Below are 67,348 nucleotides of genomic sequence, written 5' to 3'. Positions count from 1 at the left end.
AGAAAGTCAACATGCACACGTACATAGAGACACAGACACACAGAGACCCACAGAGACTCATGGCACGTGTGGGTACGTACGGTGCGAAAGAAATTCAACATGCACACGTACATAGAGACACAGACACCCAAACCCACAGGGACCCACAGAGACTCATGGCACGTGTGGATACGTACGGTGCAAAAGAAATCCAACATGCACACGTACATAGAGACACAGACACACAGAGACCCACAGAGACTCATGGCACGTGTGGCTACGTACGGTGCAAAAGAAATCCAACGTGCACACGTACATAGAGACACAGACACCCAAACCCACAGAGACCCACAGACTCATGGCACGTGTGGCTACGTACGGTGCGAAAGAGATTCAACGTGCACACAGTGCACACTCTGTGGCTTTTCCTTCGTCTGCCTCTCTCTCTCTGTTCCACAGCGAGCGAGTGCCGTGTATTCGATGAGGCTTCCACTAAAATTGAACTCGTCAGCATCGAGACGCCGATGTTGTTTTCGGCCGGGCGCAGTGGTAATGATCACACTGGCACCATGAAAGTTAACGATACAACTATGAACTATCTATTTTTTCGATTTAAAGCTTTCGTGACTGCAGGGATTCATCTTCTTGGTTCTTTCGGTAAAGTCACGTAGAAGGGAAGTAATAAAATAATAAAAATAAAACATAATAAAATAATTCTCACGACGTTTCGGCCACAACGCAGACAGCCGTCCTCAGGTAAATGCTAAAATACTCTTGATATGCAAATTCTTTTGTCAAGGCGCTCTTCCCCCTCCAACCCAGCTTAAATATACGCTGCCAAGCTTGGTGGAGCTCATTCAGATGCTGTCTCTCCGACAGACCTGTTCTTCACCTGAGGACGGCTGCTTGCGTGGCCGAAACGTCGTGAGAATAATTTTATTATGTTTTATTATTTTATTATTGTATTATTTCCCTTCTACGTGACTTTACCGAAAGAACCAAGAATATGAACTATATATCTTTTATGCTACCAACTAAGGCCCCCATTAAGTTGCGAAACTTTTTTCTTTTAGAAAGCGACCCTGACCCCCACAAATCATAGAACCGCGAAGTGGATTACCATTATCATGATTATCGCGTGGACGTTCATATCAGCAGCAGGTGTCAGGGTCGGGATCGAACCCACGACCTCCTGTATATCAGGTGAGGTAGTCAACATCTCCTAGCCACCGTTATATCGAGCCCACGACCTCCTGTATACCAGGTGAGGTAGTTAACATCTCCTAGCCACCGTTAGATCGAGCCCACGACCTCCTGTATACCAGGCGAGGTAGTTAACATATCATAGCCACCGTGGGATCGAGCCCACGACCTCCTGTGTACCAGGCGAGGTAGTTAACATCTCCTAGCCACTGTGGGATCGAACCCACGACCTCCTGTATACCAGGCGAGGTAGTTAACATCTCCGAGCCACCGTGATGACGATGAGAGAGAGAGACACGCAAACTCCAAATATACAGCAGGCGTCAGGTCAGGATAGAACCCACGACCTCCTGCATACCAGGCGAGGTAGTCAACATCTCCTAGCCATGAATCTCATTGACTTAAATATTAACTCTGTCCCTGTACACGTAAACACATAGATTACAATTCACCCGGAGATTACAAGACGCTCAGACAGAGAGATAGAGAGAGGGGGTATGGGGGGGAAACAACACGTGGCAGTGACGACACAACGGCGCTTGTGCCAGGCTAGGTGCACTTTCGAGGCCATCACGCTGGCTGGCTGGAGATCAAGGAACCAAACCCCCCCACCACCACCTACAGCAGGTGCCACGTGGGGGTGGAGGGGGGGGGGTGAGATAAATCAGCAAGACGCAGCATCTTCATGGGACGCGATGTTACAACGAAAACAATGACGAGGGCGGCGACTTTACGACCGATAATTGTCCTCGAATGCAAACACGAGATCACGTGGCGATGCCATTTTACAAGCGCTGCTGGGACTCTTGCACGGCAACAACCGGTTAACTTTCCCCGTAAACCATCGCCCTGCAGAAGCAACACTGCTCTATATTCAACACTGCCCATAGACTCAACACTGCCCATAGACTCAACACTGCACCATGGATTCAACACTGCTCCATAGACTCAACACTGCACCATGGATTCAACACTGCACCATGGATTCAACACTGCACCATAGACTCAACACTGCCCATAGACTCAACACTGCACCATAGACTCAACACTGCACCATGGATTCAACACTGAACCATAGACTCAACACTGCACCATGGACTCAACACTGCCCATAGACTCAACACTGCACCGTAGACTCAACACTGCACCGTAGACTCAACACTGCACCATAGACTCAACACTGCCCATAGACTCAACACTGCACCATGGACTCATCACTGCACCATAGACTCAAGACTACACCGTAGACTCAACACTGCACCATAGACTCGGAAGCTACTGGGAACTATGGCACTTTTAAATGATCTAGATTGATAATTGGTTCTTTACCCTTCTATCTGGCAACAAAACTGACACCTTTTTGCAAGGAGTCATGTTTGCATAGACCGCAATACTGCAGTCATAATACAACAAAAGAACATAACTCTGATAATGTGCACTGTCCTTGAAGTTGATTGGTCCACACCCGAGACAGCTTTCCTTCGAGCCTAGTCTCATATGGGTTGGACCAGATGACGCCAAAAGGCGCACAAATGAGGTCCCCATAATGATCTAGATTGACAAATTAATTTATTTAGAACTGATTTTTGCGTCCAGTTTGTTGGTCTGCACCTCCGAGTACCCACGGTTGGCTAGCGTACGGTGCCATATAAATTCAAAATAAAGTAGATCACATAGAGACCCCACAGATACCCAGACCCACAGAGACCCACATAGACTCATATAAACCCTCAGAGATCCATAGAGACCCACAGAGACACCCATATAGACCCATAGCATAGGTTGGCTACGTACGATGCGAAATAAGTTCCAAACGAACATACACAAGGCGATGCGATACAGTCAAAACGGACTGGGACGGAATCACCTATTGTGCAAATATTAGCCAATCGAAAAGAAGGATGACGTTCGATCACACGACACCACACTATTGGCAACGGATTGATGCATCAATAACCCACAAGTTGGGATCGACTTTGACCTGGGGGTAGTTTGTTGTTGTTGTGTGCCTGCATCGACTGAGCAAAATCTATACGAATCAACCTTCGATTCACAACGAACTATACAGGGACTCCTCTACTTATGAACGAGTTAGGTTCCAAAAGTTTGTTCGATTGTTTCTGCGAGTCCAACTTGCCTCCTGTCGATTCCAAACGCGTTGCACAGCGTGTACACTAAACACGGGGAATGGCTTTAAAAGTTGAATAATCTCCTGTAGAGTGTAGATGTCCACTGGTTTCTTCACTTTCTTCAGATGTAGATGCACTGGTTCCTTATATTCTACAGATGTAGATGCCACTAGTTCTTTATGTTCTGCAGATGTGGATTCTACTGGTTCTTAATATTCTTATATGTAGATGCCACTGGTTCTTCACGTTCTGCAGACGTAGATGCCACTGGTTTCTTCATGTTCTGTAGATGTATGATGCCACTGGTTCTTGATGTTCTGCAGATGTAAATGCCATTGGTTCTTCACGTTCTGCAGATGTAGATGCCACTGGTTCTTCACGTTCTGCAAATGTAGATGCCACGGTTCTTCACGTTCTGCAGATGTAGATGCCACTGGTTCTTCACGTTCTGCAGATGTTAGTGCCACTGGTTCTTCACGTTCTGCAGACGTAGATGCCACTGGTTCTTCATGTTCTTTAGATGTAGATTGCCACTGGTTCTTTGATGTTCTGCAGATGTAAATGCCATTGGTTCTTCACGTTCTGCAGATGTAGATGTCACTGGTTCTTCATATTCAGCATATGTAGATGCCACTGGTTCTTCATGTTCCGTAGATGTAGGGTGCCACTGGTTCTTCATGTTCTGCAGATGTCGATGCCATGGTTCTTCACGTTCTGCAAATGTAGATGTCACTGGTTCTTCAGGTTCTGCAGATGTAGATGCCACTGGTTATTTATGTTCTGCAGATGTAGATGCCACTGGTTCTTCACGTTCTGCAGATATATATGCCACCACCGCCATCTGGTGCACGGCGCTTGAACAACTCTCGGTCCAGACAGGCAACTGGACATACGGACCAGGTTTGTGTGTATCTCTGAAAGTTCGTAAGTCAATTTGTTCGTTAGTAGAGGAGTCCCTGTGTACAATCAATAATCAACTATCCGGTCTCTTCCAATATTATCCAGCGGTCCAGGACCGATCCGGCAAACTGCTCTAAAAGGCTGTAACCCGGTCCGGCGATCGCCACACGCGCGTGACAAAAAAAAAGTAGCTACGCTTGATTTCAGTGTCAAATATTACACACGGTACATGATACGCGACAAACAACTCAAACCATGGAGACACTGCACGTGTATACACTTTTCTGGACTCTTAACTACGGTTAATACAAACCAGAAAGCGTGCACGGTGTGACACGGCGGGGTGTTGCGTTGTGGTAATTAGCCATTCGCCGGAGCACCGGTCCATGGGCCGCAACCAGTCCGGCGATCGTTAAAACCCACAAGCGGTCCGTGTTGAAACAGGAGCGTGGTAGTTGCTGCTACCTCCTTCGAGCCCACGGGGCCAGAGGTCTTCGAAGTCGGAGCGGTAAGTATGGTCCAGGAGATGCAGTCACCTTTTCAGAATGTGGGACGTTCGTTTTCACATCGCGCGCTCTCGCATCTCGCGCCCGCCCCGTCAATGTTCGTCCTGCGGACGGTGTGGCCCACGGAACGGCGCCCTCGTAGACATTTCGGGCTGGGGCCCAAGCGGGTTATGTGAGGGGGGGGGGGGGATGGGGTCACTCCGGCCCCACCAGGCGCTTGCCGGCGAACGCCACCCACAGGCCTAGTTCCAGACGGTGTGTCCCGGTTATCCCCTTGTCCCGGATGAGGCTCTCCGATTTTTGGTATTTCAGAACCATTAATGGACCGTTGTTTTTGTCTGGAGTCTCGCGCCCCAGACCTGTTCGCCTAAGGGAGACCCGACTCAGGAGTACAAGACTCAGACGACGTAGCTCTGAGGGTCATCGGAACACACAAACCACCACCACTGCCACCACCAAGGCGAGGTTACAATCCTTCGGTGGGGAATGAGCAAACGAGCGAACGAACGAAGGAGCGAACGAACGAGTGAGCGAATGAACGAATGAACGAACGAGTGAATGAGTGAATGAACGAGCGAACGAATGAACAAGTGAACGAACGAGTGAATGAGTGAACGAGCGAATGAGCAAACAAACGAGTGAATGAGTGAATGACGAGCGAATGAGCAAACAAACGAGTGAATGAGCGAATGAACGAGCGAATGAGCAAACAAACGAGTGAATGAACGAACGATCAAGCGAACGAACGAGCAAATGAGCAAACAAACGAGTGAATGAGCGAATGAACGAGCGAATGATGCGAAACGAACGAGTGCATGAGCGAATGAACGAGCGACTAGAGCAAACAAACCGGGGGGGACGTGAATGAGCGAAATGAACGAGGGCGAATGAGCGAACGAACGATCAGTGAATGAGCGATGAACGAGCGAATGAGCAAAACAAACGAGTGAATGAACGAACGATCAAGCGAACGAATGAGCGAATGAACGAGCGAATGAGCAAACAAACGAGGAATGAGTGAATGAACGAGCGAACGAACAAGTGAACGAGCGAACGAACAAGCGAATGAGCGAACGAACGAGTGAATGAGCGAATGAACGATGCGAAATGAGCAAACAAACGAATGAATGAGTGAATGAACGAGCGAACGAACGAATGAGCGAATGAACGAGCGAATGAGCAAACGAACGAGTGAATGAGTGAATGAACGAACGAACGAACAAGCAAACGGACGAGTGAATGAACGAACGAATGAGCGAATGAACGAGCGAATGAGCAAACGAACGAGGCGACGAACGAGCCAACGAACGTATATTTATTCGCGTCTATTTGTGTTGTTTTCTGCCAATTTCACTACCAAATATATATACACACACAACACCTAAAAACATAATGTCAAACAAGAATGTGCCAAAAATAAGTTATTTTAAATGATGATTTAGTGATTATCTGGCGTTTTCTTTTTTTAATCCGGTGCCACCTCCCCCCACCCCGAAGCCACAGGGGTGCTCGTACCCCCCATGGGTCCGCGTACCCCTCAGGAATCCGCGTAGCCCCCCCCCCCAAGGATCCGCATACCCCCCAGGGAACTGCGTACCCCCTCAAAGATTCGGGTACCTCCCCAGGGGTCCGCGTACCTCCATTCCCGGTTGAGAACCACTGCGCCAAGACCATGCGGGCAATCAGATCACCAATCGACCTCCACGAACCCTTTTGCATTTCCTCAATCCCAATCGTTCCTTCCGCCTCGCCCCAATGCAATTTCTACTTCCGTAACTTTACATTTTATACCGACGAAAAATGGCGGCGACTTCCCTGACTTGTCTTCTTGGTTCTTTCGGTAAAGTCACATAGAAGGGAAATAATAAAATAATAAAAATCAAACATAATAAAATACAATTCTCACGACGTTTCGGCCACAACGCAAGCAGCCGTCCTCAGGTGAAGAACAGGCCTGTCGGAAAGACAGCGTAGCCCCCCCCCCCAAGGATCCGTCATTTGGACGCTGTTACATAGAGACCCACAGATACACACAGTGATGCAGTGAGATACATAGACACACACACACAGATACTACAGAGAGACGTCGTTTCCAGTTTCAACTTGGGGTTCATGCTGCCCAGGTGTGAACTCATGAGACCAGGATAGGAGTCTCATTTGCATGATCGCGCTGGGACGCGACTCTGCTGCCAGTAGCTTGTGATGGTTCCTCTCTGGTCTCGCCTCGGTCACCCCCAATGGCATCTTTCCCTGTGAATCTATCTGCTGCCAGTAGGGGACGATGATTGCTCTGTGGTCTCGCCGAATTCACCCCCAATGGCATCTCTCCCTGTGAATCATCCTGCTGCCAGTAGGGGGCGATGGTTGCTCTGTGGTCGAGCCGAGGTCACCCCCAGTGGCATCTCTCCCTGTACATCAGTTTTCTGCCAGTAGGGGGCGATGGTTGCTCTGTGGTCGAGCCGAGGTCAGCCCCAGTGGCATCTCTCCCTGTGAATCAATCTGCTGCCAGTAGGGGCGATGGTTGCTCTGTGGTCGAACCGAGGTCACCCCCAGTGGCATCTCTCCCTGTGAATCAATCTGCTGCCAGTAGGGGGCGATGATTGCTCTGTGGTCTCGCCAAGGTCTCCCCGAGTGGCAGTTCTGCGTGTAAATGCCGATTGAGTGATCTGCGGTGTCATTTGTCGAATTCGGCAACATTTGGATGCTCCGATTCCCGTGGCACACAGAGAGAGAGAGAGAGCGGCCTCATAAATCTTGCCAATGGCGCCACTGGGGTGGGGGGGGGGAGATCTTTAACGTCCACTGCGAGTGAAGCAGAGGGCTCGTAGTGCCGCTTTTCTCCGTTTTGCCGTGCGAATGACAACGGCGACGGAACACCACAGGCGTTAGGGCGGCCGGCGGATTCGGGGGGGGGGCTATCGCTTTGCTCACACCCCAGGAATAATAATATTAACAGCGCTATCGAATGTTTTTGTATTCTCTCGTCATCGTCATCATCATTAGGATGAACACAGTAAGAATATGGCTTTCGCCCTCGCTGGCAAATAAAATTGTAGCCGTGTGTTAAGATGTTCAGACGACAAATAGATACAATGCCTATCGCAAGGCATCGTCATCAAGTTTGCAATAATCCACACGTACTTGTGGCTAAACGTGCAAACAAACTTAGCTGTTTGTCCATGAATATGCTCTGATAATGCTCTGATGCCATCGGCATTGACTTTGATGCCACGGGCATTGTCTTTGATGCCATTGTCTTTGATGCCATTGTCTTTGATGCCATTGTCTTTGATGCCATTGTCTTTGATGCCATTGTCTTTGATGCCATTGTCTTTGATGCCATTGTCTTTAATACCACGGGCATTGTCTTTGATGCCATTGTCTTTGAAGCCATTGTCTTTGATGCCATGGGCATTGACTTTGATGCCATTGTCTTTGATGCCATTGTCTTTGATGCCATTATCTTTGATGCCATGGGCATTGACTTTGATGCCATTGTCTTTGATGCCATTATTTTTGATGCCATTATCTTTGATGCCATTATCTTTGATGCCATTATCTTTGATGCCATGGGCATTGACTTTGATGCCATTATCTTTGATGCCATTATCTTTGATGCCATTGTCTTTGATGCCATTATCTTTGATGCCATTGACTTTGATGCCATTGTCTTTGAAGCCATGGGCATTGACTTTGATGCCATTGTCTTTGATGACATTGTCTTTGATGCCATGGGCATTGACTTTGATGCCATTGTCTTTGATGCCATTGTCTTTGATGCCATTGTCTTTGATGCCATTGTCTTTGATGCCATGGCCTTTGATGCCATTGACTTTGATGCCATTGTCTTTGATGCCATTGTCTTTGATGCCATTGTCTTTGATGCCATTGTCTTTGATGCCATTGTCTTTGATGCCATTGTCTTTGATGCCATTGTCTTTGATGACATTGTCTTTGATGCCATTGTCTTTGATGCCATTGTCTTTGATGCCATTGTCTTTGATGCCATTGTCTTTGATGCCATGGCCTTTGATGCCATTGACTTTGATGCCATTGTCTTTGATGCCATTGTCTTTGATGCCATTGTCTTTGATGCCATTGTCTTTGATGCCATTGACTTTGATGCCATTGTCTTTGATGCCATGGCCTTTGATGCCATTGACTTTGATGCCATTGTCTTTGATGCCATTGTCTTTGATGCCATTGTCTTTGATGCCATTGTCTTTGATGCCATTGTCTTTGATGCCATTGTCTTTGATGCCATTGACTTTGATGCCATTGTCTTTGATGCCATTGTCTTTGATGCCATTGTCTTTGATGCCATGGCCTTTGATGTCATTGCCTTTGATGCCACGGGCATTGTCTTTGAAACTGATTGGGCCTACACGAGAGACAGCAGCCTTTTTGTGGCCTAGTCCCACCACCAGTGTCAGACCAGCGAGCAACGCCAAAAGACGACCAGTACGAGGGCAATGCACGTGTCAGAGCAGCTTTATCTCGGGGTGAGCAGCTATGTCATGGGACCTTTTTTTTGCCAGCATCAAAGTATGAAAAATAAGAATAGGCGTCTCCCCTTTCTAGCAATGAAACAGAAGTTGTGTTAAGATGTTCAAACACCAAATAGATACCTTTTTCAAGGAATCAAGTGCTGTATTAACCGCACCGCACTTTGTGGTGAACATGCAAACAGACATGGCTCTTATTATAATAACACTGGTCAACACACTTTTGTCTGGCATAAGGTATTCCAACGGTTATAAGGTAATTTTGGGGTGCTGATTCCAAATCTGCCATCAGTTTTTCTATCACATCAGGTTTTTGAGATATCAAATATTGCATTTTCAATAAAAACTGCAGAAGAAAAATATTAAATAAATGTGGATATCTGCATAAAATTCTATTATAAACACACTAGCCTAAAAATACAGCACCATATTTTAACACTAAAGCAGTCACTCACTCGCAACAACTTGCAATCAAAAGGGACAGAGTTAATTTCGGGTAAAATCAATGAAAATGGGGTATGCCGATAGCATAAAAATGAGATGTGATAGAGCAAATCTGAGATCAGATTTGGAATCAGCACCCTGAAATTAGTCTAAAACAGCTGCAAAAGTCCAGGCCAGAAAAAAATGTTTTTCTTTTTGTTGACCAGTGTCATAGATGGTAATTGTCTTTGAAACTGACGAGCCGACACGAGAGACAGCAGCCTTTTTTGTGGCCTTGTCCCACCACCAGTCTCAGACCAGAGAAGAACGCAAAAGACGACCAGTGCAAGGGCAATGCAAGCAGCAATATATAAATAGCTCGGGTTGAGCATTAAGACCCAGCAGCTACTTATATTGCTGTTGGTAATGGCACGGTGACAACGCATGCACAGTATTGCTCGTGGCCTTGTTCCACGTCCTGTTGTTAAATTGCTAAATCGGTTGTATTCCTGCGTGAGAAGCAATGCCAAGTGATGCGTGACGGTGGTGCTGGAGGTGGTGGCAGGTCGGAGTGTGCGCTGATCACCGTGCCCACCGCTCAACCGCCTAACGCCACCCAGCGCTGAAAGAGTACACAAAAATCCCCCACGTAGCCCACACAAGCGTCACGGTGGCTAGGAGATATTAACTACCTCGCCTGGTATACAGTAGGTCGTGGGTTCGATTCCGACCCTTACGCCTGCTGCACGGTATTTGGAGTTTGCGGTGTTTCTCTCTCTCATCATCATCATCATCACGGTGGCTAGGAGATGTTAACTACTTCGCATGGTATACAGGAGGTCGTGGGTTCGATTCCGACCCTTATGCCTGTTTATATTTGGAGTTTGCGTGTCTCTCTCATCATCATCACGGTGGCTAGGAGATGTTAACTACCTCGCCTGGTATACAGGAGGTCGTGGGTTCGATCCCGACCCTTATGCCTGCTGCTGCTGCTGCTGTATATTTGGAGTTTGCGGTGTTTCTCTCTCTCTCATCACCATCATCACGGTGGCTAGGAGATGTTAACTACCTCGCCTGGTATACAGGAGGTCGTGGGTTCGATTCCAACCCTTATGCCTGCTGCTGTATATTTGAAGTTTGTGGTGTTTCTCTCTCATCATCATCACGGTGGCTAGGATATGTTAACTACCTCGCCTGGTATACAGGGGGTCGTGGGTTCGTTTCCAACCCTTATGCCTGCTGTATATTTGGAGTTTGCGGTGTTTCTCTCTCTCTCATCATCATCATCACGGTGGCTAGGAGATGTTAACTACCTCGCATGGTATACAGGAGGTCGTGGGTTCGATTCAGACCCTTACGCCTGCTGTATAGTTTAAGTTTGCGGTGTCTCTCTCTCTCTCTACCTGTAGTCGCGTGGATTTTTCTCCGGGCCCTCCGGTTTTTCCCTTCACATTGAGACGCTTCACATCTTCTTGGTTCTTTCGGTAAAGTCACGTAGAAGGGAAGTAATAAAATAATAAAAATAAAACATAATAAAACAATTCTCACGACGTTTCGGCCACAACGCAAGCAGCCGTCCTCAGGTGAAAACCAGGTCCGTCGAGGCGACAGAGTCTGAATGAAACAGCACACGAGCTTGGAGCATATATATAAGCTGGGCGCATTGACAAAGGAATTTGCATATCAAAAGGAATTTAGCATATTTATGGGAAATGCAGGAATGTGATTAGTACTGCATATGCATGTGCATTATGCAGGATTAACAGCATCAAAGGGAGCTGCAGTTACTGCTGCTGCTGCAGTTGCTGCTGCTGCTGCAGTTTCTGCTGCTGCTGCAGTTGCTGCTGCTGCTGCAGTTGCTGCTGCTGTTGCTGCTGCTGCTGCACTTGCTGCTGCTGCTGCAGTTGCTGCTGCTGCTGCAGTTGCTGCCTTATCCATTTTAATATAACACTATGTATTATTCTACCCCCCCCTAATGTGTATCACACTGCTATATGTTTACTATACAATTACGACACCATACATTACTCTGCACACTGCACCATGCCAGTGAGTGGAACGCGGTCTGAAAGTCACCGTAAACGTGAACACAATCAGTTAAGATCCGAAATGGTTTATTACGTCCTTCCAATGATTGCTAAGCCAGAATCCATCTTCTCGGTTGAAATTGTCTCTGTGTTTGTATATGTGGATCGCCTCATGAACGAATCTCTCATGATAGCCAGATGGCTTGCAGAGAACCTCTGTCTTGGAGAAGTCAATGTCATGTGAGCCCACTGAATTCACATGTTTAGAATATTTACACCATTGGAACCTCATATGATAATTGGTTGTTTACCCTTCTATCTGGCAACAAAACTGACACCTTTTTACAAGGAGTCTTTTGGCGTCATCTGGTCCAACCCATGTGAGACTAGGCTCTAAGGAAAGCTGTCTCGGGTGTGGACCAATCAACTTCAAGGACAGTGCACATTATCAGAGTTATGTTTTTTGTTTGCATTATGACTGCAGGTATTGTGGTCTATGCAAGCATGACTCCTTGTAAAAAAAAGATGTCAGTTTTGTTGCCGGATAAAAAGGTAAAAAAACAATTATCATGGACAGTGTTGAGTCTATGGGCAGTGTTGAGTCTATGGACAGTGTTGAGTCGATGGGAAGTGTTGAGTCTATGGACAATGTTGAGTCTATGGTGCAGTGTTGAGTCTATGGGAAGTGTCATGTCACCCGCATTCGGCACGCATCCCCCCCACACTACTCGTAGGCCGTGAATTAATCCAAGACAACAATCCAAGTCCCGGGCGAAGCCGGGTAGAAAAGCTAGTTTTAATATATATCATCAGTGTAATTGTCCGTCATATAGCTCCCAGGCTATTGAACAGTCTACCACGAGATATCAGTGATCTCTGAGTCTGTGGATTTTTTTTTTAATGCGCCTTAAAACCTATGTATACTCTTCCACTTGTTAAACTTTTATTTCATTTAGTAAATTGTGTTTTGAATGTATTTTTTCTGAGTGTCTGCTGCTGTGCCCTGTACAGCGCTTTGAGATCCTTGATGAAAAGCCGCTATGTAGATGTAATTATTAAATCTAGATGGAATTATTATTATTTAGTCAAAAATGGCTCTGTATATCACATTTGGTGTAAATTGACGAACATACTCTTAATTTAGTAGTAGGGTTTTACCCTTTTAAACTGGTACACAACTGACACCTTTATTCAAGGCATCATGTTTGCAATAACCACAACACAAGTAGTCAAAAAAGCAAACAAAAAGAAGCAACTCTGATAATGATAATAATATGCACTGTCCTTGAAGTTGATTGGTCCACACCCGAGACGGCTTTCTTTAGAGCATTGTCCCCATTGGTGTTGGCCACTGGTAAAAGAGATCTCATAGTGTAAATGCTCACCCCGAGCTCTCAATACTCTGATATTGCACTGTGTTTGAGTTGTACGCCTTCTGGTGTCATCTGGTCCAACACCAATGGGGACTAGGCTCTAAAGAAAGCCGTCTCGGGTGTGGACCAATCAACTTCAAGGACAGTGCATATTATTATCATTATCAGAGTTGCTTATTTTTGTTTGCTTTTTTGACTACTTGTGTTGTGGTTATTGCAAACATGATGCCTTGAATAAAGGTGTCAGTTTTGTACCAGTTTAAAAGGGTAAAAACCTACTACTATATTTTGCCACTGGTAAAAGAGATCTCATAGTATACTCTTAATTATTATTATTCTGGTACGGTGTGCAAATCGATACAGATAAAATACAAAAACAAGGGACGCACATTTGGCTTGAATCAACAGCGGGCGCCAGTTTAATTTAGTGGGGGAGGGGGGGAAATGCATTAGTCTCCTAGCAACGAACTCATAATCAGTTGAAATGTCAATAACAACATTTAAAACCGCATGAAAATCCACACGGCTTACCCAGCGACGCGACAGAGCGTCAGGCACAAATCACCAAACCCACACAGGTAATGATGATTAAATGTAAAGTGTCCTCGATTAACAACGAACGCGTATTAATCCTTGATGAGATAAGATAGATGTGCCTTGACCCTCCCCTCCCTCCCTACACCCCGTTGCGTAATCTTTTACTCCGTGCTGTAAAAGTTAACTTAGAACTTCTTGAAATAAAAAACAAGTAAAATACAGCCTGGGTGCGGTTGCGTGCGCACACGTTTGGTGATAGTCGTCTACTCTTTTTTTTATTACCTATCAGCTAAAAAGCAAAGGTTGCACACAGACCAAGGAGACAACAACAACCTGATGACGATGATGATGACGATGCTGATGATGCAGGCAGTGACGAGCACCAACAACTGGCGCCATTTCAAAACTTGCATTGCCTTGGGCACTGTTCACCATTCTGGCGAATTGCCCGATGATGCTGGATGCAATTACCAGTGAAACGTCGTACTCAAATTGTAAATTGTTGTGGTTTCACGCTTCAACTAATTGTCTTTTGTCAACGTGACACTCTTTTACTGATTGGCCGTGTCGGGTGGTGGAGGGTTACGACACATTTATAAATAATGCGATCTAAACCCAAAAACGGTGATTATGACTGTTCGCCTATTGGCGTTCTCTGGTCTGACACTGGTGAGACAAGGCCATAAAGATGGCTGCTATCTCTGGGTGTAGGCCAATCAGTCTCAAAGACAATTGCGTAGATTATGATAGCGCGTTTGTTTGCACGTTCACCACAAGCACTGCGTGTGCTTAATGCAATAACTTGATTCCTCGCAAAAGGTTTCTATTTGGCGGTTGAACATCTTAACACAATTTTGATTTAAAGCTTTCGTGACTGCAGGGATTCATATTCTTGGTTCTTTCGGTAAAGTCACGTAGAAGGGAAATAATAAAATAATAAAAATATAAAACAATTAAACATTCTCACGACGTTTCGACCACAACACAAGCAATCATCATCATTTTCTTGCTGTGGATTTCACACCTGATTGCTTGTGTTGCAGTCGAAACGTCGTGATAATTTTTATTGTTTAATATTTTTATTATTTTATCATTTTCCTTCGACGTGACTTTACCGAAAGAACCAAGAATATCTTAACACAACTCCCGTTTTATTGCCAGAAGTGGTAAACACCTATTCATACTTTGATGCTGGCAGAAAAGGTCCCATTGTACTAATTAGACACGTTTGTAGCAGGATGGAGAACAACAGGGTTCAATTAAAAGTGTTTCAGTTGTTGTTGTTGTTGCTGTTGTTGTTTGGAAAAAATGAAAGAAAGAGACGATGGCTTGACGACGACTTCTCTCGCAAGAGATTTGTGCCAGGAAGATCCGGCTACTACTTGAGTCATATTGGCACTACAAGACAGAGAGGAACGTGGAAACAACTAATGGCGGAATGTGCAGGGGACACCTACGGGGCTATCTGCCCCATGGGATCGTGGTGATGATGATTAGCAGGGTCGGCTACGTACGGAGCGACAGGAGTTCAACATGCATACGTAGATACGTATCGTCTCATTTATACTGCCTGTTGGTGTCTGTTTGCTGATGCTGATGCTGCTGTTAACAATGATTAAACATCTCACAAACGAAGGTGTACACACACACTTCGAGAATGTGTACACACGCGTACAGAGGAAGACCTAGCAGAGACACAAGCAGATTGCTGCCAAAAAGATGTGGCCCACCACTTGACGCATATTGGCTGAAAAAAATGACGAAATGTGCAGTGGATAGACCTCCCACTGCGGTCCATGTGCCCCAAGCGATCGTGATGATGATTCGCAGGGTTGGCTACGTACGTGCGAAATAAGATCAACATATTCTTTGGTTCTTTCGGTAAAGTCACGTAGATAGCAATAATATAATAATAAATATAAAGTGAATAAAAATGTCGCGACGTTTCGATCGCAACACAAGCTGTCCTCATGTGTTGCGATCGAAACGTTGAGATATTTTTATTCACTTTTTTATTGTTATACTAGCTGTACTACCCGGGACTTGGATTTACCACACCCGGCCGCCTTTGTCTCCCCAGTGGCGATGTTCACACACCACACCAGTTACTCGTTTGAGGCTGAGTCGACCTAGGGGAGGGCCCAGGACCGGTTCAAATAATCGTCACCGGTGGTGGCTGTAAGCGGGAATCGAACTCGGTGTTGCCGGGTTCGTAGCGCGGCGCGCTACCCACTACACTACAATGCGTGACGCTACCACACGCGCGGGTCACGTGACAGATGTGACGTCACAGCTCACTTGCCGTGCAAAACATATATGCATTATTGAGCTCCCCCCAAAAAAAGTGTATTTTTATATTTTTTGCATGGTATACAGTCTGGAAAGTACCCACATGGCAAATTTCCAGTTTGTTGCATGTCGGGAAGTACGCTAAACATTATGAACAGACACACATATTCACAACTTTGCCTTTTCGACGTGACTTTGCCGAAAGAACCGAAGAATATTCAATTCCTGCAGTGACGAAAGTTTTAAGTCAAAAGATCAACGGACATACGTACAAACAGTGGAACACCCAACAGCGGCACAAGAGATTGGTGCCAACGAGGATATGGCCGCAAACTTGCCACTACAAGACAGAGGAGATTGGTAACGACAAATGACGATAGGTGCAGTGGACACCTCTACGATTATAGAGCTATCTGCCCCATGGGGTCGTGATGATGATGAAGCAAGACACATTTAACTGACGACAATGAAATATTTACCTCCTCGAACATTTGTTTGGTATGACAGGGGGCACACGCATGGCGGTCACGCCTCGGATCCTCCCCCTCCTCCCGACGTCACTGGGACGTCACGGTGACGTCACTGGATCTTTAGCGTCACGATGTGAAATAGATGGGGCAGTAAATACGGAATGACTCAACACTGCCCATTGAATCATCACTGCCCCATAGACTCATCACTGCACCATAGACTCGGCACTGCCCATTGACTCATCACCGCCCATAGACTCAACACTGCACCATAGAATCAACACTTCACCACAGACTCAACACTGCCCCATAGACTCAACACTGCACCATAGACTCAACACTGCACCATAGACTCAACACTGCCAATAGACTCAACACTGCACCATAGACTCATCACTGCACCATAGACTCAACACTGCACCGTAGACTCAACACTTCACCATAGACTCAACACTGCCCCATAGACTCAACACTGCACCATAGACTCAACACTGCACCATAGACTCAACACTGCCAATAGACTCAACACTGCACCATAGACTCATCACTGCACCATAGACTGAACACTGCACCATAGACTCAACACTGCACCATAGACTCAACACTGCACCATAGACTCAACACTGCCCACAGACTCAGCACTGCCCATAGACTCAACACTGCCCATAGACTCAACACTGCACAATAGACTCATCACTGCACCATAGACTCATCACTGCACCATAGACTCAACACTGCCCACAGACTCAACACTGCACCACAGACTGCCCGGCAGACTCAACACTGCACAATATACATGATCAGGGTTTGGCAACCAACATAACAAGAAGAGATTTCCCCCCCCAAATTCGGTCTTTAAAAAAACCCCCATCAATGCACCGTGATGATGGTGGCGGTGGTGGTGAACACGATACGATGGTGGGTCCCTTCACAAACAAAATTGTCACCAACAAGCAGCGGCTCTGGAGTTCACAGGTTGACGACCCCGGGGGGGATCACCAGATACAAAGTCTTCATTTCAGCAGCAACGACCCACACCTCACGGGCCTCGGTACAAATGTCACACCCACAGTGCAGATATTTGGCGAAACAATCACAGATAGGTCGGTGGCGACACCGATAGCGGACGTCGTGGCGTAAGCACTTGCACACGTCACGCGAGACTGATGGCCGGTCGTAAATACCGATATAGATACACACAAATCGTGAGCGATCTTAATTTCAAGTGCATTCTTTATTTTTATCCATAATAGAGATAATGGAGGTTAATAATAGAGTAGTGTAGAGTATAGTGTATAGTAGTGTATCGTAATGTATAGTGTAGTGTAAAGCAGTGTAGTGTATAGTAGTGTAGTGTATAGCAGTGTAGTGTATAGTAGTGTAGTGTATAGTATTGTAGTGTATAGTAGTGTAGTGTATAATAGTGTAGTGTATAGTATTGTGTATAGTAGTGTAGTGTAAAGCAGTGTAGTGTATAATAGTGTAGTGTATAGTATTGTGTATAGTAGTGTAGTGTAAAGCAGTGTAGTGTAAAGTAGAGTAGTGTATATTCGTGTATCGTAGTGTATAGTGCAGTGTATAGCAATGTAGTGTATAGTAGTGTAGTGTATAGTATTGTAGTGTATAGTATAGCAGTGTATAGTATAGTAGTGTATAGTAGTGTAGTGTATAGTAGTGTAGTGTAAAGCAGTGTAGTGTATAGCAGTGTAGTGTATAGCAGTGTAGTGTATAGTGTAGTGCATAGTGTACTTCAGCCCACCGATGTATTGGAGAGTAAATCCATAACTATTTCAAATATGTTTACGTGACAAACCTTGCAGGCTGTGTCAGGTGGTGGAAGATTACGACGCATTCGTATTTACACGATCCATCAAAAAAAAAGCGTGTCACTGTCTCATCATCATCACGGTATACAGGATGTCGTGGGTTCGATCCCGACCCTGACGCCTGCTGTATATTTGGAGTTTGCGTGTCTCTCTCTCATCATCATCATCACGGTGGCCAGGAGATGTTAACTACCTCTCCTGGTTTACAGGAGGTCGTGAGTTCGATCCTGATGCCTGTTCTACATTTGGAGTTTGCGTCTCTCTCTCATCATCATCATCACCACGGTGGCTCGGAGGGAGGGGAGGGAGGGGGGGGAAGGGGGGGGGTGATGATGGGGATACAAAGGTGAGCGCGCTCGTTATTCTGGGCGAGTGGACACCTCCTCTGCCACAGCTGTCCCAGAATAACCGCGCGTCGCGTTTCTATTCTAGTGGTGGGGGCAGTGGGGGGGGGGGGTGGTGGGGGGTGGTGGGGGGGTGGGGGCTGTAAAGCGGTGACCGCCGCCGCTGCTTCTGACGCACGCGCAGCGGTACCCCCCACCCCCCCCCAGGGCCGATAGCGCAGTAGGAGGGCAGCTCAGGACGGCACCGCCTGCCCAGCCCTTCAGCTGCCCAGCCCCTTCACCTGCCCAGACCTTCACCTGCCCAGCCCTTCACCTGCCCAGCCCTTCAGCTGCCCAGCCCTTCACCTGCCCAGCCCTTCAGCTGCCCAGCCCCTTCACCTGTCCAGCCCCTTCAGCTACCCAGTCCTTCACATGCCCAGCCCTTCACCTGCCCAGCCCTTCACCTGCCCAGCCCTTCACCTACCCAGCCCTTCACCTGCCCAGCCCTTCACCTGCCCAGCCCCTTCACCTGCCCAGCCCTTCACCTGCCCAGCCCCTTCACCTGCCCAGCCCTTGACCTACCCAGCCCTTCACCTGCCCAGCCCTTCACCTACCCAGCCCTTCACCTGCCCAGCCCTTCACCTGCCCAGCCCCTTCACCTGCCCAGCCCTTCACCTGCCCAGCCCCTTCACCTGCCCAGCCCTTGACCTACCCAGCCCTTCACCTACCCAGCCCTTCACCTGCCCAGCCCTTCAGCTACCCAGCCCTTCAGCTACCCAGCCCTTCACCTGCCCAGCCCCTTCACCTGCCCAGCCCTTCACGTGCCCAGCCCTTCACCTGCCCAGCCCTTCACCTACCCAGCCCTTCCTTCACCTACCCAGCCCTTCAGCTACCCAGCCCTTCACCTACCCAGCCCTTCACCTCGCACGCACCGTGACACCACATGGCCCTAATGCCCCGATACTCGCCCTGAGGGCATAAACTTCACACACGAGCCCTGGGGGCATACACTCCACACACTAGCCCTGGGGGCATAAACTCCACACACGAGCCCTGGGGGCATAAACTCCACACACGAGCCCTGGAGGCATAACGCTCAATACTCGCCCTGGGGCATAGCTTTAAATACTCGCCCTGACAACAAACACTAGCCCTGGCCCATTCGCATTGTTCTGTCTCGTTTCTATTGTTCTGCCTCGTTTGTATTGTTCTGCCTCGTTTGTATTGTTCTGTCTCGTTTGTATTGTTATGTCTTGTTTTTATTGTTCTGTCTCGTTTGTATTGTTCTGTCTCGTTTCTATTGTTCTGACTCGTTTGTATTGTTCTGTCTCGCTTGTATTGTTCTGTCTCGTTTGTATTGTTCTGTCTCGTTTCTATTGTTCTGACTCGTTTCTATTGTTCTGTCTCGTTTGTATTGTTCTGTCTCGTTTGTATTGTTCTGTCTCGTTTGTATTGTTCTGTCTAGTTTGTATTGTTCTGTCTCGTTTCTATTGTTCTGTCTCGTTTGTATTGTTCCGTCTCGTTTGCATTGTTCTGTCTCGTTTGTATTGTTCTGACTCGTTTGTATTGTTCTGTCTCGTTTGTATTGTTCTGTCTCGTTTCTATTGTTCTGTCTCGTTTGTATTGTTCTGTCTCGTTTGTATTGTTCCGTCTCTTTGTATTGTTCTGTCTCGTTTGTATTGTTCCATCTCGTTTGTATTGTTCTGTCTCGTTTGTATTGTTCTGTCTCCTTTCTATTGTTCTGTCTCGTTTGTATTGTTCTGTCTCCTTTCTATTGTTCTGTCTCGTTTGTATTGTTCTGTCTCCTTTCTATTGTTCCATCTCGTTTGTATTGTTCTGTCTCGTTTGTATTGTTCTGTCTCGTTTGTATTGTTCTGTCTCGTTTGTATTGTTCCGTCTCGTTTGTATTGTTCTGTCTCGTTTGTATTGTTCCATCTCGTTTGTATTGTTCTGTCTCGTTTGTATTGTTCTGTCTCGTTTGTATTGTTCCATCTCGTTTGTATTGTTCCATCTCGTTTGCATTGTTCTGTCTTGTTTGTATTGTTCTGACTCGTTTGTATTGTTCCGTCTCGTTTGTATTGTTCCATTTCGTTTGTATTGTTCTGTCTCGTTTCTATTGTTCTGTCTCGTTTCTATTGTTCTGTCTCGTTTGTATTGTTCCGTCTCGTTTGTATTGTTCCGTCTCGTTTGTATTGTTCCGTCTCGTTTGTATTGTTCCATCTCGTTTGTATTGTTCTGTCTCGTTTGTATTGTTCTGTCTCGTTTGTATTGTTCTGTCTCGTTTGTATTGTTCTATCTCGTTTCTATTGTTCTGTCTCGTTTGCATTGTTTTGTCTCGTTTGTATTGTCTTTCTCGATTGTATTGGGTGAGTGAGTTGGTTAAATGAGCGGAGGAATCGATCGGTGATTGTGTTGTTGAGTGGGCAGGTGATTGAGTGAATGGGCGAGTGAGTGGGCGAGTGGGTGAGTGTGTTCATTGCATTTACTGCGTTACATTTCCTCTGCAATCACTTCCTTCCTGAGTAATTATCTCAAATCACCTTTATTCTGGCACCTAGAGATGCAGTGCCGATAGCGAGCAGCACCAATCATGCTCGCACGCCACACAACGGAGGTGATGTGGCCAGCACCACGCCTGGCCGCCTTTGTCTCCCCAGTACTGATATATACAGAACAACATCAGACACTCATTTACGGTTGAGTCGACCTAGGGGAGGCCCAGGACCTGGTTCATATAATGTCTGTGAGCGGGCATCGAACTCGACTCTCCACCCATAACGCTCACCCACCCACCCGTGTGTTATCTTAAGGGGCCGTCCATAAATGACGTCACGCACCAAAGGGGGGGGGGGTCAGACATTTGTGACGATGTGTGACGAGGGGGGGGGGGTTTAGAAATGTGACGTCACATCAAAATGCGCAACTTTAAATAAATATCGACAACACGTTATACTTAATTAAATAGATTTTTTAATAAATGTTTTCTCCTACAACATCAGAGTGCAGCGCCACATTAAATACGCACTACAATGACAATAGTTTAAAGCGATTTGAAGCATGTTTTATATACTGTATTTTTTGGGGGGGGCAGAGCTTTGTGACGTCATATTTGAGGGGGGGTGTCTGACTTTTTGTGACGTCGTCTGACGAGGGGGGGGTCAAAAATCGTCCAAAATCGCGTGACGTCATTTATGGACGGCCCCTAATGATGTTTGCCCGTTGAACTTCTTTCGCGCCGTACGTAGCCAACCATGCTAATCGGGAGGCACGGGACCGGCCAGTCCGAATAGGCGCTCATGAACAACAGCAGTTTCTCAAATTGGCCGAACGAGATAAAGCTATCTGGCACCATGGTATCATCGCCGTCATCCTTATCACCGTGGCCAACGCAGCTTTGTGTGAGCGCTAAGTTTAGCAACGCGCTGCCGTGGTTACGAGCAAAGGTTGGCATTCTCTGCCCAGCCAAGGAGTCGCTGTTCGGAGGGCGATGTCCGACGTTCCGCTCCAGCACCCAAATTTTCCCGGTCCGTTTTTATTTTGCGGGGGTGCGTTGGAGTTTTGTGGAGGGGGTACGGACGGGAACTGAAGAAGCTACGTGGACCGAAACGTCGGGGTATCGCGCCCAAAGCGGACCCTGCATTGAGCGGCAGGATATTGCGTCCTTCCTTCAATTCGAAAGCAATTTCCAGGCAATAAATACCTTGGGAGGACGAGTGCCAGTGCTGATTTGTTTCGTTTTTAAGTTTATTGTTGGGGGTGCGTGGGGTAAGATGTGGGGGGGGGGGGGGGGTTGCTATGTGCTCGGTGTTTGGTGTTTGGCCGGACCACAAGGTTGATCGTTTAGGGTCGGGCGGCGCTTTATGGCCGGGTATTAGCGGCGTCAATAGGGGGCCCTTGTATTCCTGGTCCCACGGTCACACTCGGTGGGCGAAATCGCAATAAAACATCTAAAATTACCAAATATGACTCACCTGTATATTAGGGGAAATAATAATTATAGGGTTTTTTTCCCCTTTTTGTCTGGCGACAAAACTGAAACCTTTTTGCAAGGAATCATGTTTACATTACCCACAATACTTGCAGTCAGAATGCAAAAAAAAAACCACATTGATAACACTGGTCAACACACTTTATCTGTCATGAGGTATTCCAACGGTTTTAAGGTAATTTTGGGGTGCTGATTCCAAATCTGGCATCAGTTTTTGTCTATCACATCAGGTGTTTGAGATGTCAAATATTGCATTTTCAATAAAAACTGCAGAAGAAAAATATTAAATAGATGTGGACATCTACATAAAATGATATTATAAACACACTATCCTAAAAATACAGCACCATATTTTAACACTAAAGCAGTCACTGACTCGCAACAACTTGCAATCATAAGTGACAGAGTTAATTTCGGGTAAAATCAATGAAAATGGGGTATGCCGATAGCATAAAAATGAGATGTAAAAATGAGATGTCCATCGAATGTCGAAACTTCGTCAATCGAACGTTGAAACGTCAGTCAAAGGTCTAAACGACGTCAATTGAACATCGAATTGACGTAAATCGAACGTCGAAACGTCAAAGGTCGAAACGACGTCAATTGAACATCGAATTGACGTAAATCGAACGTCGAAACGTCAAAGGTCGAAACGACGTGAATTGAACGTCGAATTGACGTAAATCGAACGTCGAAACGTCAAAGGTCGAAACAACGTCAATTGAATGTCGAATTGACGTAAATCGAACGTCGAAACGTCAATCAATGGCCGAAACAACGTCAATCGAACGTCAAATTGACGTTAATTGAACGTCGAAACGTCAATCAAAGGTCGAACCGACGTCAATCGAACGTCAAATTGACGTAAATCGAACGTCGAAACGTCAATCAAAGGTCGAAACAACGTCAATTGAACGTCGAATTGACGTAAATCGAACGTCGAAACGTCAATCAAAGGTCTAAACAACGTCAATTGAACGTCGAATTGACGTAAATCGAACATCGATATGACATCCATCGAACGTCGAAACGATGGGAGAGCGCAGGGGATCCGTAAAACATATTTTGAGGACGCAGCAAAGGTAAATACAGGGTGTTTAAAAAGATGGACCCGATTTTAAATCGCTATATCTCTACAACCACGAACCGCCCATGAATGAATCTCTTACCACTCGAGAGGGCGGGGCATAGAGAGGGCGGGGCATAGAGAGGGCGGGGCATAGAAGGGGGGAGGGGCATAGAGGGGGAGGGGCATAGAGTTTCAAATGATTACCGCAAGATGCCTCTCCCAGCGCACAAACAGCCTCTAGCCTCAATCATTCGCAAGACACACTGCCTCAACGTTGGATAGGTCACACGGGACCCCAAGACTTGGCGCTACACTCTTGGCCCCCAAGATCCCCAGACATCACCACACCCTGCGACTTTTTCTTGTGGGGAAACGTCAAAAGACCCGTGGTGTTTTTGTGCCACCATTAGCGACTAATCTGGATGACCTCAAAAACAGAATCACGGCAGCGGTGACTTCAGTGGAAGAAGCCACTTTGAGAGGCGTTTGGGACGAATTCAACGATCATCTCGATGTTGTTCGTACAGCAGGTGGAGGGCACATAGAGCATTTATAAAATGGTTAATAAAACTTGATAATTCATTAAGCCGTTTGTAACTTTTTGTGTAATTGTAACATGTTGCCATCGTGAAATATACTGCTTTGAAATTGGGTCCATCCTTTTTTAACACCCTCTAGATTGGGGAGTTTAATTTATTTATTTTCTGTGTACTTTGAAGGTTTGTTATCTCGGGCGGCGCTTAGTCTTTGTTTACAACTGGGAGTGGAGGGGACGCAGGAGAGTGGGTGGTGGGGGGAGGGAGGGAGGGTGGTGGGGTGAGAGGGGGGTGGTGGGGGGGTGGAGGTGGGGTGGTGGAGGTGGGGTGGTGGATGGGGGTGGAGGTGGGGTGGTGGATGGGGGTGGAGGTGGAGTGGTGGAGGTGGGGGGGTGGAGGTAGGGGGGGTGGAGGTGGGGGGGTGGAGGTGGGGGGCTAGAGGTGGGGGTGAAGGTGGGGTGATGGATGGGGGGGGTGAAGGTGGAGGGGTGGAGGTGGGTGAGGGTGGGGTGGTGGAGGTGGGGGGGGGGTGGAGGTGGGGGGCGGAGGTGGGGTGGTGGAGGTGGGGGGGGTGGAGGTGAGGGGGTGGAGGTGGGGGGTAGAGGTGGGGGGTGGTGGGGGGTGGAGGTGGTGGGGTGGTGTCGGTGGGGGGGGTGGAGGTGGGGGGTAGAGGTGGGGGGTGGAGGTGGGGGGGTGGAGGTGGGGGGTTGGAGGGGCATCACGCACGCACAACAAAGGTAAAGACGCCCTGTGTAGCCTCTAACGAACCCTCGCCATCATTCGAGGCTGAGTCAACCTAAGGGACAGCCCCGCGCTAACCGCTGCGCCACCGCTCTCCCCCCCAGCCACAGCCACCCACCGCCCCTGTGATTGACGTCGCATCGTGCCCTGGGAGGTCGTTTGACCATACTTCACCACCCTGGTCAGTGCGTGGAGGTTCGCGGCTGTCGAAACCAGCGGCCGCCCTGGTTAATACCGCCACTTCTGATGTGTTAACCAAACAAAGACAAAGATCCCCCGTGTAGCCTGCAACAGACTGTCGGGGCAAGTGCTGTTAGCGTGCGCCCATGAAGGCCGGCACAGCACACGAGGGGGTGGGTGGCCAGCACCACGCCCGGCCGCCTTTGTCTCCCCAATGGCGATGTTTACTACGCACCGCACCAGGTACTCATTTGAGGCTGAGTCGACCTAGGGGAGGCCCAGGACCGGTTCAGATAATCGTCCCCGGTATTGGCCGCGAGCAGGAGCGCAGCGTAGCGCTATCCGCTACGCTGCCGTGCTAATCACCACCACAACAACAACAACCACAACAACAACCACTGCGTGCCGTTTGCTTCACTCACGGAGGACGTTAAAGATCTATCTGCGTCGTTCGCAAGAATTGGACCGTCGTGTGTAGCCAGTCACGCTAACTTCATTCTAATTTTTTTTTTAAATCATTCAATTGGGATCGGGCACAGACGCAATATCATCAGCAGCAATCTAAACTATTGAACTATAAAGTATTTGAGCTACGCAGCTATTTTATTTTTAGAAGCGACCTGGATAACACGAATGATAAATCTCGACGTGGAGTTGGCGGCTTATCGTCGTGGAAATTGATTGCAGCCAAATGACACCAAAAAACGCGTGGCGACGTTCACTCTGAACGTGGAGAGGGTAAAAACCCGTAGGAGCCCGGAGAAAAATCCAGGCAACCACAGGGAGAGGCAGAGACACTCAAACTCTAAATATACAGCAGCAGGCGTCAGGATCGGGATCGAACCCACGACCTCCTGTATACCAGGCGAGGTAGTTAACATCTCATAGCCACCGTGATGATGATGAGAGAGACGCAAACTCCAAATATACAGCAGCAGCAGGCGTCAGGGTCGGGATTGAACCCACGACCTCCTGTAGACCAGGCGAGGTAGTTAACATCTCCTAGCCACCATGATGATGATGATGAGAGAGAGACGCAAACTCCAAATATACAGCAGCAGCAGGCGTCAGTGTCGGGATAGAACCCACGACCTCCTGTACACCAGGCGAGGTAATTAATATCTCCTAGCCACCGTGATGATGATGATGAGAGAGAGACGCAAACTCCAAATATACAGCATCAGGCGTCAGTGTCGGGATCGAACCCACGGCCTCCTGTAGACCAGGCGAGGTAGTTAACATCTCATAGCCACCACGGAGCCGAATCATCGTCCCCCTCCCCCCTTTGCTGTGAAAAGAGCCGACATGACCCTCCTGGAAAGTGGCCATGAGACTCAGCGTTTACCTCTCCCAGATAAACACTCGGCGTAACAGCAACAGCAACAACGATGCCCCCGTGCATCAAGGGAAAAACATTTGTCCATGAAAAAAAATGAATTCCCATCCCTGGTCCTTTCTCCTCTATGTGCTGTTCGAAAAGGGCCATTGCCCGAAACGTCGCCTCTTGTTATACACATTTAGTTAATTAATTATTTTTAATGAACGTGTTCTCACACGATACAGTAATTTTACTGGAGCAGTTACACCTGATGACGGAGGCTTGTGTTGCTTCCGAAACGTCGTGATTTAATGTAGTTATTTTCATTTATTATTATTTTATTGTATTATTATTTTTTTTACCTACGTGACTTTACCGAAAGAACCTAAGAGTATGAACGTGTTCGAGTTAAAACAATATCGGCTGCTTGCGTTGTGGTCGAAACGTCGTGAGAATTGTATTTTATTATGTTTTATTTTCATTATTTTATTATTTCCCTTCTACGTGACTTTACCGAAAGAACCAAGAATATAAATATCTATATGCTATTGTTAATTGTACTTGTGCAGTCCCGACCAAAGCTACAGCAGCAGCAGCACCATATCACCTTGCTATATTATGCATAGTCAAGTTTTGCTGGCTGTCTGGCTGCCTGGACAGACAGACGGGACGAGTGCTGCGGTCCCAACATCGCTGTTCTCGAGCAATCGCCAGCAACAGACGTGGACACGATGGTGCCCGTGACAGCCGTGGCAGGGAATCAAACTCAGGGCGGGGGGGCGGGGGGAGGTTTGAGTCGGTCGACTTTCGTTCACCAGTTGCGCACCCCGTGACCACTGCGAAATTGCCAACCATAAAACAGGTGGATGCGTGTGTGAGTGCGAGGAGGGTGCAGTGCACGACTCGGTTTAGTACCCATATCTATATATATAGACACACACACACGCAGACGCAGCACGCAAGGAACTCGCACGCACGTATACACAACGCGCGCGCAGACACACACACGCACTCACTCACACACACACCGATAGCACCCCACCTCCGTCTAAGTATTTAGCGGGCTGTCTGGGGGTAGGAGGTCAGAAAGTGCTTTTATCAACTCAGCACCGATGACACGCAGGCACACGGACGAGTCTGCATCTTGACCACCGGCTGAGCCGATGAAACGAGAGTGTTGGACAGTCTCGGGGAACACGTGGAGAAGACGCCTTCACATCCCTTAAGCACATCGGGGTCTCTTTCTCCACCCTCCTCCCTCCTCCTCCTCTTCAAGGTAATTTACGTTCGGGGCAATCTTGGCAAGAGCTGCGTTGAATTTGTCCAAGCGTCAAGTTTGCGTCGTCGACTCGATTTTGCGTCGTGAATTTTTAGGCACGCAGCGTGAATTAGGTGCGCAATTATTGGATAGAATTATGATGGGGTGACTGTGTTGAATCACGGAATATTATGATGTTAGATCGACGGTGTTGAATTATTTAATAGAATTATGATGGGTTGCCTGTGTTGAATCACGGAATGTTATGCTGTTAGATAGACGGTGTTGAATTATTGAATAGAATGATGATGGGTTGACTGTGTTGAATCACGGAATATTATGCTGTTAGATCGACGGTGTTGAATTATTTAATAGAATTATGATGGGTTGACTGTTGAATCACGGGATATTATGATGTTAGATTGGCCGTGTTGAATTATTTAATGTAATTATAACAGGTTGACTGTGTGGAATCACTGAATATCATGGAGTTAGATCGACCGTGTTGAATTATTTAATAGAATTATTATGGGTTGACTGTGTTGAATCGCTGAATACCATGATGTTAGATCGAGCTTGTTGAATTACTGAATAGAATTATGATGGGTTGACTGTGTTGAATCATTATGGTAGATTGGTTGTAACGTTGAATGATACGAGATTGAATCATAGACTATCATCATGCTAGATTAAATGAGTCTCATCAATGTGTTGAATCATAGAATAGAATGATGCTAGATTTACTGTTTTGAACCGCCGTGTTCAATCACAGAACACAATTAACTGACCGTGTTGAATCGACGTGTTGAATCATCGAACAGAATGATGTTAGATTTACTGCGCCGAATCAATAGAATATAATGATCTCAGATTAAATGAGTGGCTGAGTTTATCTGTTGTGTTTGCACGGCTGATGGACCCCGTATAGCCACAGCTGCCTGGCGATTTTCCAAGGGAGGTCTGATTTTATACCTTACTATCAGTGCCGGATAAAGCTAAGTGTGGGGCCTGTAGCATATGCTATAAAGGGGCCCTAAATAAAATAAAATAAACACTTAAATATTAAACACAAATTGTTTTACTTGCATAGTAAAATAATTGAATGTTTCATTTGCGATGCAGCCAGAAAATACGACAAATCGCTAACCTTAAACACCCAGTCGTTCATAAAAGTTGAAGGCGGTATAGTGCTATAGTAATAGAGCAAGTGCAGAATCACTGAACCGTAATTGACAGCTTGAAAGCGTTTAGCGCGGGGCCCTTGAAAGTGCGGGGCCCGTAGCGTATTCTACTTTTGCTACTAAGTAAGGCGGTAATTATAATATCTATTGGGGGGACACATCCCCCCAAATATTAACATATGCTTAAAATAATTGCTATGTAAATAAAAACAACTATTTGCTAAACCTTGGCCACAATATCTGTATTTGTCTTCATATAAATCAATGCATAGATTTCTGTTCATATGATTGTGGTTATGGTTGTACTTTATTAATCCCTAATCTCTGCCATTACATACAATGAAACAAGAAATGGTAAAAAAAAGTTAAAACAGACCAATGTAATACAATACACTTTTAGACATTGTGAAGAAGAAAAAAGTCCACCCCATGTGTTAGTGAATTTTTGAATATTTTAGGCAGAAAATTCGTTTTCAAATTTAGATATTTTTCTAGGATGGGACCGCCAGACACCCTGAAAGATTTGGTCCCCCCAATGTTGACTCCATGGCTACCGGCCTTGTTACTTGGATAATCCGGCACTGCTTACGATGCGTATCATAGTAACCATCATGTCGTCACCAGTTTTCTGGACATCTGTGAAAAAAATAGAGCTGCATGGCTAAGCATATTCCTCCTCCGGTATAAATCACGATTCTGATTCTGCTGAATAGAACCAATACACCAAGCCCTTGCCTATCGCGGGGAGTGACGTTCTTGGAAACGGCTGCGATCGGCAAATCCGCGATGAGCAAAGTCAACGTACACAACAAACACCCTTTTGCACGTGTGCATGCACGTCAGAGGTCGCAACCGGGTACCCGATACCCGTACCCTACCCGATACCCGGCTACCCGTACCCGGCCAGGTACGGGCAGCCGTTTGCGACCCTGGTGCGGCCGGGTACGGGTACGGGTAGGCCGTGAGTCACTAGTGAGTAACAGTTTGTCACTCATTTCGGGTAGGGTACGGGTACGGGTAGCGTACGGGTACCCGTACCCGGCCGGGTACGGGTATGGGTACCCATTTGCGACCCTGGTGCGGCCGGGTACGGGTACGGGTAAGGAATCAAAACCCGTTTGCGACCTCTGATGCACGTTAAGCTTCTTTCACACCACCGTACGTAGCCATCCGTGCTAATCGAAGGTGCGGTGGGGGGGGGTACAGCAAACTAACACGCAAACAGCAGTTCGAAAGAAATGACTTGTCAATTTCTATGATTTAAAAGTGCATCGTACATGGTTTTTTTTTAATTCAGATTATCACTAACAAAAGCATAATAAAAGGCGTTATCATTCCTGGGAATCATATAGGAGGCGTTACGATGTATAAACACCAACTTAGATGCCTGGTACTACAAAGGCATCAAGTCTGCATTAATCGCACACGTTAGTCGTGGTAAAACACGCTAGCACACTTGTTTAAGTAATCATGTAAATAAATATAATCTGATCTGATTCTTCTTCTTGGTTCTTTCGGTAAAGTCACGTAGAATGGAAATAATAAAATAATAAAAATAAAACATCATAAAATAATTCTCACGACGTTTCGGCCACAACGCAAGCAGCCGTCCTCAGGTGAAGAACAGGTCTGTTATTGTTTTATTTTTATTATTTTATTATTTCCATTCTACGTGACTTTATCGAAAGAACCAAGAAGAGGAATCCCTGCAGTCACGAAAGCTTTACATCGAAATTTGATCTGATTCTGTTGAAGATAGCGAATGCACCAAACCCTCGCCCATCGGCAAAATCCGCGATACGCAAACTCAAGGATCAGAATCTGTATTCACAGGAGGAATCCGATGAGCTATGAAGCTCTTTACTCACAGATGTCCAGTAGGGGGCAGGGAGCTTTACAACAACACACAATATACACAAAAACACGATGGGAGTGCAAAGCGTAGGAAAGGTTAACAGATTACTTTAAAAATATATATTCGAATACAGCTAAACTATTTTTTTTTCATCTCACCAGGTTTGTCAATCTAAATGATGATTTAAAAGTGCCACGGCTCCCAGTGACTTACTCTTAGGTTCTTTCGGTAAAGTCACGTAGGTAAAAAAGAAGAATAATAATAAAGTAAAATAAAAAATAAACATTTAGTTTTCATTTATTATTATTTTATTGTATTAAAAATAATAATCAAATCAAATAATAAATAATAATGTAGTTATTTTCATTTATTATTATTTTATTTTGTATTATTCTTTTTTTACCTACGTGACTTTAGCGAAAGAACCTAAGAGTATGAATCCTTGCAGTCACGAAAACGTCAAATCTATAATCCGTTCCAGACGGCCGCAGAAGCGCATCTGCTGAAAAGTGCCGCGCGAAACGGTGACGCCATCTTTGTTCGATGGTTCGCCAAAAGGGTAGTTTGTAGTGCAGTGTTTAGTAGTGTATAGTATAGTAGTGTAGAGTATCGTAGTGTAGTGTACAGTAGTGTATAGTAGTGTATAGTGTATTGTATCATAGTGAAGTGTATAATGTAGTGTATAGTTGTGTAGTGTATAGTGTAGTGTATAGTAGTGTAGTGTACAGTGTAGTGTATAGTGTAGTGTATAGTAGTGTAGTGTGTAGCAATATAGTTATGCAGTGTATAGTAGTGTTTCGGTGTGTAGTGTATAGTGTAGTGTATAGTGGATAGTGTCGTGTATAGTGTAGTGTATAGTAGTGTAGTGTATAGTGTACAGTAGTGTAGTCTATAGTAGTGTACAGTGTAGTGTATAGTGTAGTGTATATAGCATCTGAAAGCGCTGAGCGATGATGCGGTGACTGCTGCTGCGAGGATGACCACCGGAGTTGGCTTGATGGTTTATGCTTCTTGACGAGCTCAGCAAGGTATATCAATGTGGAAACTAGAGGGCTTGTTTGGTTCATGGTCCGTAATGACACCCACCCCTTCCTTTTGTTTTATGTTACCCTACATCGACCCAACACGTTGAACGGGAAGCGTTTTAAGTATAAAATATGATTAATATTGTCTCGTGTTAAATATAACTGGACATCTGTAAAATAAAATAAATACATCTTCATAGCTCATCGGATTCCTCCAGCATAGACACAGATTCTGATTGCGGTAACTTGTGCAGTAAGTGGATGGAATTGGGGATAAAAAAAATTACATGGGTCAGAAAAATCGTGGACGGGTAAACCTCACTGGAGGCTGGGAACACCGCCACGTGACCTGGAAATACCACCACGTGACCTGGGAACACCACCACGTGGCCTAAGAATCGTGATGGGCCGCTTGGGAAACGATAGAGACCAGATGGAGACAAGACAGAGATAAATGAGTGTTTTTTTTATTATTTTTATTAGATTTTTCTTATTTTTATTCACTTAATTTTCTATTAATAGTTTTCTATCTACGTGACTTTACCGAAAGAACCAAAAGATATGAATTCCTGCAGTCACGAAAGTTTTAAGTCAACATTTAAGAAGGAGATAAGACGGAGTCAAAACAGAGATGCCACAGACACGAGACAGAAGCGGGCGAGAGACGGGCGAGAGACGATACGGAGACGAGATGGAGACAAGATGGCGCGCGTGTCCCCCCCACCGTGCACTACTTCTATAGTATCCACAACTGCACAGGAATATCACGGCCAACCACAATTGGTCAAGCCACAGTCGCCGCGAGTGGTCAAATCCGCGATGTGGCGGGGGGGTGAACCCGCGATGGGCGAGGTTTAGATGTCTTTGAACGTGACAATCGCTCAATGTCTTACACCCTGTTGCCCCTCCCATCTGCCATTCGTTTCAAGGAGCCTTGTGGATTTCACTCGAGAAGATGGCGAAGGCTGGATCCTTCGCGCTTTTTTCAGGCATGCTGTTTTTTAATGGTGAGCAAAAGCACGCGTTGTTTATTTGTAATTGTGATCATCTGATTTCTACTGGACACTTTGGCCAGTATCAAGATGCTTTGATGTTTGCATTGCCCTTGTGCTGATCGCCTTTTGGCGTCGTTCTCTGGTCTCTAACACTGCTGGTGAGACAAGCCCGTAGAGGAGGCTGTAGCTCTGGTGTAGGGAAATCTGATTCAAGGACAATGTTTTCATTATTACCAAAGCATGTTGTTTGCATGTCTTACCACGACTGTGTGTGGTTAATGCAGACTTGATTCCTTTGTAGTAATAGGTGCATATTTGGTGTTTAAACATCTAAACAAATGGCAAAGTCTTTTCTTATTTTTTTTAGACATCATCTTCATTCGATAAAAAAAAAACACGTATGATGCACTTTTAAAATCTAAATTGAAAACTAATTTCTTGAGAACTGCTTTCTGTGTGTTTAGTTTGTTGTCTTTCTCCCCGCATCTCCGATGAGCATGGTTGGCAACGTGCGGTGCGAAAGAAGTTCAACATACATATAAACAAAGGATGTGTTTCCAGCTTTTTAGATTAAGTTGCTGCTATAAATGTCCACATGATAAGCCACTTCGTTGAGCTATCATTTGTGGCCAGGTTGTTTCTGAAAAAATTAACCCGTAAAAACAAAGTTTTTCACTATAAATCCTTTATATGCGTGGCGGCTAGAGTCCTCTCGTCATCTGGCTTGAGATGGCTGCCACCTATGGGTCAGATGATTGCCTGCCACCATTAAGCAATTGGTAATTAAATATAATTTATTTGTTCCAAAAAAGTGTAAAATTTTGGAAAGAAAATTTCACGAACATTAATTGTCACGCACAACGAGTCTGTGTGCAAAATGTCAGCTCGATTGGATCACGGGAAGTGGGTTAAAAAACGACCGAAAGATTTGCACGGTCGTAAGCAAGCAAGTGAACTTAATATAAAGGATTTAAAAATAAGCTTGGTGGGCTTTGCCTGGTAAGATGGGGATGATTTAGTTTCATTTGTATGTTTTTGGGTGACTTGTTTACCTTTCTTGCACCGCCATCATGTGTTTTGACTATCAGTTTAACACGTAGGATTTCACGACCAGTGTTTTTTGGGTTAGAGCGCGTAAATATGAATGTGTCGTTAAACCCTCCACCACCCGACACAGCCAATTAGTAAGGTCTGTCACGTAAACAAAACGTGCCATTTCGTTACTAGTACAGCACTAAACAGTGTGTTGGAGAGTAAACCCACAACATTTACAATTCGAGTATGACGTTTTTGCCGGTATTTACAACTAGCATCATCAGGCGACAGCCAGATTTGTGGAGAAATCCTCCTCCTGTTTCGTTCTTGTATTGTGTTTGTTTATTGTGACGTTGCCCTTACTGGACACCTGTGAAACAAGAAGGTCATAGCTCATCGGATTCCCCCTCCCTCTGTGTTCTAAATAAATATTCTGATTCTGTTTAAACTCTCTCTCTCTCTCTTTCAGGGCTGATTTTGGCCACGCCATCTCATTTTCTCTACAACGGAGCTGAGAGAGCTGCAGGTACTGTGATGACTCCTCCCCACTCCACCTCAATCCCTCACCCATTCACTCACTGCCTCTGCTGGTGGGCAACAGCGACAGATGCACGTGTGGAACCTCGATGTAATGTTACGTTAATTAATATCATTAAAATCATCGACACACAGATGCGCAGCGCGCAGATTTAGTTGGGAATCGACAGGCTGAGTGCTGGGAACGGTGGCCAGAACTGGAGCTACCAACAATTGGTGACACCTACGATTAGCACGGTTGGCTACGTACGGCTGCATCTCCTAGCCACCGTGGCGCCCCTATATAAAAGGGGGGGGGGGGCTCGACGGGTAGATGAAGAATATTCTGCAAGTGTAACACGACATAGTAGGCTTTCGCGACCAATATAATCCATAATGCAGGTTTTTTTTGGGTTAGATCGTGTAAATATATAAATGTGTCGTTAAACCCGCTGCCACCCGACACAGCCAATTAGTAAGGTGTGTCACGTGGCCAATTCGTTAATAGTACAGCACACCGATGTGTTGGAGAGCAAAGCCACGAATCTGTCTGTCGCCTGATGATGCCGGTTGTAATTTCTGGCGAAACGTCGTACTCAGATTATAAATGTTGTGGCTTGCCTTTTCAACACACCGGTGTGCTGTACTAGTGACGAATTGGCCGCGTTCTGTTTACGTGACAACCCTTACTAGTTGGCTGTGTTGGGTGGTGTTGGGTGGTGGCGGGTTTAATACACGATCTAACCCAAAAAAAACTGTATTATGGAAGATTGTACAAGGCTGACGTGAGATCTGTATGTGTGTCTGCGTCTCAGTCAGTCAACCCACGGCACCACCTGGATCTGTCCCTTGACCTGCCAGCGGGTGTTCGACACTTCACGTGGCCTTAAAGTGCACACAGCCTGGCACAAGCGCCATGGTGACGTCACTGCCAATTAGTGTGAATGAAGGTTGTGGTTGTTATTGTTGTTGTTGTGTTTGCGTCAAGGTGACCCGCTGGTTGTGAACATCACAACGAGTGACTACAACTGGTACGTGGGGATGGAGAACGTGACGCTCTACTGCCAGGCCTGCCCTTCCTCCCCGTGGACAAATTACACGTGGATCAGGTGAGTCGCAGCCCCTTCTCCCCCCATCTTCTCTGCAGAACCCGCTCCACTGCCCCACTGATCCTGCTTTAGCTTCACTTATACGTTGGCATCCCCGACCTCCTGTAGGCCGATTCCATTCCCTGCACCGAGTTGACCGGGAGTAACCGTGAGAGGGGGATTCATGGATGGAAATTAGGAGACAGGGATGATGACAGGGGGGGCGGGGGGACGGAGTGGGAGAGGGGACTGTGGGGATGAGGAAGACATTGGCAGCTGTGATGGGAGAGGAGAGAGCTATAGATGAAGGAGGGAGCTGTGAGTGAACGAGGGAACTGTATGTGAAGGAGGGAGCTGTGGATGAAGGAGGGAGCTGTGGATGAAGGAGGGAGCTGTGTGTGAAGGAGAGAGCTGTGGATGAAGGAGGGAGCTGTGGACGAAGGAGGGAGCTGTATGTGAAGGAGGGAGCTGTGGATGAAGGAGGGAGCTGTGGATGAAGGAACAAGCTGTAGATGAAGGAGGGAGCTGTAGATGAAGAAGGGAGCTGTGGATGAAGGAACAAGCTGTAGATGAAGGAGAGAGCTGTGGATGAAAGAGAGAGCTTTGTGTGAAGGAGAGAGCTGTGTGTGAAGGAGAGAGCTGTAGATGAAGAAGGGAGCTGTAGATGAAGGAGGGAGCTGTGGATGAAGGAGTGGTGGATGAATCAGGGAGCTGTGGATGGAGGTACTCGTCAGCAATCTATAGCCCTTAAACTTTCTGGTTTTAACCATCTATACGCTGCTGGGTGGAGAGAGATGCGTATTTTGCAGCTCAGTGGGCCTCACCTGGTGAAATAAAAAATGAAATAGTTTAAATGGTTTTGCTGTTCGTCCCGCCTTCTCGACAGTGACGCGGTCAACTTCGCCTCGGAAGTCGACTTGAACTGCAACATCATTCGCTTCCTCCGTCCCCTCACGGAGCTGGACGCAGGCAAATACTCATGCATCATTGATGAAGGCAACGGCAACAGCAGCAGCGCCACCATTGAGATCTCCTTCGAGGAGCTGTCGACGGTCACTGAAGGGGTCACGGAGCTGTCGACCTTCACCGAAACGATGACGGTCACGGAGCTGTCGACGTTCACCGAAACGATGACGGTCACAGAGCCTTCGTCGACGGTGGTCACGGAAGAAGTCACGGAGTCGTCGACGGTGGCAGTGACGGACACAGAACCAGCAACGAGCACTGAACCGATGACCATCACAGAAACAATAACAGTCACCGATGTGAACACAGAGCCAGCGACAGTCACCGAACCAGTAACAGGCACGGGTACAGCCACTAACCCAATAACAGACTCAGAAATAGTAACAATGACAGAACAAGTAACAGTAACCGGTACAGAAACTAACCCGATAACATTCACGGAATCAGTAACATTTACGGAACCAGAAACCGGCACAGGTACCGTCACCAATCCAGTAACAGACACGGGCACAGTCAGTAACCCAGCAACAGACACCGGTACAGTCACCGACCCAGTAACAGACACCGCTACAGTCACCAATCCAGAAACAGACACCGCTACAGTCACGGGCACAGTCACCAATCCAGAAACAGACACCGCTACAGTCACCAATCCAGTAACAGACACCGCTACAGTCACCAATCCAGTAACAAACACCGCTACAATCACTAACCCAGTAACAGGCACGGGACAAACACAAACGAGCGATTCTAACACATCTCAAGAAACGTCCAAGAACACAAGATCTCAAGAAACAACCAGTTACATCCCAACTCAAGCACCATCTGGACCTACTCCTGGTAAGGAAACTACTAGTCTTAACACTCCTACTGTAGAAACTACCAGTCTTAACACTCCTACTGTAGAAACTACCAGTCTTAACACTCCTACTGTAGAAACTACCAGTCTTAACACTCCTACTGTAGAAACTACCAGTCTTAACACTCCTACTGTAGAAACTACCAGTCTTAACACTCCTACTGTAGAAACTACCAGTCGTAACACAGTGATTATCTCTTTTCTGGCTTTGGCCCCTCCTACTCCTTTGTCAACCCCACACATTTTCTCATCCAAGTACTCTAAACGCGTGTTTTCAGCAAGCCCCTTTCACTTTTGCTCAGGTAGGCCTTCCCACAACTCTGGGAGCCCTTCCCATTACTCCTGGAGCCCCTCCCACTACTCCAGTAGCCCCTCCCACGACACGGGTAGCCCCGCCTTTTGCCTGTAGCATGAGAAAAGCAGATGTCAAACTGGGGTCAAAATCCAGATTTTTCACAAAAGCTTCAGGACAGCGCGACCGCCATTTTGGAACTAGCGGTAACCACTACACTAGTAATGAAGTGGCATGTTCTGTTCACGTGACAAATCTTACTAATTGGCTGTGTCAGGTGGTGGCGGGTTTAACGACACATTGATATATTTACGGGATCTAACCCAAAAAAACGATATTATAGAAGATTGTACAAGGCTGACGTGAGATCTGTATGTGTGTCTGCGTCTTAGTCAGTCAACCCATGGCACCACCTGGGTCTGTACCGTGACCTCCTGTCAGCTGGTGTTCGACACTTTACATGGCCTTAAAGTGTACACAGCCTGCCACAAACGCCATGGTGACGTCACTGCCAATTAGTGCTAATGAAGGTTGTTGTTGTTGTGTTTGCGTTAAGGTGACCCCCTGTTTGTGACCATCACAACGAGTGACTACAACTGGTACGTGGGGATGCAGAACGTGACGCTCTACTGCAAGGCCTGCCCTTCCTCCCCGTGGACAAATTACACGTGGATCAGGTGGGTGGCAGCCCCTTCTCCCCCCCCCCCCCCCCATCTTCTCTGCAGAACTCCCTCCACTGCCCCACTGATCCTGCTTTAGCTTCACTTATATGTTGGCATCCCCGACCTCCCGCAGGCCGATTCCAATCCCTGCACCAAGTTGACCGGGATTAACCGCCAGAGGGGGATTCATGGATGTAAATTAGGAGACAGGGATGATGACAGGGGGGGTGGGGGGAGGGGGTGGGAGAGGGGACTGCGGGGATGAGGAAGACATTGGCAGCAGTGATGGGAGAGGAGTGAGCTATGGATGAAGGAGGGAGCTGTAGATGAAGGAGGGAGCTGTATGTGAAGGAGCTAGCTGTGGATAAAGGAGAGAGCTGTGGATGAAGGAGAGAGCTGTGTGTGAATGAGGGAGCTGTAGGTGAAGGAGCTAGCTGTGGATAAAGGAGAGAGCTGTGTGTGAAGGAGGGAGCTCTGGATTAAGGAGGGAGCTGTGGATGAAGAAGGGAGCTGTGGATGAAGGAGGGAGCTGTGGATGAAGAAGAGAGCTGTGGATGAAGGAGAGAGCTGTGGATGAAGGAGAGAGCTGTAGATGAAGAAGGGAGCTGTAGATGAAGGAGGGAGCTGTGGATGCGTATATAGCAGCTCAGTGCGCCTCACCTGGTGAAATAAAAAATGTAATTGTTTAAATGGTTTTGCTGTTCGTCCCGCCTTGCCGACAGTGACGCGGTCAACTTTGCCTCGGGAGTCGACTTGAACTGCAACATCATTCGCTTCCTCCGTCCCCTTACGGAGCTGGACGCAGGCAACTACTCATGCATCGTTGACGGAGGCAGCGCCACCATTGAGATCTCCTTCGAGGAGCTGTCGACGGTCACTGAAGGGGTCACGGAGCTGTCGACCTTCACCGAAACGATGACGGTCACGGAGCTGTCGACCTTCACCGAAACGATGACGGTCACGGAGCTGTCGACCTTCACCGAAACGATGACGGTCACGGAGCCGTCGTCAACGGTGGTCACGGACGTTGTGACGGACACGGAACCGGCAACGACCACTGAACCGATGACCATCACAGAAACAATAACAGTCACTGATGTGAACACAGAGACAGCGACAGTCACCAAACCAGTAACAGGCACGGGTACAGCCACTAACCCAATAACAGACACGGGCACAGTCAGTAACCCAGCAACAGACACCGCTACAGTCACCTACCCAGTAACAGACACCGGTACAGTCACCGATCCAGTAACAGACACGGGCACAGTCAGTAACCCAGTAACGGACACGGGTACAGTTACTAACCCAGTAACCGGCACCGGTACAGTTACTAACCCAGAAACAGGCACTGGTACAGTCACCGACCCAGTAACAAACACGGCTACAGTGACTAACCCAGTAACAGACACGGGCACAGTCAGTAACCCAGCAACAGACACCGGTACAGTTACTAACCCAGAAACAAACACTGGTACAGTCACTAACCCAGTAACAAACACGGCTACAGTGACTAACCCAGTAACAGACACGGGCACAGTCAGTAACCCAGCAACAGACACCGGTACAGTTACTAACCCAGTAACAAACACTGGTACAGTCACTAACCCAGTAACAAACACGGCTACAGTGACTAACCCAGTAACAGACACGGGCACAGTCAGTAACCCAGCAACAGACACTGGTACAGTTACTAACCCAGTAACAGACACTGGTACAGTGACTAACCCAGTAACAGACACTGGTACAGTGACTAACCCAGTAACAGACACTGGTACAGTGACTAACCCAGTAACAGACACTGGTACAGTGACTAACCCAGTAACAGACACTGGTACAGTGACTAACCCAGTAACAGACACTGGTACAGTCACTAACCCAGTAACAAACACGGCTACAGTGACTAACCCAGTAACAGACACTGGTACAGTGACTAACCCAGTAACAGACACTGGTACAGTGACTAACCCAGGAACAGACACCGGTACAGTGACTAACCCAGTAACAGGCACTGGTACAGTGACTAACCCAGTAACAGACACTGGTACAGTGACTAACCCAGTAACAGACACTGGTACAGTTACTAACCCAATAATAGACACGAGCACAGTGACTAACCCAGTAACAGGCACGGGCACAGTTACTAACCCAATAATAGGCACGAGCACAGTGACTAACCCAGTAACAGGCACCGGCACAGTGACTAACCCAGTAACAGGCACAGGTACAGTCACCAATCCAGTAACCGGCACCGGTACAGTCACCAATCCAGTAACCGGCACCGGTACAGTCACTAACCCAATAACAAACACGGGAACAGTCAGTAACCCAGTAACAGGCACTGGTACAATGACTAACCCAGTAACAGACACTGGTACAGTGACTAACCCAGTAACAGGCACTGGTACAGTGACTAACCCAGTAACTGGCACCGGTACAGTGACTAACCCAGTAACAGGCACCGGCACAGTCACTAACCCAGTAACAAACACGGGCACAGTCACTAACCCAGTAACAAACACGGGCACAGTCAGTAACCCAGTAACAGGCACAGGTACAGTCACCAACCCAATAATAGACACGAGCAGAGTTACTAACCCAGAAACAGGCACAGGTACCGTCACCAATCCAGTAACAGACACGGGCACAGTCAGTAACCCAGCAACAGACACCGGTACAGTCCCCGACCCAGAAACAGGCACTGGTACAGTCCCCGACTCAGAAACAGGCACAGGTACCGTCACCAATCCAGGAACAGACACGGGCACAGTCACTAGCCCAGTAACAGACACAGAAGAAACACAAACGAGCGATTTTAACACATCCCCTCAAGAAACGTCCGAGAACACAGAATCTCAAGAAACAACCAGTTACGTCACAACTCAAGCACCTGAACCTACTACTGGTAAGGAAACTACTAGTCTTAACACTCCTACTGTAAAAAACTACCAGTCTTAACACTCCTACTGTAGAAACTACCAGTCTTAACACTCCTACTGTAGAAACTATGAGATTTAACACTCCTACAGTAGACACTACCAGTCTTAACACTCCTACAGTACACACTACCAGTATTAACACACCTGCTTCAGGAACTACCAGTCTAGACACACCTCCTCCTGGAACTTCCAATTTTAACACAGCTGCTCAACAAACTATCGGTTCTAACACCCCTGCTGTAGAAATCACTGGTTCTAACACACCTGCTGTAGAAATTACTAGTTCTAACACATCTGGTAAATTCACGACCAGTTTGAACACAGCTGTTAAAGAAACTACAGGTTCTAACACAACTGCTGTAGAAATTACTGGTTCTAACACAGCTGGTATATTCACTACCAGTTCTAACACAGCTGGTAAGGAGACAACCCGTCATACCACGGGTGCTCAAGAGACTCTGTCGATATCGGCAAAAACAACCCATTTCAAACCTCCGGCCTCTTCGTTGCCAACCGTAGCCGGGACTACCGAAACTGTCAATGTGACATCGACAACTGGCGGGCCATCAAACATTTGTCATTAGCGTGAACCAAACTTTCTTGTTTACAGTACTACAACAAGAAATTTAGCCGTCGACATCAATTTCATCTGGAGGGCAAACGCAAATACACAAAGAGCTCCAAGATGTGAGCATCGTGCGTTTTAGTATTTTAATTACTATTTTTTAAAACCCTCCATTAACGATCTACCGTTTGTGTACAAACGACTTTGGCGCTGGTGTTTTTAAATTGCTCGGGTCGGATATATATGCGGCGGTTGGATATGCGGTAGTCGGTTATACATGTCGTTCCACTCTCTGAGAGGCCAGAGGCGATAAGACGGCTCGTTGGGGTGGGCGTTGCGGGTCGGCGAGGCATGGCGAACGGCTTTGTCCTTGGTCCAGCAGCGGACTGACCACGGCTGTCGATGATTGTGGCGGCGACGGCGCTAACCATGCGCGTGGCTGTCTTGCCGTTGTCCACTCAGGGTTCCCGCTGTGGGCCCTCATCCTTCTCACGACCCTCGTCCCGGTCCTCCTGCTCAGCGTAGTGGGAGCCATCATCTATTAATCCACGAGCATTGCAGCACGAACGGTGAGTGGGGCTCACGGGAACTCAAGGGGGCCTCTTTGTAGAATGGCCGTTGTCGGAGGCACAGGAGCCAGCGCTGCTGAGGTCCTGGGTTTAATCCACGGGGGTGTTGGTCTCTCCCTCTCTCTCTCAGGGATTCCCGTGATTAACCGGAGGCTTGAGATGGCTTAGAGAGAGAGATTGAGATCTATAGATACAGGTAGTCCCCGACTTACGATGGTCCGACTTACAATATTTGGATCTTACGACGGCGATAGCGATACGACAAAATTGTAAAATATTTTACATTTCGCGCGGCCGGCAAACGCAGCAGCGTACGAGGTACGATACTGTACGTTGGGACGTTGTCGGGATGTACCGTACGCATCTCCCGCCTTGTGTGATGCCTCTCACTCTCACCAGCGGTCGACGGAGTTAAGTTGTCACGGTATTAGCGCGTGTATTTTTTTCTGTGTTTTTTTGTGTTTCAAGGTCCAATTTTAGTGAAGAAAGCATTATTGCAATTAAGAAATACATACAGTATATAGTTTATACAGTACGGTACTGTAAATTGCTCTGTTTTGCTAAATTATCACCATTCTTTAAGACTCCTGAGTAGGCGAGGCCATTTTCGACTTACGATATTTTCGACGTACGATAGGGTCGTCGTAACGCATCTCCATCGTAAGTCGGGGACTACCTGTATATATCAGTGGTGCGATTGGGCACGGTGGCCCGAGGAGCGGAAAGAGAGATGGCGCAGGACAGGGCAGCGTGAAGAAGGTTGGCAAGGACAGCGGAAACACCCCCACATGAGTGTGACAAACGCGTGGAAGAAAAATGGTTTGAGATCTTTTGCAGAGAGTGAGGGAGGGAGGAGGGGGGGGGGGTTATTCAGCGTGGGGGTGGCCACGCAATTTGTGGCGATCGCCTGACGATGCCGGTCGCGACTCCCGCACCAGCAAAAGTGTCCGCGTGTACCGACGCACCGTCGGAGGCAAGGATTATACGTCGCCAGCAGCCCGTTCCGCGCGATCGAGAGCTCAGTTCCGAGTTTGGCGGCTGCGGTGTCACTTTTGTGGGCCACGTCGCCCCGTCCTTGATGCGCAAAACTGCAGCAGCAAAAGGTATCCCATGGTACAGTTGCTCACCCCGAGCTATAAATGCCCTGCATTGTCCTTGTGCCTGTTCGCCTTTTGGCGTTCTCCGGTCTGACACCTTTGAGACGAGCCTCTAAAGAAGGCTGTTTCTGGTGTGGACCAATCCGTTTTAAAACACTCCTCCTTACGACTCCCCCTCAGTCTCCCGTTCCAAGTGATAACTGCGACCCCCCCCCCTGCCCCCCCCCGCAAAGGATCACGTTTCCACTTGGCCTCTCTTTGTCTCCCACTCCCCACTCCCCCCCTCAGACTCCCACTCCTCGAGCAGCGATACTGAGCATGGCCATTCAAGCTCCGACTCGTCTAGCTCCGACTCGTCCAGCGACTCCGACTCCGACTCCGAGATGAAGATGGAGGACATCCAACAGATGTACACAAACTTCAACAAATTCCAGGACTGAGGAACCCGGCGGCCATCATCCCCATCCCCCTCCCCGAGGGGGGTAGGTCTCCTGCCTCTGCCGAGCCGAGCCGCGTTCACACCACGGCGGCGGGGGGGGGGGGGGGGTACCCCCCAGAAATCTTACATCGCCTATGTCAGCTCAGGGCTCCCCTGAACCACGTGGCTCCTGTGTGGTCACCCCCTCCACCACCGCCTCAACTCGGAACCCTTCCCCTCTCATCTACAGATCTCCACTTCTCTCTCTCTCTAAAGCAGCTCACGTCTCACCGTGAACCACGTGACTCATGTTTAGACACGCCCACTCTCCCCAATCCCAGCCACTGTGAAAACAGACTCGGCTCCTCCTCCTCCCATGTCCAGCAGCAGCAGCAGCGTCGAGACGCTGATGCAGCCTCTTCGTCTTTCTCCTCCCCTCTCCGTCACCCTCTCATCTTGGCCCGGTCCTCCGTCCCCTTCCCCCATCTTGGACGGCCACCCACGGTGGGACCATGGCATGGAGGGGGGGCGGGGGTGGGAGTTTGCCTAACATCTGTGTGTGATCCGCCAACCCTCGCTGCTTGCCGCCGCGCAGTGCTGGATTAGAGGCTTCGTGCAGCGGCGTTGCCGCCACCACCACCGCCCGCCGGCTCGCCCGCCCGACTCAACAAGGGGCGCAGTAAGTGTCGGATGATCTCGTAGCAAAAGTAGCAAATGCTACGGGCCCCGCACTTTCAAGGGCCCCGCGCTAAATGCTTTCGAGCTATCAATTCCGAGGCAGTGATTTTGCACTTGCTCTATTACTATAGCACTATACCGCCTTCAAGTTTTATGAACGACGGGTGTTTATGGTACCGATTCGTCGTATATCTGCTGTCAAGAAAATGAAAAAATTGCAATTACTTGACTATGCAAGTAAAAAAATTGTGTTTTAATATTTAAGTGTTTCTTTCAATTTAGGGCCCGTTTATAACATCATATGCTACAGGCCCCGCACGTAGCTTCATCCGGCAATGGGCGCAGCATCACGGGTACCCTACCCAGAGTTTGGTTACCCCGTGATGCTGCACCCCACTCCTTAGTATGGTGGTCGCCCTGGTTGCGCTTTTTAGTTTCCTGCTCTTCACGCATTGGCGCATTGCAGAGGTCGCAATCGGGTACCCCCCGATACCCATACCCTATCCGATACCCGGCTACCCGTACCCGGCTAGGTACGGGTACCCGTTTGCGACCCTGGTGCGGCCGGGTACGGGTACGGGTAGCCGCACGTGACTCACCCCAACCAATGAGTGAGAAGGCCGTGAGTCACTGGTGAGTAACCGTTGTCACTCATTTCCCAACGTCTTGTCTCTTCTCACAGTTCAAGTTCCTAGAATTAACCCACCCGCGCCTGCAACATGGCTTCATCCCAGAGGTCGCAATCGGGTACTCGATACCCGTACCCTACCCGATACCCGGCTACCCGTACCCGGCCGGGTACGGGTACGGGTACCCGTTTGTGACCCTGGTGCGGCCGGGTACGGGTAAGGAATCAAAACCCGTTTGTGACCTCTGGCGCATTGGGGAAATCCTTGGACGGAATGCCGCATTCTACGTTTGATTATTCCTGTTGCTAAACCGACAACCGTTTAGCGTCCGCGGTCCGTCAAGAAGTTCAACATACATGACGCGCTGCCGGGAGATGGGAGTCGAACTGGCAATGTCTGGATCGCGAGCCCAGCGCCTACTGGTCCCCTCACACCACCGTGGATTAACCCCCCAGTGGAAATCTTGAATCTTGTTTTAAAATTAAATAAATTACATCAACTTTACCCCCCCACTCCCTCCCTGCCAATGGTATCCCCGATTGCTCCGCTGTTGGGTGTCGCTAGACGGAGGATCCGATCGGGAAATCTCTCCCGAGCCGTGCGAGCCTATCGTGTTGTTCGAGAATGTTCCGCGGAAGCGGATATCACAGAGCTACCGCTGAGATCCCTCCTTCTTCAAGCGACGTTCTGTGATATGGGAGTAATGTTCGTCGCGTAAGAAGTCCCAAGCCTCGGTCATTTTAAATCTCAAGTGTGGCGATTCAGATGAAATTAAACGCAGAAACAAGTTTAATCCCGAGATTTAAGCCGATTCAGATCAACGTAATGCAAGGCATATGGCAGCCTTGTTTTGAGTGCACTCAAGTTTTAACTGAATCTCAACACTGTACCATAGACTCAACACTGCATCATAGACTCATCACTGCCCATAGACTCACACTGCACCATAGACTCAACTCTGCACCATAGATCAACACTGCACCATAGACTCACACTGCACCATAGACTCATCACTGCCCATAGACTCACACTGCCATAGACTCATCACTGCACCATAGACTCAACACTGCACCATAGACTCAACACTGCACCATAGACTCAACACTGCACCATAGACTCAACACTGCACCATAGACTCACACACTGCCCATAGACTCAACACTGCCCATAGACTCACACTGCACCATAGACTCAACACTGCACCATAGACTCAACACTGCCCATAGACTCACACTGCACCATAGACTCACACTGCACCATAGACTCAACACTACCCATAGACTCACTGCACCATAGACTCAACACTGCACCATAGACTCACACTGCACCATAGACTCACACTGCACCATAGACTCAACACTGCCCATAGACTCACACTGCACCATAGACTCACACTGCACCATAGACTCACACTGCACCATAGACTCAACACTGCCCATAGACTCACACTGCACCATAGACTCAACACTGCACCATAGACTCAACACTGCACCATAGACTCAACACTGCCCATAGACTCAACACTGCACCATAGACTCACACTGCACCATAGACTCATCACTGCCCATAGACTCAACACTGCCCATAGACTCACACTGCCCATAGACTCAACACTGCACCATAGACTCACACTGCACCATAGACTCACACTGCACCATAGACTCACACTGCACCATAGACTCACACTGCACCATAGACTCACACTGCACCATAGACTCACACTGCCCATAGACTCACACTGCCCATAGACTCACACTGCCATAGACTCAACACTGCACCATAGACTCACACTGCCCATAGACTCATCACTGCCCATAGACTCACACTGCACCATAGACTCAACACTGCACCATAGACTCAACACTGCCCATAGACTCACCTACCCTAGACTCACACTGCACCATAGACTCAACACTGCACCATAGACTCACACTGCACCATAGACTCACACTGCACCATAGACTCACACTGCACCATAGACTCACACTGCACCATAGACTCACACTGCCCATAGACTCAACACTGCACCATAGACTCACACTGCACCATAGACTCAACACTGCCCATAGACTCACACTGCACCATAGACTCACACTGCACCATAGACTCACACTGCACCATAGACTCAACACTGCCCATAGACTCAACACTGCACCATAGACTCACACTGCACCATAGACTCACACTGCACCATAGACTCAACACTGCCCATAGACTCAACACTGCACCATAGACTCACACTGCCCATAGACTCACACTGCCCATAGACTCAACACTGCCCATAGACTCAACACTGCCCATAGACTCACACTGCACCATAGACTCAACACTGCACCATAGACTCACACTGCACCATAGACTCACACTGCACCATAGACTCATCACTGCACCATAGACTCACACTGCACCATAGACTCAACACTGCCCATAGACTCAACACTGCACCATAGACTCAACACTGCACCATAGACTCAACACTGCCCATAGACTCAACACTGCCCATAGACTCAACACTGCCCATAGACTCAACACTGCACCATAGACTCACACTGCACTAGACTCACACTGCACCATAGACTCAACACTGCCCATAGACTCAACACTGCACCATAGACTCACACTGCACCATAGACTCAACACTGCCCAGACTCAACACTACCATAGACTCACACTGCACCATAGACTCACACTGCACCATAGACTCACACTGCACCATAGACTCAACACTGCACCATAGACTCAACACTGCACCACAGCTCAACACTGCCCATAGACTCAACACTGCCATAGACTCACACTGCACCATAGACTCAACACTGCACCATAGACTCACACTGCACCATAGACTCACACTGCACCATAGACTCAACACTGCACCATAGACTCAACACTGCACCATAGACTCAACACTGCACCATAGACTCAACACTGCCCATAGACTCGACACTGCCCATAGACTCCACTGCACCATAGACTCGACACTGCCCATAGACTCACACTGCACCATGACTCACACTGCCCATAGACTCAACACTGCACCATAGACTCAACACTGCACCATAGACTCAACACTGCACCATAGACTCAACACTGCACCATAGACTCATCACTGCCATAGACTCAACACTGCCCATAGACTCACACTGCCCATAGACTCAACACTGCACCATAGACTCACCTGCACATAGACTCACTGCACCAGACTCATCACCGCACCATAAACTCACCACTGCACCATAGACCCCGCCTGTTGCGTGTCAGGTCTGTTGTCCTTACCCTGTGCGCACCTCCGATTCGCGCGGTGGCTACGTGCGGCGGTGCGGTACAGAAGAGGTTCGACACGTGGATCGTGACGTGCCACCCGCTTGTCGCGATCATTGTCACCACGGCGAACCCTCGGAGCGGTGTCGCGACAAATGACACCGAACCCCGTTTGCCTTTTGTTAATTCAAACCGGCTTAAAATTAAACACGCAAATTGTTCACCCAGTATTCCACTTACACTTTTGTATAGTTGTGTATACGTGTACATCTGTCTATATGCAGGGCGGCTTTAACAGAAACATGTTAACACTCGTGAGAAATTGCAACAGCTGCCACGAGAAATGTGCTGCCTCCTCCGGGCTCTGGAGAACACCTGGAGAAGATTCCAGGCAATGCGTTGACAGCGATGGCGAAACACATGGGAGAGACTTTTTGGAGATGTTAACGTTCAATTTGTTATCATGTTACAGTGTATTATCCTCCGTTATTTTTCCATTAAAACGACAGCCGATAAAAGTTTTTAAAATGTTTTGAAGCACCCTATAGTGAAGGCCATCATCTCCGAAATTTTTTTATGGGGTCCGGCATCATCGACACAACTCGCAATCTTTCCATCTTCGTTGAGCCCTGCAGCAGCAGAGCAGCACGCGTCGTGTACATAGAGAGATCGTTTTGGTTATTTGGCTGTTGCTGCTGCTGTAATGTCCAAACGATTGGGGCCACTTTGTTGAGCGGCTATCATTTGCGATGGGCCGGGTCGCTTTCTGAAAAAGAATAAGTCAATATACTCATTGGTTCTTTGCGTAAAGTCACGTATGTAGAATAAAATAAATGTTAATACATCACAAATAGAATAAAATACATCACAACTGATATTATTTAATTTATGAAAATAAATTCACAAATAAATAAAAAAATAATCACAACTGATTTAATTTATACTCTTTGGTTATTTCGGTAAAGTCACGTAGGTAAAAATCTAGAATCTAGAATTGATTTAATTTATTTAAATTACAACTGATTATTTAATTTTATTTGTGATTTATTTTAAAACCGAATTTCTACATAAGGGACTTTACCGAAGAACCAATGACTATAGTATTCCTGCAGTCACGAAAGCTTCAATTCTAGAATAAGTCAGTGTTGTTTGGGTTTTGTGTGGGGGTATTTATTTACCTCTTTTGTACTTTGCACTACACTGCCGTGTTTTTTTAACTGTTGTGGAACGGTCTTAGCCCGTGGCCCGAACTGGACGTCTGTGAAAGAAAAACAAGCTTCAGAGCTCATGGGATACCTCCTGCATCGAAATAAATATTCCGATTCTGACTCTGACACATAACGTCTTGGGAGATGCACCGGTAGTTCGTTCCGTCGTTTCTCTGTCCGCTGGTCCTGGTGAGGGTCGCGGTGGCGCGGCAGCGTGTTGGGTAGTGGCGGTCCATCCTTCCATTCCAGCACTACTACACACTACACTATACACTGCACTATACACTACACTATACACTACACTAGACACTACCTACTACACACTACTACACTATACACTACTACACACTACACTATAAACTACACTACTATACACTACACAACTACACTATACACTACTACACTACACTATACACTACACTACTATACACTACACTACTACACTATACACTACTACACTATACACTACTACACACTACACTATACACTACACTATATACACTACTACACTACTACACAATACACTACTACACTCTCTACTACAGCAGCGTGTTGAGTAGTGGCGGTCCACACCTCCCATTCTCTGGCGAAACTCCTGCACTACTACACTATACACTACTACACTTTACACTACTACACTATATACTACAGCAGCATGATGCACCCCAGGTTAAGAATAACCACTGGACTGTAGTGTATAGTGTAGTGTGTAAGGGTAGTGTATTGTAGTGTATAGTGTAATCTAGTGTATAGTAGTGTAGTGTGTAAGGGTAGTGTAGTGTAGTGTAGTGTATAGTGTAATATAGTGTAGAGTGTAGTGTATAGTAGTGTAGTGTTTAGTGTACTGTAGTGTATAGTATAGTGTTCGTGTATATTGTAGTGTATAGTGGAGTGTATAATGTAGTGTATAGTAGTAATGTACAGTCGTGTAGTGTAGTGTGTAATCTACTACAGTGTATAGTATAGTATGTAGCTTACTAGTGTAGGGGACCGTCCATAACTGACGTCACGCGATTTTTGGACGATTTTTGACCCCCCCCTCGTCACACGGCGTCACAAAAAGTCAGACCCCCTCAAATATGACGTCACAAAGCTCTGCATCCCCCCACCCTCAAACTAAAACATGCTTCAAATCGCTTTAACTATTGTCATTGCTAGTGCGTATTGATGTGGCGCTGAACTCTGATGTTGTAGGAGAAAGCATTTATTAAAATGTCTATTAATTAAGTAGAACGTGTTGTCTATATTTATTTAAAGTTGAGCGTTTTGATTGACGTCACATTTCTCAAATCCCTCCCCCCCCCCCTCGTCACATTCGTAACAAATCTCTGACCACCCGCACCCCATAGGGCGTGACGTCATTTTATGGACGGCCCCTAGCGTTATAGTGTATAGTGTAGTGTATATGTAGTGTATAGTAGTAGTTTTACAATAGTGTAGGTGTATTAGTAATGTATAGAGTAGTGTATAATGTACGTAGTGTATAAGTGTAGTGTATACTGTCAGTATAGTAGTGTAGTGTATAGTGTCTGTAGTGTATAGTGTAGTATATAGTAGTAGTTTACAATAGTGTAGTGTATTATTTCGATTTTAAAGCTTTCGTGACTGCAGGGATCATCTTCTTGGTTCTTTCGGTAAGTCACATAGAATGAAACAATAAAATATAATATTAAACATACTTTAATAATTATATTATTACAGTATATAATCATGTAGTGTATAGAGTAGTGTATAATGTACTGTAGAGTATAATGTAGTGTATAATGTACTCCAGTGTATGTGTAGTGTAGAGTGTAGTATATAGGTGTCTGACCAGCTAGCTGTGCCTGTGTGAGTACACAGGAATTTCCTGTTTGAGGTTGAGTTTGGTCACGTGGACAGAAGTTACGATTGACAGCCTTTCAGCCACGAGACTGGGGTCCGCCATTACACAGAATTTAAAATGGTCGGCACACATCGCGTCCCAGTGAAGTCAGCAGTAACTGTACATTGTGGGACTTGAAGAAGCATTGACTGTAAGTTCGTTTACGTTCTTCATAAATACTGGGAATGCTGTTATAATGTTAGAATGACCGTTATAATGCTGTAATGCCTTGCTAATGCCGTTACATGTTATGATAAATACGAGGCCTAGTTAACAAACGAAGCCTGCAAATTTGCCTTATTGTGAATGTTACTTTAATGGAATAATTCGAGTCGAACTTGTACCCAAGTAACCTATTATTGCGATCTTGAGAGCAAGATGACGAAAGGGCTCATTCATATTTTTCGATTTTGAAGGCTTCTTTCGGAGCTTGCAGGGATTCATCTTCTGGTTCTTTCTGTAAAGTCACGTAGAAGGGAAATAATAAAAGGAAACCAATTTTTTTATTTTATTATGTTTTATTTTATTATTGTATTATTTCCCTTCTACGTGACTTTACCGAAAGAACCAAGGTGTTGTCTATATTTATTTAAAGTTGCGCATTTGATGTGGACGTCACATTTCTCATAGTAGGTTTTTACCCTTTCAACTGGTACAAAAACTGACACCTTTATACGAGGCATCATGTTTGCAATAACCACAACACAAGCAGTGAAAATGCAAACAAAAAGAAACAACTCTGATGATGATAATGATATGCATATCATCATCAGAGTTGTTTCTTTTGCATATCATTATCAGAGTTGTTTCTTTTTGTTTGCATTTTGACTGCTTGTGTTGTGGTTATTGCAAACATGATGCCTTGTATAAAGGTGTCAGTTTTTGTACCAGTTGAAAGGGTAAAACCTACTACTATATTTTGCCACTGGTAAAGGAGATGTCTCATAGAACCCCCCCCCCTCGTCACACATCGTCACAAATGTCTGACCGCCCCCCCCCCCCCAGGTGCGTGACGTCATTTATGGACGGCCCCTATGCTGCTTCAGTGTAGTACCGCCAATACGTCCAATATAAACATAAATATATAAATATGGAGGAAGGGAGGGGGGCAATCAGTGTGAACAGAATACCGATTGCCCCACTTGAACTTGAGACTCGTGACACACGCGGCGAATACGCAGTCACCCCAATGGTGCGTGTGAGTGGGGAGCGGTGGTGCAGCGGTTAGCGCTACGAACCCGGCGACCCGAGTTCGATTCCCGCTCACGGCCAACACCGGTGACGATTATTTGAACTTGGTCGTGGGCCTCCCCTAGGTCGACTCAGCCTCAATCGAGTTCCTGGTGCTGTGTAAAAACATTGCCACTAGGGAGACAAAGGCGACCGGGCGTGGTTTTGGCCACGCGCCCCTCGTGTGCCGTGCCGGCCTTCATAGCGCTCGCTAACAGCACTTGCCCCTAGTCTGTTAAGGCTATATGGGGGAGCTTTGTCGTCTTGTGTGAGCGGTGGCGCAGCGGTTAGCGCTCACGCTGCGCTACGAACCCGGCCACCCGAGTTCGATTCCCGCTCACGGCCAACACCACCGGTGACAATTATCTGAACCTATGCCGGGCCTCCCCTAGGTCGACTCGGCCTCAAATGAGTGTACCTGGTGCTGTGTGTAGTAAACATCGCCACTGGGGAGACAAAGGCGGCCGGGCGTGGTGCTGGCCACCCCCTCCTCGTGTGCCGTGCCGGCCTTCATAGGTGCTACTCGCTAACAGCACTTGCACCTACAGTCTGCTGAGGCTATACGGGGGATCTTTGTCTTTGTTGCGTGTTGCAATGGCAATGTTAACACGCGCCTTGAACACGCACGGAGATTGGAGGGGTTTGTTTTTTTTTTTACGGCCGTCGCAACGAGCCAACGGAATCACAACCTCGGCTGAGAGGTGACGGTACAGGTGGCACATCGGCCAGTCATCTCGGCCAGTCGGTCAGTCGGTCGGTCAGTCATTCGGTCAGTCGGCCAGTCGACCACGGCACCAATGGGTCTGTCCCGTGACCAGCTCTTGCCAGAGGGTGTATCGACAACTTTCACGTGGCCTCAAAAGTGCACCTGGCCTGGCACAAGCGACGTGGTGACGTCCTCGCCACTAAGTGGCGAATGGCCGGGTATTGGTTGATATATGATGGTGGTGACAGTGGTGATGGGGTAACAGTGGTGATGGTGGTGACAGTGATGGTGGTGACATTGGTGATGGTGGTGACAGTGGTGATGGTGGTGACAGTGGTGATGGTGGTGACAGTGGTGATGGTGGTGACAGTGGTGATGGTGGTGACGGTGGTGACGGTGGTGATGGTGGTGACAGTGGTGACGGTGGTGACGGTGGTGATGGTGGTAACGGTGGTGATGGTGGTGGTGGTGATGGTGGTGGTGGTGACAGTGATGGTGGTGACAGTGGTGATGGTGGTGACGGTGTTGAAGGTGATTCATGGCCTTCAGATTCGCTTTTGCGGCCTCTGGAACGCTCTTCCTTCCGATGATAGGAAGCCACCTGGAGCTCATTACTTCAGAAGCGAGCTTTGTGCGTCTCGTGTTTCCCCCCTCCCGCACCTCCGTTTAGCGCGGTTGGCTACGTACAGCGTGAAAGAAGTTCAACATACATCCATACATAGAGACACAGAGACCCATAAAGACCCACATACATAGAGACCACAGACACCCAGAACCACAGAGACCCACAAGACACCCATAGAGACCCTAGCACGGTTGGCTATTACAGCGTGAAAGAAGTTCAACATACATTCATAGAGACCCACAAGAGACACGTAGAGACCCACATACATCGAGACCCCAGACACCCACCTACAGAGACAAATAGAGACCACAGACATTCATAGAGACCCACAGACGTTCATAGAGACCCACAAACACGCAGACCCACAGAGACGCATAGATACCCACATACATAGAGACCCATAGACACCCAGACCCACAGAGACACAGAGACCCACATACATAGAGACCCACAAACACCCAGCACTAGTATACACTACTATACACTACACTAGTATACACTACTAATACTACACTAGTATACATTCCACTACTATACACTACATTATACACTACTATATACTACACTAGTATACAAGCCACTACTATACACTACATTATACACTACTATATACTACACTAGTATACAAGCCACTACTATACACTACATTATACACTACTATATACTACACTAGTATACATTACACTACTATACACTACACTACATTATACACTACACTACATTATACACTACTATATACTACACTACATTATACACTACTATTCACTACACTAGTATACACTACTATACACCACACTACATTATACACTACTATACACCACAATGCTATACACTATACACTACATTATACACTACACATTGGGCTCTACGTAGGCGCGTAGTCGTTAGCAGGGGTTGACCGTCAACAGGGGGTTCCTGCGGTCAAAGACGATGGACATCCCTGACCCGGTGGGGTCATTCGCGCCGGAGAACCTTCGACGGCGGACGGACGCTCGCCCCACTGCGAACCAACGGGTCGCGGAGTGACACACGTCGAAGGCACGATGAAGGCCGTCGCGCACGAGGGCCGGCGTTTATTTGTCAGAGACCTCAAATCGACAGCACCAAGGGGCGTGGGGGTGGGGGGGGCAAAGTCACGCGCGGAGACCAAGGTGTGCTTTTATTTTTTCAGTCTGAGTCAACCTAGTGGTGGCACCACACGGGTGCCGTTCGCGACGTTCACAAACATTCCTGCGACGAAAACAACAAACAGGACACTCCTCTACTTACGAACGAGATGGGTTCCAGAGGTTTGTGTTCGTAAATCGATTTGTTCGCAAGTAAAACCGTACTGCTGTCGATTCCAAACGCGTTGGACGGCGTGTACACTAAACTCGGGGGAATGGCTTTTAAAATTGTATAATCTCCTGTAGATGTAGATGCCACTGGTTCTTCATGTTCTGCAGATGTAGATACCACTGGTTCTTCACGTTCTGCAGATGTAGATGCCACTGGTTCATGTTCCTGCAGATGTAGATGCCACTGGTTCTTCACGTTCTGCAGATGTAGATGCCCCTGGTTCATGTTCTGTAGATGCCACTGGTTCTTCACGTTCTGCAGATGTAGATGCTACTGGCTCTTCACGTTCTGCAGATGAGATACCACTGGTTCTTCATGTTCCTGCAGATGGTAGATGCCACTGGTTCCTGTTCTGTAGATGCCACTGGTTCTTCACGTTCTGCAGATGTAGATGCTATGGCTCTTCATGTTCTGCAGATGTAGATACCACTGGTTCTTCACTTTTTGCAGATGTAGATGCCACTGGTCGTCACTTTTTGCCAGATGTAGATGCCCTGGTTCTTCACTTTCTGCAGATGTAGATGCCACTGGTTCTTCACTTTCAGCAGATGTAGATGCCACTGGTTCTTCACGTTCTGCAGATGTAGATGCCACTGGTTCTTCACGTTCTGCAGATGTAGATGCCACTGGTTCTTCACGTTCTGCAGATGTAGATGCCGCTGGTTCTTCACGTTCTGCAGATGTAGATGCCACTGGTTCTTCACGTTCTGCAGATGTAGATGCCGCTGGTTCTTCACGTTCTGCAGATGTAGATGCCACTGGTTCTTCACGTTCTGCAGATGTAGATGCCACTGGTTCTTCAAGTTCTGCAGATGTAGATGCCACTGGTTCTTCACGTTCTGCAGATGTAGATGCCACTGGTTCTTTAAGTTCTACAGATTGTAGATGCCACTGGTTCTTCACGTTTGCAGATGTAGATGCACTGGTTCTTCACGTTCTGCAGATGTAGCTGCCACTGGTTCTTCACGTTCTGCAGATGTAGATGCCACTGGTCTTCACGTTCTGCAGATGTAGAGCCACTGGTTCTTCACGTTCTGCAGATGTAGATGCCACTGGTTCTTCACGTTCTGCAGATGTAGATGCCACTGGTTCTGCACGTTCTGCAGATGTAGATGCCACTGGTTCTTCACGTTCTGCAGATGTAGATGCCGCTGGTTCTTCACGTTCTGCAGATGTAGATGCCACTGGTTCTTCACGTTCTGCAGATGTAGATGCCACTGGTTCTTCACGTTCTGCAGATGTAGATGCCACCGCCAAATATTTGCACGACGGTTGAACTTGCGACTCTCGGTTCGAACAGGCAACTGGTTTGTTCGTATCTCTGAAAGTTCGTAAGTCGAATGTTCGTAAGTAGAGGAGTGTATGTACAGACACAAAGGCAAAGATCCCCCGTGTAGCCTTACCAGCCTGTTGGGGCAAGTGCTGTTATCGAGCAGCACCTATGAAGGCCGGCACGGCGCACGAGGGGGTGGGTGGCCAGCACCACCCGGCCGCCTTTGTCTCCCCAGTGGCGATGTTTACTACACACCGCATCAGGTACTCATTTGAGGCCGAGTCGATCTAGGGGAGGCCCACGACCGGTTCAGCTTATCGTCACCGGTGTTGTTCGTGAGCGGGAATCGAACTCGGGCCGTCGGGTTCGTAGCGCAGCGTAGCGCTAACCGCGACACCAAATACAAAGATCCCCCGTATAGCCTTAACAGACTGTTGGGTCAAGTGCTGTTAGCGAGCACCTATGAAGGCCCACATACACATACATACATATACACAGACACACAAAAAAAACTATTTCACAGATACGAGTCATAATCTCAAGGCATCTTAATTTCAATTTTAAAAAAGGAGATGCACCAAAAACCCCGCTTTTGTCCAAGGAACGCTGACCAATGCCACTTTAGAAACATTCCCTCCCAAAGGTACTGGCGGCCAGTGCAGGCTCACTCCACTGCTCGCGTGGACACGAAGCCTCCACTACGTCTTGGCCTACTCTTCCACGTGAACCAGCAAAGTCTTCGCGAGGAGAGGCGGGCGGGAGAGTTACCCACGCCTCACCCCATCGAATACCGCGTGTGCATTGAAAAATGTTGATGCTCCTTCGATGCTCCGGCTGTTATGGAGAGACTCATGCTGCCGGCTATGGCTGCAAAGTTTGGTCGTACATGTTTATGTATATCGTGTATTGTTAAAATTTGAATCACAGTTCCTATGATCACCGTTACGTTGTTTTTTTATAGCTTCATTTCGGTGATTTCGAAAACGTTTTGGTTCAGCCATGTTTGTTGTAGTACAGAGTTAGACTGGTAACTTCAATCTAAATTGTCTTATGGTTGTTGTTGTTGTGGTTGTTGTTGTTTGACTTGCATCCCACTGGGATTTTTGCACACAGCGTTGATACAAGGTGCTTTTTCCGCAAGACTTTGCTGTTTTTTGCCTGGATTTTTCTGTTTGCGCGTGTAGCCACTTTAAGATGTTTTCTTTGTTCACGTTTTTGTTTGTTGCGGTTGCACCCGATTCAAGAGCCGAATGGCTCACAGGGCTTTACCAAATACATGAAACTGAACTGAACCCACACGGTTTGCCACCCAGTATTCGTGTACAGGGAAATGTGGCTTTCAGGTCTACACAGCATACAGATGATAATTGGTTTTTTACCCTTCTATCTGGCAACAAAACTGACACCTTTTTACAAGGATTCATGTTTGCATAGACCGCAATACCTGCAGTCATAATACAAAAAAAAACATAACTCTGATAATGTGCACTGTCCTTGAAGTTGATTGGTCCACACCCGAGACAGCTTTCCTTAGAGCCTAGTCTCACATGGTGTTGGACCAGATGACGCCAAAAGGCGCACAACTCAAAGACAATGCACCATCAGAGTATGAGAGCTCGGGGCAAGCATCTACACTATGGGTTGTGCGCCTTTTGGCGTCATCTGGTCCAACCCATGTGAGACTAGGCTCTAAGGAAAGCTGTCTCGGGTGTGGACCAATCAACTTCAAGGACAGTGCACATTATCAGAGTTATGTCTTTTGTTTGTATTTATGACTGCAGGTATTGTGGTCTATGCAAACATGACTCCTTGTAAAAAGGTGTCAGTTTTGTTGCCAGATAGAAGGGTAAAAAACCAATTATCATATTTTTTACTGGCAAATGAGGTTCCCATAGAACATACAGATGTTTCAATACAATACAATGCCATTGTGTCTATTTGTTTGTGTTTCTCCCTTGTGATGGGACTTTGTGGGATGAACGTTGAGATTTGTAAGGGCACCACGGGGTGAGCAATACGGTCTGAATTGGTCCGTAATAAGGTATGGCACTGATGAGGTATGTAATAGTGTAGTGTAGTAGTGTATAGTGTAGTGTATAGTGTCGTATAATGGTACAGCGCTAACCGGTAGTATGTTGGAGAGTAAACACACTACAACATTTACAATTGTAGTGTAGTGTATAGTGTATGTATAATGTAGTGTATGGTGTAGTGTATAGTAATGTGTGTATAGTGTAGTGTATAGTGTAGTATGCTAATACAGCACTAACCGGTAGTGTTGGAGCGTAAACCCATCTCAACATTTACAATGTAGTGTATAGTAGTGTATAGTAGTGTAGTGTATAATGCAGTGTATAGTAGTGTGTAGTGTATAATGCAGTGTATAGTGTAGTGTATAGTAGTGTATAGTAGTGTGTAGTGTAGTGTATAGTAGTGTAGTGTATAATGCAGTGTATAGTGTAGTGTATAGTAGGGTAGTGTATAGTAGTGTAGTGTATAATGCAGTGTATAGTGTAGTGTATAGTAGTATATAGTAGTGTATAGTGTAGTGTATAGTAGTGTAGTGTATAGTGTAGTGTATAGTGTAGTGTATAGTAGTGTAGTGTATAATGTAGTGTATAGTGTAGTGTATAATGTAGTGTATAGTGTAGTGTATAGTGTAGTGTATAGTAGTGTATAATGTAGTGTATAGTGTAGTGCAGGGGTCGGCAACCTACGGCTCCGGAGCCGCATGCGGCTCTTTACGGGCTGCTTCTTGACGATATGTACGTATGTACAGTATGTACTCAGATGCATTGCGGCTCTTGAAATACTGAATTTTGTACCGAATTGGAAAGAAATGGCTCTTCTTGTTATTTTGGTTGCCGACCCTGGTGTAGTGTATAGTGTAGTGTATAGTGTAGTGTATAGTAGTGTAGTGTATAGTAGTGTAGTGTATAGTAGTGTAGTGTATAGTGTAGTGTATAGTAGTGTATAGTGTAGTGTATAGTAGTGTATAGTGTAGTGTATAGTAGTGTAGTGTATAGTAGTGTAGTGTATAGTAGTGTAGTGTATAGTAGTGTAGTGTATAGTGTAGTAAACCCACTACAACATTTACACATTCGAGTACCCTGACGTTTCGCCGGTAATTGCAACAACCAGCATCATCAGGCGAGAGCCAGATGATGTTGTTTCAAAAAACAAGAATAACTCCCGATTTTTAAATCTGGCTGCCACTTGATTTCCACGTCCTATTGAGCCCATCACCGCCCTCCATTCCCCATCTGCTCTTGCCGCAAAAACTTCACCTCCACACGTCATCGTGCGGGGCGACGTGGACCCCCCCCTCCTGCACCCTCGCCTCTCTCCCTGCACCCTGCCCCCCGCGTACTCCCACGCTGACCCCCAAACGAGCGTGAACACGACCTTCAAGAGACGAACCCTCCAACAAACCCCCACGACGCAGCCGATGAAATGGATGGCGGACACCGAACGCCCCTCTCTCGCCTCAACTCCTCCGTGCCTCTCTCTCTCGCGCTCTCTCTCGCGCTCTCTCCGTCTTGGCGCCTTTAACCTCTCCCCCCCCGCCCCCTCCCCGCCGGGGTCACGTGCGACGCTCCGCAGATGTTGGGGCGCCCACGCAGGCCGGCAACGGCCGCACGAGGGGGCCGGGTGGCCAGCGCCACGCCCGGCGCCTTTGTCTCCCCAGTGGTGATGTTTACTTACACACCGCACCAGGTACTCATTTGAGGCCGAGTCTACCTAGGGGGAGGCCCAGGACCGTCGAACAAAGACGGTGGTCACCACCCGCGTCGCGCGGGGCTTTCGGGTACGCCTCTGCGGCCGTCTGGAACGCTCTCCCTTGCGACATCAGGAAGCAACTGGGCGCTATGGCACCATTAAATCATCATCATCACCATCGAGATTGACGAAAGAAATTCTTTTGAATTGCTTTTTGTGTGGGTGCGAAAGAAGTTCCACACACAGTGCGTACACACTCGCGCGCTCACTCATCTCGCGCCACATCTAATCTCATAACTGGCCAAACCCCGTAATCTTGTGCAGCGAAATTGAGTTTTCAGGTCCATATGGCATACGGTGGCCGGCGTTTTCCGGCCGGCGCGGGCGTGTTGTTGCCGGCGTGTGTGTGGTGGGTGGGGCGGCGCGTGTCGGGGAGACGCGTGGCGTAGGTGCCGTGCCAAACCCCATGCTGGGTCGGCTCGCTTGTGCCAGTAGAAAAAAACAACAAAACACCCGTCCACGCCAACCCCATACGGTGGCTCGGTTCGCGTGTGCCAGTGGAAAAACAACACCCGTGCCACGCCAACCCCAAACGCTGGGTCGGCTCGCTTGTGCCAGTAGAAAAAACAACAAAACACCCGTGCCACGCCCCCCATACGGTTGGCTCGGTTCGCGTGCGCCAGTGGAAAAACAACACCCGTGCCACGCCAACCCCAAACGCTGGGTTGGTTCACGTGCGCCAGTGGAAAAAACAACACCCGTGCCACGCCATCCCCATACGCTGGGTCGGTTCGCGTGCCCCAGTGGAAAAAGCAACCCGTGCCGTGCCGACTCCAATACGGTGGCTCGGCTCGGCGAGTGTCGGTGTACCTACCCACGCCGGCGTCGCAAGTCAACGTGTCGTTTCCCGGCACCGCCGACAAGCACGTCCGGCTACGCACGGCGCGACAGAAGTTCAACGTACGTGCTGCTGCTGTACATCATCCGCGCGTGGCCCTACTGGGTCAGGTTCACCCGATGTCAGCGGCGGTGTCCGTCATGCGCCTTGGTTCCGCCTCGGCTTCGGCAAATCGCCGGTGGAAAAAACGCAACCCGCGCCGCGCCAACACCATTCGCCGGCTCGGCTCAAGTGCGCCAGTGGAAAAACCAACCCATGCCGTGCCAACACCATCCGTCGGCTCGGCTCTGTGTGCGCGTCGGCTCTCCGCCGCAGATTCACAGCAGCGTGGCCTGCTCGTACTCCTTGTCGGCGCTCCGCCGCAACGTCACAGCAGCGTGGCCTGCTCGTACTCCTCGTCGGAGACCGGCGAGGCCGCCCCGCCCGGCCGCTCGACGGCCGCGTGGCCGCCCCCTTCTGCGGGCGGTAGTGCCGCTGGTAGGCCAAGAACTCGGCCTTCAGGGCGGCGCAACGGGCCGCCAGGTCCGCCCGGAGCGGTGCATCGGCGCCGCCGTCGGCCCGCCAGGACGGCGGGGCGACGGCGGTGGAGGAGGAGGAGGAGGGGGGGGAGGGCGTGGTCGTCACGGCGACGGCTGCGGAGGCGACGTCGCCGCCGCCGCAGCTCAGGTCCTCCATGGAGACGGAGGGGCGGGAGGTCACAGGGATGCCCGGCCGAGAGGGAGCTGGGGGAACAAGAGAGAGGCAGAGAGGGTGGGGGAGGAGAGACAGAGAGAGTGGGGGGGAAGGGGTGAGAGAGAAGAGAGAGTCGTAGTGTTAGCGTCAGGGTCACACGGGTAGTGATGACAACAGTAGCCATGACGACGGTAGCCACGACGACGGTAACAATGCCTGAAGAGATCATGACAGTAGCGATGACGACGATAACCACGACGGTAACAACTGTAGCGATGACTACGGTAGTGATGACAACAGTAGCCATGACGACAGTAACAACTGTAGCGATGACTACAGTAGCCATGACGACAGGAACAATGACCGTAGCGATGACTACGGGGTAGCGCTGACGACGGTAGCGATGACGACAGTAGTCATGACGACGGTAGCCACGACAACGGAGACAACGACTGCAGCGATGACGCTGGCGATGACGACGATGACGGTGTTCGGGGCGCCACCTACCGCTGCCACCACCACCGCTGCCACCACCACCGCCGCCACCGCCGGCGTGGGTGGGCGGTCGTTCGCGCGCAAAGTCGGAGGAGTGCGGCCGCTGGAGCTGTCGGCTGACGTAGAGACGCAGCGACTGCATCACGGCCGACTCGGCACACAGCTCCACGTCCCACTCGTAGCCCTCGTCCACGGACAGCTCGCGCCTGGCGGGGGGGTGGGCGGGGGTGGGGGAGGGGAGTGAGGTGGGGGGGCGGCAGGGGGGCGGGCGTGGTGGTGGTGGGGGGCGTGAGGGAGGGAGTTGGAGTCGAACCGGCGCGCTCTGTCGTCCACAGGTCTGGCACAAGTGCCGTGGTGACGTCCACGCCACCTCGTGGCCAATGGCGGTTGTTGTCGTTGTTGTCGCCCGTATAGTGTAGTGTGTAGTGTAGTGTACAGGTTAGTGTATAGGGTAGTGTATAGTAGTGTAGTCTATAGTGGTATATAGTAGTGTAGTGTATAGTAGTTTATAGCAGTGTAGTGTATAGTAGCGTAGTGTAGTGTATAGTAGTGTATAGGGTAGTGTAGTATAGTGTAGTGTATAGTGTAGTGTAGGGTAGTGTAGTATAGTGTAGTGTATAGGGTAGTGTATAGTAGTGTAGTGTGTAGTGTACAGGTTAGTGTATAGTGACACAAGTGCCGTGGTGAAGTCCACGCCACCTCGTGGCCAATGGCGGTTGTTGTCGTTGTTGTCGTTGTTGTTGACCTTCACACCACCACTGCTGCGTCCACCCCGCCGCACACGGACACGTCGTGCCGGCAACGTCAAGCGCGGCGCACAACGGCACCCACCTGTTCGCCAGGTCCGAGTAGAGACTCTCGTTTCCCATCATCCTTTGCGAGCCGTCCTGGCTGTGGACGCCGCTGCTCTCCGTCTGCGGCGAACCGCACGGCATGCTGGGATGGGTCAGGCCGCCACCTCCTCCTCCGCCGGCAACGCACGGCATGGTGGGATATCCGAAGCCGCCCCCTCCGCCGAATCCGCCGCCACACGGCACGCTGGGATGGCTGAAGCCGCCCCCTTCGCCGCTGCACGGCACGCCGGCTCCGGCGACGGTGACGCGCCGCGGCCGCTGCTCTGCGGACTGGGCCCGCCCGCCGGGGCTACGTCGGGCAGCGGCGACGGCGGTGACGGCCGCCCCCTTCTGCCGTCGCGTAAGCTCCAGGAGCCGGTCGGCGATGTTGCACGCCTCCACGACGTCAATGCTCGCGTAAGGCGGAGGCGGCGGCGGCGGCAACGGCGGCAACGCCGGCGCCGCCCGGCGCTCCGGGCTCCGCGAGAAACTCTCGGCCAGAAGCTCGTCCAGCTCCGTTTCGGCAGCGTCGCGGCACCGGCCCGGCGACACGCGGCCGCCGACGCGAGTCCACGGCGGAGGCGGCGGCGGCGGAGGCCGTTCCTCGGCCGGCCAGGCTCGTGGGGCCCACCGGCGGCGGGCCCGGGCCGTCCCCGCGCCGGATCGTCGCCAGCGGCGGGCGGGAACACAAAGAAGCGGGGGCCGTCGTCGCCGAAGCCACCGGAGGAGCCTCCCCACGGCGGCCGAGATTCCGCGCCGGGGGACCGTTCGCCGCGGCCGCCGCGGGGGACGACGGCGCTGACGTCGGGCAGAGAGAGGAGGCCGCTGCCGGCGCCGCCGCCGCCCGACCCTGGCCGCGTCGCCGGACCGGCGCCGCCAATCGTCGGCGGGCGTCGAGGCGAATCGGGCCCGCGCCTGCCCATGGGTAGACCTCCACCACGCTGGAGCCCGACGGCCAGGCCGTCAGCAGCGCGGAGCCTCGCGGCGACGACGAAGCCCCCGGCTCGGGCGGCGGCGGCGGACGCCCGAGACGGGCGTCGTCGAATTCGTCGGAGCCGCCACCGCCGGCGATCGCGAACTTGCCGTCAGCCCCGCGGGAAATCTTGCCGATAGGCCGCGCCCCGGCGGCCTGGTCCTGCCGGCGCGCGGCAGCGGCGGCGGCGTCGGCGTCGGCCACGCAGTAGCAGCCCTCGCTGTCGCTGGCGCCGCGCTCCGACAGGCAGCCCAGCGACAGCTGACTGCCGCCGGACAGGTTCAGCCGTTTCCTCCGCCGCCGCCGCCGCGGCCTCCTCCGCTCGCGCCTCCCGCCAGTGCCGGCAACTCCGTCTGCCTCCCCCTCCTCGTCGTCGTCATCGTCATCATCCTCCTCGTCGTCATCGTCGTCGTCTTCCCCGCCGACGCCGTACTCGTCACGCCCGTAGCTCCCGCACGGAGGAGGTGGCGGGCGGAGGAGGCGCTGTCGTCGAGCGCCGGGATGCGGTAGCGCCCCAGGCCGGAGCCGGCGCCGCGTCGCCCGGTGCCGAAGAATCGCGGTCGGTCGGCGGCGCTGGCGCCGGCGGCGCTGTCGTCGCGGGCGACGAGCGGGGCGCGGGCCTTGTCCTCGCCGCAGCACGGAGACGGCGGGGAGGAGAGCACCAGCGGGATCGGCTTGCCGCTGCCGGTGCCGCCGCGGCTGTAGTCGCTGCGGGCGGGGGGGGGGCACAAAACACTCGTCGGGATACTTTTGGCGGCAGTGTCGGTGAGCGGCTCTCCGCCTCCGTGGAAGCGGACACTGCAGAGCTACCCCTAACGAGGTCCCTTCTCAGGGAGGGAGGGAGGGGGGGGAGGGAGGGGCCGTCTTTGTTCGATGGCATAGTGTAGTGTATAGTAGCGTGTAGTGTAATGTGTTGTAGTGTATAGTAGTGTAGTCTATAGTGTAGTATATAGTAGTGTAGTGTATAGTAGTTTATAGCAGTATAGTGTATAGTAGTGTAGTGTATAGTAGTGGATAGGGTAGTGTATAGTAGTGTATAGGGTAGTGTATAGTGTAGTGTATATAGCATCCCGTCTTTGTCCGATGGTTAACCAATCGATCGAACGTACCTCTCGTACGCCCGGCAGTTGTAATCTGTGGTTTAGGCAGAAAGGAGAGAGAGGGAGAGAGAGAGAGAAACGGAACACAATTAATAATCTCGCAACATCAGTCGGGAAAAACAGCAGGCGTCAGGGTCGGGATCGAACCCATGACCTCCTGTACACCAGGCGAGGTAGTTAACATCTCCTAGCCACCGTGATGATGATGAGAGAGAGACACGCAAACTCCAAATATACAGCAGCAGGCGTCAGGGTCGGGATCGAACCCACGACCTCCTGTAGACAAGGCGAGGTAGTTAACATCTAGCCACCGCAGTATTAACCAGGGCCGCCGGCGGCAGAGCGGTTCCATTGGCGAGCCTCCGCAACCCGGCAGCGCCGCAAATGGCCGCCAGGCGGCGTCGCTATTGGCGCAGCAACGTGGCGGAATTGGAATATTTTTACTTCGCACGCTGGAGGAGGAATCCGACGAGCTGGCAAGGTTTTTCTAAATTTGTACTTAATATTTACTTTTTTCAAAACTTTTTTTCGTGACTTTTTCTTACAAATTTTTTACTCTTTTCAACTTTTAAAACTTTTATTTTCATTTTTTGTAACTTTTTTTTTTTACCTCTTTTTAACTTTTTAAACTTTTGGAATTGTTTTATAATTTCTTCTTACGTATTTCTTTCGAACTTTTTATTAAACTTTTTCTTTTTACGCACACGCATATCCACTACAAAGCTCGCCCGCCCCGGTCAGCCACATTGAGGTCGATACTGCCAGGTAGTCATCGCAGCGGGGAGGCGGGGAGGGAGGGGGCTAACGTTGCTGCCGTTCCCGCTGTTGCACGATCCACACGTCGCCACGCTGGTCAGGCGGAGGGGACGGGGGTCCAGGCACAGGGGCCGGCTCAGGTTCGGATGTCGCGCGCCACTGATGTCGGCCGTGGCTGACCGCTCGCACCACCACTCCTTTCGAAACCACGCACACTCGCTCACCACGTGCGCACACGCACACACACTCGCACACGCACACACACCCGCGCGCACATAAGCTCACACTCGCACATAAGCTCACACTCGCACACACACACCACACACACACACACACCCACAACACACACACCCACAACATACAACACACACTCACACTGGTACCCACACACACTCACACACACACCCACACACACCACACACACACACCCACACACACCCACCACACACACACCACTCCCACACACAACACACACACACCACACACACACTCGTACACACTCACACTCGTACACATTCACACTCGTACACACACTCACACTCGTACACACCACACACTCACTCACACTCGTACACACACTCACACTCGTCACACACACCACACACACCACACAACACACACACCTCGCCTCCTCCGCACCCTCGCCCTCACCTCGTCTCCTCCTCTCCCGGCGCCGGCGACGATGTGCGGCCAGAGCGGCGGCCACGGAGCTGAAGAGCAGCGAGAGCGAGAAGAAGGAGACGCCGGCCACCACACCGGCCAGTACCGGCGTGGACACGGCGCTGGCGGGAGGCCACCGCGGGAACACCGACACGCCTGCACACGCACACACACGCACACACACACGCACACATACGGTGGATGGGTGGGTGGGGTAAGGTGTGACGGTTGAGTGGGTGGGTGGATGGTTGGGTGGATGGGTGGGGTAAGTGAGTGAGGAGTGGGTGGACGGATTAATGGGGGGTGGGGGGTGAGTGGAGTTGGGGACAGGTGGGTGGGTGGTGGGTGGGTGGATGGGTTTTGAGTGGGGGGTGGATGAGTGGGTAGGTGAGTGGGTGGCTGGATGGGTCAGTGGGTGGTGGGTGGAGGGTTTTGAGGGGTGGAGGGTGGGGTGAGTGGGTGGGTGAGTGAGTGGGTGGGGGGTAGTGGGTGTGGGTGAGTGAGTTAGTGGGTGGAGAGTTAGTGGGTGGCGAGGTGGGTGGGTGAGTGAGTTAGTGGGTGGACGGGTTAGTGGGGGGTGGAGGGGTTGTTCAGTGGGGGGCGCGAGGGAATGGGCGGGGGGTGGGTGGTGAGTGAGTTAGTGGGTGAGTGAATGAGTCAAGCCGATCTGTGCGACCAGGACAAGGGGCTACCAGGGTGGGAGTCGTTCACAGCATGACAGCAGCATCGCTCCGATGCCGGAGGGGGGGGGGGGGGGGCGATCAATCCCAATGAGTGATTTGCCGGT

The 67,348-nt window shown here is 48.9% G+C and overlaps 2 protein-coding genes across 2 annotated transcripts in view; one reads left to right on the top strand and one right to left on the bottom strand.

The window, feature by feature from the left end:
- The first annotated feature begins 27,290 nt into the window (after window positions 1-27,290).
- Window positions 27,291-43,874, top strand: LOC133358475 (putative per-hexamer repeat protein 5). The gene is made up of 9 exons (XM_061576788.1): window positions 27,291-27,598; window positions 32,571-32,648; window positions 34,141-34,197; window positions 35,176-35,296; window positions 36,162-37,081; window positions 37,949-38,069; window positions 38,777-40,959; window positions 42,021-42,127; window positions 43,513-43,874. The coding sequence occupies exons 2-8, from the start codon at window positions 32,597-32,599 to the stop codon at window positions 42,101-42,103; spliced, it is 3,537 nt and encodes a 1,178-aa protein (XP_061432772.1). The 5' UTR covers window positions 27,291-27,598; window positions 32,571-32,596; the 3' UTR covers window positions 42,104-42,127; window positions 43,513-43,874.
- A 16,980-nt stretch (window positions 43,875-60,854) lies between these two features.
- LOC133358576 (uncharacterized) overlaps window positions 60,855-67,348 on the bottom strand; it is a 7,453-nt gene continuing 959 nt past the window's right edge. Inside the window, exons 2-9 of the mRNA XM_061576944.1 lie at window positions 66,553-66,717; window positions 65,952-66,098; window positions 65,155-65,179; window positions 64,472-64,753; window positions 63,811-64,358; window positions 63,071-63,689; window positions 62,252-62,445; window positions 60,855-61,794 (exon numbers count right to left, since the gene is read on the bottom strand). Coding sequence (XP_061432928.1) covers window positions 61,211-61,794; window positions 62,252-62,445; window positions 63,071-63,689; window positions 63,811-64,358; window positions 64,472-64,753; window positions 65,155-65,179; window positions 65,952-66,098; window positions 66,553-66,717 — 2,564 coding nt within the window. The 3' untranslated portion in view covers window positions 60,855-61,210. The remainder of the gene's footprint in view (window positions 61,795-62,251; window positions 62,446-63,070; window positions 63,690-63,810; window positions 64,359-64,471; window positions 64,754-65,154; window positions 65,180-65,951; window positions 66,099-66,552; window positions 66,718-67,348) is intronic.

The sequence above is a fragment of the Lethenteron reissneri genome, chromosome 62 (genome assembly GCF_015708825.2).
Source record: "Lethenteron reissneri isolate LAM-NWPU_2019-01 chromosome 62, ASM1570882v1, whole genome shotgun sequence".
In the NCBI taxonomy this organism is placed as follows: domain Eukaryota; kingdom Metazoa; phylum Chordata; class Hyperoartia; order Petromyzontiformes; family Petromyzontidae; genus Lethenteron; species Lethenteron reissneri.
Note: the sequence above shows the minus strand (reverse complement) of the source record. Positions and strands in the feature narration are given on the sequence as shown.

Coding starts and splice junctions, on each gene's coding strand:
- LOC133358475 (XM_061576788.1), top strand. CDS start 32,597: ATGGCGAAGGCTGGATCCTTCGCGCTTTTTTCAGGCATGCTGTTTTTT. Junction 34,198..35,175: donor CGGAGCTGAGAGAGCTGCAG/GTACTGTGATGA, acceptor GTTTGCGTCAAG/GTGACCCGCTGGTTGTGAAC. Junction 35,297..36,161: donor ACAAATTACACGTGGATCAG/GTGAGTCGCAGC, acceptor CCTTCTCGACAG/TGACGCGGTCAACTTCGCCT.